Source organism: Tachypleus tridentatus, chromosome 8, assembly GCF_004210375.1.
Source record: "Tachypleus tridentatus isolate NWPU-2018 chromosome 8, ASM421037v1, whole genome shotgun sequence".
Taxonomy (NCBI): Eukaryota; Metazoa; Arthropoda; class Merostomata; order Xiphosura; family Limulidae; genus Tachypleus; species Tachypleus tridentatus.
This window is the reverse complement of record NC_134832.1, coordinates 118,282,228-118,346,300: the sequence shown is the minus strand read 5'-3', so window position 1 is coordinate 118,346,300 and position 64,073 is coordinate 118,282,228. Positions and strand designations below refer to the sequence as shown.

Below are 64,073 nucleotides of genomic sequence, written 5' to 3'. Positions count from 1 at the left end.
TGATACTTGACTAATAATACCAACAATATCACTAATTTATAGATTCGGTGAAGATGGCATGATAACCTGACTAATAATATAATACTAACAATAACACTAGTATACAGAACGGCGAATAAGTGTGATACTTGACTAATAATACCAACAATATCACTAATTTATAGATTCGGTGAAGATGGCATGATAACCTGACTAATAATATAATACTAACAATAACACTAGTATACAGAACGGCGAATAAGTGTGATACTTGACTAATAATACCAACAATATCACTAATTTATAGATTCGGTGAAGATGGCATGATAACCTGACTAATAATATAATACTAACAATAACACTAGTATACAGAACGGCGAATAAGTGTGATACTTGACTAATAATACCAACAATATCACTAATTTATAGATTCGGTGAAGATGGCATGATAACCTGACTAATAATATAATACTAACAATAACACTAGTATACAGAACGGCGAATAAGTGTGATACTTGACTAATAATACCAACAATATCACTAATTTATAGATTCGGTGAAGATGGCATGATAACCTGACTAATAATATAATACTAACAATAACACTAGTATACAGAACGGCGAATAAGTGTGATACTTGACTAATAATACCAACAATATCACTAATTTATAGATTCGGTGAAGATGGCATGATAACCTGACTAATAATATAATACTAACAATAACACTAGTATACAGAACGGCGAATAAGTGTGATACTTGACTAATAATACCAACAATATCACTAATTTATAGATTCGGTGAAGATGGCATGATAACCTGACTAATAATATAATACTAACAATAACACTAGTATACAGAACGGCGAATAAGTGTGATACTTGACTAATAATACCAACAATATCACTAATTTATAGATTCGGTGAAGATGGCATGATAACCTGACTAATAATATAATACTAACAATAACACTAGTATACAGAACGGCGAATAAGTGTGATACTTGACTAATAATACCAACAATATCACTAATTTATAGATTCGGTGAAGATGGCATGATAACCTGACTAATAATATAATACTAACAATAACACTAGTATACAGAACGGCGAATAAGTGTGATACTTGACTAATAATACCAACAATATCACTAATTTATAGATTCGGTGAAGATGGCATGATAACCTGACTAATAATATAATACTAACAATAACACTAGTATACAGAACGGCGAATAAGTGTGATACTTGACTAATAATACCAACAATATCACTAATTTATAGATTCGGTGAAGATGGCATGATAACCTGACTAATAATATAATACTAACAATAACACTAGTATACAGAACGGCGAATAAGTGTGATACTTGACTAATAATACCAACAATATCACTAATTTATAGATTCGGTGAAGATGGCATGATAACCTGACTAATAATATAATACTAACAATAACACTAGTATACAGAACGGCGAATAAGTGTGATACTTGACTAATAATACCAACAATATCACTAATTTATAGATTCGGTGAAGATGGCATGATAACCTGACTAATAATATAATACTAACAATAACACTAGTATACAGAACGGCGAATAAGTGTGATACTTGACTAATAATACCAACAATATCACTAATTTATAGATTCGGTGAAGATGGCATGATAACCTGACTAATAATATAATACTAACAATAACACTAGTATACAGAACGGCGAATAAGTGTGATACTTGACTAATAATACCAACAATATCACTAATTTATAGATTCGGTGAAGATGGCATGATAACCTGACTAATAATATAATACTAACAATAACACTAGTATACAGAACGGCGAATAAGTGTGATACTTGACTAATAATACCAACAATATCACTAATTTATAGATTCGGTGAAGATGGCATGATAACCTGACTAATAATATAATACTAACAATAACACTAGTATACAGAACGGCGAATAAGTGTGATACTTGACTAATAATACCAACAATATCACTAATTTATAGATTCGGTGAAGATGGCATGATAACCTGACTAATAATATAATACTAACAATAACACTAGTATACAGAACGGCGAATAAGTGTGATACTTGACTAATAATACCAACAATATCACTAATTTATAGATTCGGTGAAGATGGCATGATAACCTGACTAATAATATAATACTAACAATAACACTAGTATACAGAACGGCGAATAAGTGTGATACTTGACTAATAATACCAACAATATCACTAATTTATAGATTCGGTGAAGATGGCATGATAACCTGACTAATAATATAATACTAACAATAACACTAGTATACAGAACGGCGAATAAGTGTGATACTTGACTAATAATACCAACAATATCACTAATTTATAGATTCGGTGAAGATGGCATGATAACCTGACTAATAATATAATACTAACAATAACACTAGTATACAGAACGGCGAATAAGTGTGATACTTGACTAATAATACCAACAATATCACTAATTTATAGATTCGGTGAAGATGGCATGATAACCTGACTAATAATATAATACTAACAATAACACTAGTATACAGAACGGCGAATAAGTGTGATACTTGACTAATAATACCAACAATATCACTAATTTATAGATTCGGTGAAGATGGCATGATAACCTGACTAATAATATAATACTAACAATAACACTAGTATACAGAACGGCGAATAAGTGTGATACTTGACTAATAATACCAACAATATCACTAATTTATAGATTCGGTGAAGATGGCATGATAACCTGACTAATAATATAATACTAACAATAACACTAGTATACAGAACGGCGAATAAGTGTGATACTTGACTAATAATACCAACAATATCACTAATTTATAGATTCGGTGAAGATGGCATGATAACCTGACTAATAATATAATACTAACAATAACACTAGTATACAGAACGGCGAATAAGTGTGATACTTGACTAATAATACCAACAATATCACTAATTTATAGATTCGGTGAAGATGGCATGATAACCTGACTAATAATATAATACTAACAATAACACTAGTATACAGAACGGCGAATAAGTGTGATACTTGACTAATAATACCAACAATATCACTAATTTATAGATTCGGTGAAGATGGCATGATAACCTGACTAATAATATAATACTAACAATAACACTAGTATACAGAACGGCGAATAAGTGTGATACTTGACTAATAATACCAACAATATCACTAATTTATAGATTCGGTGAAGATGGCATGATAACCTGACTAATAATATAATACTAACAATAACACTAGTATACAGAACGGCGAATAAGTGTGATACTTGACTAATAATACCAACAATATCACTAATTTATAGATTCGGTGAAGATGGCATGATAACCTGACTAATAATATAATACTAACAATAACACTAGTATACAGAACGGCGAATAAGTGTGATACTTGACTAATAATACCAACAATATCACTAATTTATAGATTCGGTGAAGATGGCATGATAACCTGACTAATAATATAATACTAACAATAACACTAGTATACAGAACGGCGAATAAGTGTGATACTTGACTAATAATACCAACAATATCACTAATTTATAGATTCGGTGAAGATGGCATGATAACCTGACTAATAATATAATACTAACAATAACACTAGTATACAGAACGGCGAATAAGTGTGATACTTGACTAATAATACCAACAATATCACTAATTTATAGATTCGGTGAAGATGGCATGATAACCTGACTAATAATATAATACTAACAATAACACTAGTATACAGAACGGCGAATAAGTGTGATACTTGACTAATAATACCAACAATATCACTAATTTATAGATTCGGTGAAGATGGCATGATAACCTGACTAATAATATAATACTAACAATAACACTAGTATACAGAACGGCGAATAAGTGTGATACTTGACTAATAATACCAACAATATCACTAATTTATAGATTCGGTGAAGATGGCATGATAACCTGACTAATAATATAATACTAACAATAACACTAGTATACAGAACGGCGAATAAGTGTGATACTTGACTAATAATACCAACAATATCACTAATTTATAGATTCGGTGAAGATGGCATGATAACCTGACTAATAATATAATACTAACAATAACACTAGTATACAGAACGGCGAATAAGTGTGATACTTGACTAATAATACCAACAATATCACTAATTTATAGATTCGGTGAAGATGGCATGATAACCTGACTAATAATATAATACTAACAATAACACTAGTATACAGAACGGCGAATAAGTGTGATACTTGACTAATAATACCAACAATATCACTAATTTATAGATTCGGTGAAGATGGCATGATAACCTGACTAATAATATAATACTAACAATAACACTAGTATACAGAACGGCGAATAAGTGTGATACTTGACTAATAATACCAACAATATCACTAATTTATAGATTCGGTGAAGATGGCATGATAACCTGACTAATAATATAATACTAACAATAACACTAGTATACAGAACGGCGAATAAGTGTGATACTTGACTAATAATACCAACAATATCACTAATTTATAGATTCGGTGAAGATGGCATGATAACCTGACTAATAATATAATACTAACAATAACACTAGTATACAGAACGGCGAATAAGTGTGATACTTGACTAATAATACCAACAATATCACTAATTTATAGATTCGGTGAAGATGGCATGATAACCTGACTAATAATATAATACTAACAATAACACTAGTATACAGAACGGCGAATAAGTGTGATACTTGACTAATAATACCAACAATATCACTAATTTATAGATTCGGTGAAGATGGCATGATAACCTGACTAATAATATAATACTAACAATAACACTAGTATACAGAACGGCGAATAAGTGTGATACTTGACTAATAATACCAACAATATCACTAATTTATAGATTCGGTGAAGATGGCATGATAACCTGACTAATAATATAATACTAACAATAACACTAGTATACAGAACGGCGAATAAGTGTGATACTTGACTAATAATACCAACAATATCACTAATTTATAGATTCGGTGAAGATGGCATGATAACCTGACTAATAATATAATACTAACAATAACACTAGTATACAGAACGGCGAATAAGTGTGATACTTGACTAATAATACCAACAATATCACTAATTTATAGATTCGGTGAAGATGGCATGATAACCTGACTAATAATATAATACTAACAATAACACTAGTATACAGAACGGCGAATAAGTGTGATACTTGACTAATAATACCAACAATATCACTAATTTATAGATTCGGTGAAGATGGCATGATAACCTGACTAATAATATAATACTAACAATAACACTAGTATACAGAACGGCGAATAAGTGTGATACTTGACTAATAATACCAACAATATCACTAATTTATAGATTCGGTGAAGATGGCATGATAACCTGACTAATAATATAATACTAACAATAACACTAGTATACAGAACGGCGAATAAGTGTGATACTTGACTAATAATACCAACAATATCACTAATTTATAGATTCGGTGAAGATGGCATGATAACCTGACTAATAATATAATACTAACAATAACACTAGTATACAGAACGGCGAATAAGTGTGATACTTGACTAATAATACCAACAATATCACTAATTTATAGATTCGGTGAAGATGGCATGATAACCTGACTAATAATATAATACTAACAATAACACTAGTATACAGAACGGCGAATAAGTGTGATACTTGACTAATAATACCAACAATATCACTAATTTATAGATTCGGTGAAGATGGCATGATAACCTGACTAATAATATAATACTAACAATAACACTAGTATACAGAACGGCGAATAAGTGTGATACTTGACTAATAATACCAACAATATCACTAATTTATAGATTCGGTGAAGATGGCATGATAACCTGACTAATAATATAATACTAACAATAACACTAGTATACAGAACGGCGAATAAGTGTGATACTTGACTAATAATACCAACAATATCACTAATTTATAGATTCGGTGAAGATGGCATGATAACCTGACTAATAATATAATACTAACAATAACACTAGTATACAGAACGGCGAATAAGTGTGATACTTGACTAATAATACCAACAATATCACTAATTTATAGATTCGGTGAAGATGGCATGATAACCTGACTAATAATATAATACTAACAATAACACTAGTATACAGAACGGCGAATAAGTGTGATACTTGACTAATAATACCAACAATATCACTAATTTATAGATTCGGTGAAGATGGCATGATAACCTGACTAATAATATAATACTAACAATAACACTAGTATACAGAACGGCGAATAAGTGTGATACTTGACTAATAATACCAACAATATCACTAATTTATAGATTCGGTGAAGATGGCATGATAACCTGACTAATAATATAATACTAACAATAACACTAGTATACAGAACGGCGAATAAGTGTGATACTTGACTAATAATACCAACAATATCACTAATTTATAGATTCGGTGAAGATGGCATGATAACCTGACTAATAATATAATACTAACAATAACACTAGTATACAGAACGGCGAATAAGTGTGATACTTGACTAATAATACCAACAATATCACTAATTTATAGATTCGGTGAAGATGGCATGATAACCTGACTAATAATATAATACTAACAATAACACTAGTATACAGAACGGCGAATAAGTGTGATACTTGACTAATAATACCAACAATATCACTAATTTATAGATTCGGTGAAGATGGCATGATAACCTGACTAATAATATAATACTAACAATAACACTAGTATACAGAACGGCGAATAAGTGTGATACTTGACTAATAATACCAACAATATCACTAATTTATAGATTCGGTGAAGATGGCATGATAACCTGACTAATAATATAATACTAACAATAACACTAGTATACAGAACGGCGAATAAGTGTGATACTTGACTAATAATACCAACAATATCACTAATTTATAGATTCGGTGAAGATGGCATGATAACCTGACTAATAATATAATACTAACAATAACACTAGTATACAGAACGGCGAATAAGTATGATACTTGACTAATAATACCAACAATTTCACTAATTTATAGATTCGGTGATTATGGCATGATAACCTGACTAATAATATAATACTAACAATAACACTAGTATACAGAACGGCGAATAAGTGTGATACTTGACTAATAATACCAACAATATCACTAATTTATAGATTCGGTGAAGATGGCATGATAACCTGACTAATAATATAATACTAACAATAACACTAGTATACAGAACGGCGAATAAGTGTGATACTTGACTAATAATACCAACAATATCACTAATTTATAGATTCGGTGAAGATGGCATGATAACCTGACTAATAATATAATACTAACAATAACACTAGTATACAGAACGGCGAATAAGTGTGATACTTGACTAATAATACCAACAATATCACTAATTTATAGATTCGGTGAAGATGGCATGATAACCTGACTAATAATATAATACTAACAATAACACTAGTATACAGAACGGCGAATAAGTGTGATACTTGACTAATAATACCAACAATATCACTAATTTATAGATTCGGTGAAGATGGCATGATAACCTGACTAATAATATAATACTAACAATAACACTAGTATACAGAACGGCGAATAAGTGTGATACTTGACTAATAATACCAACAATATCACTAATTTATAGATTCGGTGAAGATGGCATGATAACCTGACTAATAATATAATACTAACAATAACACTAGTATACAGAACGGCGAATAAGTGTGATACTTGACTAATAATACCAACAATATCACTAATTTATAGATTCGGTGAAGATGGCATGATAACCTGACTAATAATATAATACTAACAATAACACTAGTATACAGAACGGCGAATAAGTGTGATACTTGACTAATAATACCAACAATATCACTAATTTATAGATTCGGTGAAGATGGCATGATAACCTGACTAATAATATAATACTAACAATAACACTAGTATACAGAACGGCGAATAAGTGTGATACTTGACTAATAATACCAACAATATCACTAATTTATAGATTCGGTGAAGATGGCATGATAACCTGACTAATAATATAATACTAACAATAACACTAGTATACAGAACGGCGAATAAGTGTGATACTTGACTAATAATACCAACAATATCACTAATTTATAGATTCGGTGAAGATGGCATGATAACCTGACTAATAATATAATACTAACAATAACACTAGTATACAGAACGGCGAATAAGTGTGATACTTGACTAATAATACCAACAATATCACTAATTTATAGATTCGGTGAAGATGGCATGATAACCTGACTAATAATATAATACTAACAATAACACTAGTATACAGAACGGCGAATAAGTGTGATACTTGACTAATAATACCAACAATATCACTAATTTATAGATTCGGTGAAGATGGCATGATAACCTGACTAATAATATAATACTAACAATAACACTAGTATACAGAACGGCGAATAAGTGTGATACTTGACTAATAATACCAACAATATCACTAATTTATAGATTCGGTGAAGATGGCATGATAACCTGACTAATAATATAATACTAACAATAACACTAGTATACAGAACGGCGAATAAGTGTGATACTTGACTAATAATACCAACAATATCACTAATTTATAGATTCGGTGAAGATGGCATGATAACCTGACTAATAATATAATACTAACAATAACACTAGTATACAGAACGGCGAATAAGTGTGATACTTGACTAATAATACCAACAATATCACTAATTTATAGATTCGGTGAAGATGGCATGATAACCTGACTAATAATATAATACTAACAATAACACTAGTATACAGAACGGCGAATAAGTGTGATACTTGACTAATAATACCAACAATATCACTAATTTATAGATTCGGTGAAGATGGCATGATAACCTGACTAATAATATAATACTAACAATAACACTAGTATACAGAACGGCGAATAAGTGTGATACTTGACTAATAATACCAACAATATCACTAATTTATAGATTCGGTGAAGATGGCATGATAACCTGACTAATAATATAATACTGACAATAACACTAGTATACAGAACGGCGAATAAGTATGATACTTGACTAATAATACCAACAATATCACTAATTTATAGATTCGGTGAAGATGGCATGATAACCTGACTAATAATATAATACTAACAATAACACTAGTATACAGAACGGCGAATAAGTGTGATACTTGACTAATAATACCAACAATATCACTAATTTATAGATTCGGTGAAGATGGCATGATAACCTGACTAATAATATAATACTAACAATAACACTAGTATACAGAACGGCGAATAAGTGTGATACTTGACTAATAATACCAACAATATCACTAATTTATAGATTCGATGATTATGGCATGATAACCTGACTAATAATATAATACTAACAATAACACTAGTATACAGAACGGCGAATAAGTGTGATACTTGACTAATAATACCAACAATATCACTAATTTATAGATTCGGTGAAGATGGCATGATAACCTGACTAATAATATAATACTAACAATAACACTAGTATACAGAACGGCGAATAAGTGTGATACTTGACTAATAATACCAACAATATCACTAATTTATAGATTCGGTGAAGATGGCATGATAACCTGACTAATAATATAATACTAACAATAACACTAGTATACAGAACGGCGAATAAGTGTGATACTTGACTAATAATACCAACAATATCACTAATTTATAGATTCGGTGAAGATGGCATGATAACCTGACTAATAATATAATACTAACAATAACACTAGTATACAGAACGGCGAATAAGTGTGATACTTGACTAATAATACCAACAATATCACTAATTTATAGATTCGGTGAAGATGGCATGATAACCTGACTAATAATATAATACTAACAATAACACTAGTATACAGAACGGCGAATAAGTGTGATACTTGACTAATAATACCAACAATATCACTAATTTATAGATTCGGTGAAGATGGCATGATAACCTGACTAATAATATAATACTAACAATAACACTAGTATACAGAACGGCGAATAAGTGTGATACTTGACTAATAATACCAACAATATCACTAATTTATAGATTCGGTGAAGATGGCATGATAACCTGACTAATAATATAATACTAACAATAACACTAGTATACAGAACGGCGAATAAGTGTGATACTTGACTAATAATACCAACAATATCACTAATTTATAGATTCGGTGAAGATGGCATGATAACCTGACTAATAATATAATACTAACAATAACACTAGTATACAGAACGGCGAATAAGTGTGATACTTGACTAATAATACCAACAATATCACTAATTTATAGATTCGGTGAAGATGGCATGATAACCTGACTAATAATATAATACTAACAATAACACTAGTATACAGAACGGCGAATAAGTATGATACTTGACTAATAATACCAACAATTTCACTAATTTATAGATTCGGTGAAGATGGCATGATAACCTGACTAATAATATAATACTAACAATAACACTAGTATACAGAACGGCGAATAAGTGTGATACTTGACTAATAATACCAACAATATCACTAATTTATAGATTCGGTGAAGATGGCATGATAACCTGACTAATAATATAATACTAACAATAACACTAGTATACAGAACGGCGAATAAGTGTGATACTTGACTAATAATACCAACAATATCACTAATTTATAGATTCGGTGAAGATGGCATGATAACCTGACTAATAATATAATACTAACAATAACACTAGTATACAGAACGGCGAATAAGTATGATACTTGACTAATAATACCAACAATTTCACTAATTTATAGATTCGATGATTATGGCATGATAACCTGACTAATAATATAATACTAACAATAACACTAGTATACAGAACGGCGAATAAGTGTGATACTTGACTAATAATACCAACAATATCACTAATTTATAGATTCGGTGAAGATGGCATGATAACCTGACTAATAATATAATACTAACAATAACACTAGTATACAGAACGGCGAATAAGTGTGATACTTGACTAATAATACCAACAATATCACTAATTTATAGATTCGGTGAAGATGGCATGATAACCTGACTAATAATATAATACTAACAATAACACTAGTATACAGAACGGTGAATAAGTGTGATACTTGACTAATAATACCAACAATATCACTAATTTATAGATTCGGTGAAGATGGCATGATAACCTGACTAATAATATAATACTAACAATAACACTAGTATACAGAACGGCGAATAAGTGTGATACTTGACTAATAATACCAACAATATCACTAATTTATAGATTCGGTGAAGATGGCATGATAACCTGACTAATAATATAATACTAACAATAACACTAGTATACAGAACGGCGAATAAGTGTGATACTTGACTAATAATACCAACAATATCACTAATTTATAGATTCGGTGAAGATGGCATGATAACCTGACTAATAATATAATACTAACAATAACACTACTATACAGAACGGCGAATAAGTGTGATACTTGACTAATAATACCAACAATATCACTAATTTATAGATTCGGTGAAGATGGCATGATAACCTGACTAATAATATAATACTAACAATAACACTAGTATACAGAACGGCGAATAAGTGTGATACTTGACTAATAATACCAACAATATCACTAATTTATAGATTCGGTGAAGATGGCATGATAACCTGACTAATAATATAATACTAACAATAACACTAGTATACAGAACGGCGAATAAGTGTGATACTTGACTAATAATACCAACAATATCACTAATTTATAGATTCGGTGAAGATGGCATGATAACCTGACTAATAATATAATACTAACAATAACACTAGTATACAGAACGGCGAATAAGTGTGATACTTGACTAATAATACCAACAATATCACTAATTTATAGATTCGGTGAAGATGGCATGATAACCTGACTAATAATATAATACTAACAATAACACTAGTATACAGAACGGCGAATAAGTGTGATACTTGACTAATAATACCAACAATATCACTAATTTATAGATTCGATGATTATGGCATGATAACCTGACTAATAATATAATACTAACAATAACACTAGTATACAGAACGGCGAATAAGTGTGATACTTGACTAATAATACCAACAATATCACTAATTTATAGATTCGGTGAAGATGGCATGATAACCTGACTAATAATATAATACTAACAATAACACTAGTATACAGAACGGCGAATAAGTGTGATACTTGACTAATAATACCAACAATATCACTAATTTATAGATTCGGTGAAGATGGCATGATAACCTGACTAATAATATAATACTAACAATAACACTAGTATACAGAACGGCGAATAAGTGTGATACTTGACTAATAATACCAACAATATCACTAATTTATAGATTCGGTGAAGATGGCATGATAACCTGACTAATAATATAATACTAACAATAACACTAGTATACAGAACGGCGAATAAGTATGATACTTGACTAATAATACCAACAATATCACTAATTTATAGATTCGGTGAAGATGGCATGATAACCTGACTAATAATATAATACTAACAATAACACTAGTATACAGAACGGCGAATAAGTGTGATACTTGACTAATAATACCAACAATATCACTAATTTATAGATTCGATGATTATGGCATGATAACCTGACTAATAATATAATACTAACAATAACACTAGTATACAGAACGGCGAATAAGTGTGATACTTGACTAATAATACCAACAATATCACTAATTTATAGATTCGGTGAAGATGGCATGATAACCTGACTAATAATATAATACTAACAATAACACTAGTATACAGAACGGCGAATAAGTGTGATACTTGACTAATAATACCAACAATTTCACTAATTTATAGATTCGGTGATTATGGCATGATAACCTGACTAATAATATAATACTAACAATAACACTAGTATACAGAACGGCGAATAAGTGTGATACTTGACTAATAATACCAACAATATCACTAATTTATAGATTCGGTGAAGATGGCATGATAACCTGACTAATAATATAATACTAACAATAACACTAGTATACAGAACGGCGAATAAGTATGATACTTGACTAATAATACCAACAATATCACTAATTTATAGATTCGGTGATTATGGCATGATAACCTGACTAATAATATAATACCGATAATAACACATAATATGTAAAAAGGTTTTTTTTGTTTGTTTTTGAATTGTGCGCAAAGCTACACGAGGGCTATCTAGGCTAGCCGTCCCTAATTTAGCAGCGTAAGACTAGAGGTAAGGCACCTAGTCGTCATTACCCATCGCCAACTCTTGGGCTGATCTTTTACCAACAAAAAGTGGGATTGACAATAAGTTTATAATGGCTTCACGGTTGAAAGGGTGGGCATGTTTGGTGTGACGGGGATTCGAACTCGCGACCCTCAGATTACGAGTCAAGTGCCTTAACCACCTGGCCATTTAGAAAGGCGTAGGCCTAGGATAGAGAACCTGCGGCCTTTTAGGGTACTAGTTACAGCCTTTTCCACGTTTGTCCGAAAATACTAAATCCGGCTGTTTTTATGACGTAATGCCAAGCGTCCATGTTATTGGCCATACCGTTTCAGTGGCAAGTCGGTAATTGGTGAAGTGGCCTTGTTTAGCAGCAATCGACTCACTTCGCTGTCAGTTCTCAGATAGTGTCATCGTTTTCCAGAGCTTGTTTCCGAAGAAAGAAAACAGAGTATTCAATGAAGAATGAGAATTGTAATATTACGTTGTTGGTGAGGAAGATAAAACGTTATGTTTACTCTGCGACTGTATAATTGTAACAGTGTAGAAATACAATGCATATCAGCATTATATAATTCATAAAGACCACAAATATACTAAACTGGAAGGAGAATCCCAAAAGTCCACACTTAACACCTAAGAAAATGAAAGATGCAAAACAGCAGCAGTAAGTATTCAAAATGATGTTAGGATCAGGAAGTGATGCAGCATATAAATTAGTATGTATGTTGGTAAGAAGAGGTAAGCAGTGTGGAAATTGTATAATAATGTATTGTTAAAGTTGTAGAATGTTTAGATTCAGATAAGGTGAATACATTGAAACAACCTCTTTCAAGAAGGATCATAACTGATCGGCAACACGAATTAGTCCTCAATGTAACAGAACAACTCCATACAATATGTCAAAGCAAAGATATTTATTATTCGACTGCCTTGGATGAATCAACTGACATTACTGGCTTAGGGCAAGTGTTATTTTTTATTTATGTTATAATTGCGGTTTTTCATTGCCACGAGAAGTTACTCGCTTTGGGTACTCTTAGGGCAAGGACACGTGGAACTGACATCTTCACCGTCTTTAAACGAAAATGTCATGAAGCGAAACTGAATTTATGTAATTTAGTAAGTGTATGCACAGACGTTGCATTTTCTATGAGAAGGATTTGTATCGTTACTAAAAAAAGTAATTGCCATATTCAAATACTTTGATTTCCTTTCATTGCCTTTTGCATCAACAGAATCTCTGTGCCAAATATATTGTTTTAAGTGATACATGAAATAAAGTTATTGGTATTGTAAACTACATTAGAGCAAATACATCATGTCATCGCCAATTTCGCAACATGCTTCATCTTGATGGTTAAACATTCAGCATGGATCTGACATATCATTCTAAAGTGCGCCGGTTATCACAAATACTTGTCAAACTTTTATCTTTGCGAAAACAAGTCACAAGATTTTTTGAGGATCTGAATCAAACATGTGAATTGTAAAAAGAGGATTTGTGCATAAATGCTGCGTCTCTGTGTAATATAATGTCAAAGCAAAGGCATCTGAATATTTTTTTCAAGGTAAAACTAAATCTATATATGACACGTGGCTAAAGATTCAGGCACTTCGGTAAAAGACTGGTCTTTTTCAAAACTCTCCTTACCCGATCGGAACTTTCAGCTGAACATTTTCTTGAACTAACAAAAGTAATTAATGAACAGGATACAATCAAATCATTTAGAAAATGTGACATTAAAGAATACACAGCTGTTTTAGATTTCCTGATTGAAGAATACAATGAGAGGTTTGCAGATTTTGAGAAACATGATCTCACACTGAAACTGGCCCCGCTAGTACAGCGGTATGTCTCCGGATTTACAACGCTAAAATCAGGTGTTCGATTCCCCTCGGTGGGCTGAGCAGGTAGCCCTTTGTGGCTTTGCTATACGAAAAACACACACACACTGAAACTAGCTTTCCAACCACGCGTGGTTGATGTCTCCAAAGTACCTGATGACTTACAGATGGAATTAATTGAGCTCTCAGACGATAATATTGTAAAATCTCAATTTGACGCTATTGAGGATCCCATTAAAATATGGACAAATGCTGTTGAATACCCACGTTTATGTCAACATGCTCGTCGAATACTGTCTTGTTTTGGCACAACTTACTGTTGTGAATCAACATTTTCATTTATGACACAAATTAAAACGCGTTTGAGGTATTAGATGACGGCTATTCACCTGTATGACTGAATAAAGCTAAGGTCGAAGATGTTGGAACCAAATATCCGATTCCTATCTCGCAATAAGCAATCACAAAATATTCATCAAATGGTTTGTTGTCTAATTTTCCACTTATTATTAGTTCTATTGTCAACTATTTCGAACAAATAAATGCCTTTTCAGAATTTTTATTTGTTCAAATAATATAATAGCAGGCTTTAATTAAAATTAGTCAACATGTGGACAAAACTAGAACATTTTGATGTACATGATAAATTATCAACATGAGGCCTAATAGAATCTGGGTTTAAATAAAGTGTGACCTTCAAATGTAAAAACGCTTCCAACCTCTGGTGTAGGTAGTATGATAACCTGACTAATAATATAATAACAATAATAACACTAGTTTATAGATCGGTGAAGATAATATGATAACCTAACTGATAATATAATACCAACAATAGCACTAGTATATCCAACAGCGAAGATAGTATGAAAACATGAATAATAATATAATAACATGAAAATGTATATGTATGTACACAGAAATGGGTCCTGACTAAAATAACATAATACTGTGGTATCGTTGTTCTTTAGTTGAACGTATTCCTTTAAATTATTTGGTCGAAATAGCTCAGCCGAATTCCAAGTGGCTGCAATAAACTAGTTTATTTCTTCCTTAACGTTCGTTACCTTCACTTGTACGCTGTTGTAGGTAATTTGTAAGTTGTAGAACTAAGCAACTATACAAGTAACGCGCATACGGAAATACCACGGCTAACGACTAAACTGACTTGTTCGGTTTAACGGCTAATCGATCAAGTAAACGAATAACTAACACCGATCTGAATATTCATTGAAACTAAATACCTTACTGGACTAAAACTGACTGAAGGAAACTCTACCGACTATTGACTTCGCTATTGACTGCTCACTGAAAGCTGTTTTTTTTTTTTTGTTTTTTAGAATTTCGCACAAAGCTACTCGAGGACTATCTGTGCTAGCCGTCCCTAATTTAGCAGTGTAAGACTAGAGGGAAGGCAGCTAGTCATCATCACCCACCGCCAACTCTTCGGCTACTCTTTTACCAACGAAAAGTGGGATTGACCGTCACTTATAACGACCCCACGGCTGGGAGGGCGAGCATGTTTAGCGCGACGCGGGCGCGAACCCGCGACCCTCGGATTACGAGTCGCGCGCCTTACGCGCTTGGCCATGCCACTGAAAGCTAAATACTAATTTTCGTATTTATAATTTAGCGTCTTCTCTCGATTCTCCGCGAATTTACTAGATTTATTGTGAAATAAGCTTTAAAATTTTCTAGGCCTACTTCTAAAAACGTGTTTTATCTGAACGTTATGCGCTTTCCAGTCGACATCCGAATTAAAATTCCATAGCCAAAATTAAGAGTAAATATGTGTCTCAATTTACTTTTATATACAGAAAATCTCTCAGTTAATTTGTTTTTTTTTATTTCGCGCAAAGCTACATAAGGTCTATCTGCGCTAGCCGTCCCTAATTTAGCAGTGTAAGACTAGAGGGAAAGCAGCTAGTCATCATCACTCACCGCCAACTCTTGGGCTACTCTTTTACCAACGAATAGTGGGATTGATCGTTACATTATAACGCCCCCATGGCTGAAAGGATGAGCATGTTTGGTGCGACAGGGATTAAAACCCGCGACCCTCAGATTAGGAGTCGAACGCCTTAACCCACCTGGCCATGCCGGACCTTTTAAGGTAATGTCTGAAACGTTGTAATAAATACTGAGATTAAGATACAGAGGTTACACACACACTTCTTTGTTGTCGATTTTTATTTTAATATTTGAAGTAAAACTTCTGTGTTTTTTTCCCCTATTTCTGAGCTATTAACAAGACAAAAGGCAGCCAGTCCACAGCAGCATCCTATCACACGCCAAAGAGGTAACCGTCACACCTATAATACACTCATAGTTTCAAGTAGGGAGAATATTTTGTTGCATCGCAAATACTTGAACCCTTGTTACCAACTCCATAATACGGAGCTCTTTGACACACCCATGACACCCGCTAGTACAACGGTATGTCTCCGGATTTACAACGCTAAAATCAGGAGTTCGATTCCTCTCGGTGGGCTGAGCAGATATCCCTTTGTGGCTTTGCTATAAGAAAACACAAACAAACACAGCAAATCGAATACGTAATATGATGTACTGTCATCGAAAATTCCGTGCGGACTATTAAATATCAATGTAAGGAAAACGTTTAATATACTTTTTAATGGAATAGTACTATAGAATTAAAGATAAAGTGAAAATTATTGTTAATATTTTGTTTAGTTATAATATATCTTTTTTGTCTTCGTTATTCAAATCGATGAGTTAAATTAGAAATGTTGGAAAACTGTGCCCACATTTACCAGATTTTTCTACTAGTTAACAATGTTACAGTAGGCCTGCATTAGTTAAACATTTCTAGCGCAATGGTTCCCAAACTTCAACATTCCACGAATCTCTTTCATGAAAATGCCTAATCACGCGAACTTCCTCCTGAGAAATAGTCTTTTCCAGGGATTAGCACTCTTACCCAAGTATGAATTATAAAAATAGTAATTTTAAAAGTTTAAAATTTGTTTTTTTTTATGTTACTCCTATTACGCATCACTCATTAATACATTATTTTTTATTATTACATGTATGTGTGTTTTTGTATAGCAAAGCCACATCAGGCTATCTGCTGAGCCCACCGAGGGGAATCGAACCCCTGATTTTAGCGTTGTAAATCCGTAGACATACCGCTGTACTAGTGGGAGGCTATTGTTACATATTAAGACCCGTAGTCACGAAAAACCAACCCCTCTAGGCATCGCGCCAAATTTTGAAATATTACGCCACAGAAGGTGCTGATTAGTAGAAATAAACTGCTTAGCTCTACTATTCAAAATCTTTACTCAGATTTGAAATCCATGAAGTATGAAAAAAGATACAGGTGTATATAACAGTAATGGTTTTAGAGGTTTAAGTGTTTCCATCTTCTCCAGAATCAATATCATACTTGCTTTCTTCTAATCTAATTCAGTTTTGACCTTTTGGGGCAATTGTCCTTCTCATTACTCTTCTTTCTCCACTTTCAACATCATTTCTCCGTTAACAGTTAGTGGAATTTGTTTTATTCGTGCATGAGTCCAAATGTAAACAACATCTACAAACGAAGCATTATTTTATCTTTCTATGTTTATGTTCCTGGCAAGGCATTTTACAGACTTCACTTATGAGTATATTTTCTCAATCTGAAGAAGGTTTTTTTTTTTTTTTAGATTGCATTATTGAATAACGATTACGTGGTCTGGCGCCTCCAAATCGTTTTTCGGCTCTGACGTTTTTCCCCCCAAATTTGGGTCAGTTTCCGTAGCAACACTTTCATAACTCGCATCATTTTGATTAAGCCTAAACTTAATCCGTTGTTCTATTAATCCCGTTGAGGAATTCGGTCTGAAACATTTCGCGAACCACAGTTTTGGAACCACTAGTCTAGCCCAGGGATGGCAAACCTTTTTGAGAGTGTGTGCCCAAATTGGGGATAATCTTCTAAAAAAAAAGTCTCTCGTGTGCCAATGATAATTTTGAGCAAGAAATTATCATATATTATTATTCTGAATTGTTTTAAAGGAAACAGCTTTAGGAGTTACATGTTATTAATAACTATAGTAATTGACAAGAAATAAAACTGATGAATTAGTAAAACTTATTATTGACATTTTTTAGAGGAAAAGAAGGAATCCTCTTGTTTATTTACGTTTATTCGTTGTTTTACTATTAACAGTTGTGAAATAGTAATCTTGGTTCATATTATGTAATATAAAAAGATAAAAAACCAAGAAAAGGAAAATAAGCATATTTTACTCTTAGTGAGACATTTGTTGTTGACCAACAACGACAGATATTCTATATCAGACTTGTATTTGGTTGTTTTGAGAGCTATACGTGCAGCACTAGTTTCATCAGCATCTCTATTCCTATAATTACACTTTACAAAGTTCATCACTGAAAATAATGACTGGCATAAATATGTTGATGAAAATACTGTTAATACTGACATTACAACATTGTTCAGACAGTTTCAGGAACAGAATTCCAGAGTTTCAGAACCTGATTTTCTGCGTTATTCCACTCACTAACCAATATGTTTCAATATTTTTTAGTTCAGCTCTTAAGTAAACAAATTTTTTGCCTCCAGATTGAGCTGCTTTGTAAATCAATCAGTTGCATCTTAAAATTATCCAAGTCAATCCACTGCAACATTTCCAAACTCGGTTTATCTAACGTTACATTGTGTGCACATTTTATGAATTTAGCAGTTTCTTCAAATAACCTGAACTTATTAAGTCTTAAAAAAATTGTTCAAAAGTTGAATTAATGATTTCTGAAAATTGCATTTGCAAGCTCCAGATGTGTATTGTCTCATGAATTTCAAGATCTGTCATGTGTGTTTTTTTAGGTTTGGGAAATATTTAAAAGTACCATTGTGATTATCACGTTCAAACATTTTCAGTTTGATTTCAAAAGCTTTTATGCTATCAAGCATAACATCAAGTGTTTTTCAGTTCCCTGCAATTTAATGTTCAAGTCATTTAAATGTTAGGAGGCATCTGTAAAAAAACACCAATCTACAATCCCACATAACATCAGATAATTCTTGACAAGAAAATTCTTCATTTTGAAAAACAGACGAATTTCATACAAACACTCAACAAATCGTTTAAGAAATGTGTTCTTTTTGTTCTTGCTCACTCTTATTACAAAGCCATTTATGAACAGTTTCATAATGCCGCTTTACAGAGGAAGTACTGTACACCACTGTTTCAGAACATAAGATACATAATGCTGTATCACCCTTTTTGATCATGACAAATCTTTTAGTCCACCATTCTTGAAAATCTCTGCTGCTGCTCCTTCCATTTGAACGTTTTCGTTTCTTTGCTGGTTGAGCTGACATTCTGACAAGCTGAAAAGGGTAAATACAATTTTAAAATATCTCACCAATTAACTTAAATACGATAATTAACTAACCATAACATAATAGCAGGTGAAAATTTATGTCATTGTTATAAAATAAATCTGTAATTAACTAATTAATCAAAAATATATGCATGCCACGCCAAATAACATAATTTTAACAATGTAATTCATATATTTACTGCGGAAAAATAAATGCATATTTACCGTTATTGGCACTAAATATCCAGTATTCGCTCAGAAACAACAGAAGAAAAATATAAGCAGAGCGAAGCCAATACCAACAATTTACTTCTATTTTTACTCAAATATTAATGTGTACACTGGGTCTGTGAAGAATTCAAGACATGTTATCCAATGTCACATGTTCCCGCAACAGCAAAGCTGGCGCCAAGAGGGCGTGAGACGTCTGTGAACACATCTCACTGCTCCCGGGTTGAAAAAAAAATCATTCACTGCTATATTTGTCAATAATAACAATCATTATATATATATTTGTGTATTATGGGTTAGCATTAGGGTTTAAAGATTTAAGAGGCGGCACTATATGCCGTGTGCCACCTTGGGCACGCGTGTCACACGTTCGCAGTTACTGGTTTAGTTCATGCAGAAACAATACGAATGCCTATATTAATTAATAATATCTAGCACATGTAAGAATAAGGCGAAAGTTTGTATCATTTAACGATTTCATTGTACATGCTGGAATAGGCTGTATTAGTTAGTGATGTCACAATACATACTGGAATAGGCTCTACTGGTTAACAATGTCATGGTACATGTTGTGTTGGTTAATGATGCCATAGTACATTCTGGAACAGGCTATATTAGTTAGTTATGTCATAGTACATGCTGGAATAGGCTCTATTGATTAACAATGTCATGGTACATATGTTAGTTAACGATGTCACGGTACATTCTGGAATATCCTGCATTAGTTAACGATGTCATGGTACATGCTGGAATAGGCTGTATTATTTAACGATGTCACAGCGCATGCTGGAATAGGATGTATTAGTTAACAATGTCACGGTACATGCTGGAATAGGATGTATTAGTTAACAATGTCACGGTACATGCTGGAATAGGTTGTATTTATTAACAAAGTCATGGCACATGTTGTATTAGCTAATGATGTCATGATACATTTTGGAATAGGCTGTATTAGTTAACGATGCCATGGTACATTCTGGAATAGACTGTATTATTTAACGATATCACAGTACATGGTGGAATAGATTGTATTATTTAACAATTCCACGGTACATGCTTGAATAGGCTGTATTATTTAACGATGTCACAGTTCATGCTGGAATAGACTGTATTAGTTAACAATATCATGGTACATGCTGGAATAGACTGTATTAGTTAGCTATATCACAGTACGTGCTGAAATAGGCTGTATTAGTTAGTGATGCCAAGGTACATGCTGGAATATACTGTATTAGTTAATGATGTTATGATGCATGCTGGAATATACGAAGAAGGGGAAAACGACTGTCTTACAAGTTATGATCATTACTAAAATTCAGTATTGAAAACTAGAACTCTTACAGGACCGTGCTTGTCTTTATGTCGAGTCTTGTGGAAAGTAACAATATTCTATAAAAATAAACAGATAGCGTCTGTGATTATGTAGTTGTATCACTATAATGACTTGCTTGAAATCTAGAGAACGATCACACGTGTAACTGATTTACAACGAAATTACAGAACATTTCTAACGCTAAATATATATACGTGCAGGCAGACATCCTCTAAGATATCGGTGTGGTAATCAAACCTTGATGATTCTACGAAACCTTGTGATTGGTTTTTAAGTGAAATTCTTTATTAGCGTCTCGTTACATAATAGATTCTAGTCACTTAACACCCGTGAGCCTGGTGTTAAGAAGTGCAGGAATGAAATCACGTTACACATTCACAGTTAAACTTTCGAACTTTAAAAAAAAAATCCAGATGTGATGACGCTTGTTAAATTTAAATGTTCGAGTGAATCTCGTGCTTACGGTAGTGATTGTTCAATAGATTTTTGCTACTATTTAACAATATATATAAAATCTTAGTTGTTTTAAAATAATTTCTTTTTTTAAAATAATAAGAAACCATATCAAATTTAAATATAAACACGCATACATTTCTTATGATCCAGTTACAGTCCAATTCATTCAGGTGTAATTTATTTTTAAGTTAGCTTACAATGACGTTCGTTGTATGTAATCTACAAGGACTAACCGACTGTTTTTTTTAGATTCGTCTTCTCTTCTATGGTGCATTTTAGCATTATTATACCATAAGGTGATATTTTTAGATAAGAATTTCATGTGGGTGTTTTTTTTTTTCATGATGTCTTCAGGATATTTATTTTACTTGAACTCTGCATACCCAACACCCACTACGGTCACAGCAGAAGTGACAGTTGAGATGTGTATTTTTATCGACCATTTTGGTCGCGAAAAAGAAAGCGAACTGTAGTAAAATTAGAAGTACTTTATATGCAGCATTAAAACATGAATTGTATGTGACATGTGCATATACAGCACAAATAATTATTGCCATTTATTTCAATTAAATCAATATATATTTCAAACAAAGATATCACGCAGAGAGAAAAAGTAACTCACTGATACTCAAATTATTACGTTTCAAACATAATAACCTACTATCAGCTCAACTTATAGTTACGAATTATTAAAATATAAACAATTTTAACAGATGTTTTACACTATGTTGAGCAAATAAAACTAAATAAATTGTTATCTGTTAAAATTCCATCAAAATGTTGTTACACACGGAAGCTTCACAAATTAAACAGTTGCTAATTTTTATTTTTATATTGTAATAATGAAAGTGATTACAATGGATAGATAGTGTTATATATATACACACATTTTCTATTAAGATAACCGTAAGTTACTTGGATGTCACATTATGTTAAAAGATTCTCGGAACAAAGAATGTAGGCCTACTGTATGCAATAGATATGACTAACTCCTGTTGCATGAAATAACAACGTTACAGTTTTGTTAATTAAAGCTGTCCTCACCATCTAAAAGAAGAGTGGGTGGAGGGGGTGGACATTGTATTGCACAAAATGATTCAGCATCTGTATGGGAAGAAGAATTTGAATTACGTTTACTTAGGAAGGTGTGGATTGTTTGAATTTCGCGCAATGCTACATGAGGTTTATCTTCACTATTCTTTCCTAATTTAGAAGTGTAAGACTAGAGGGAAGGTTGCTAGTCATCACTACCTACCGCCAACTCTTGGGCTACTCTTTTACCAACGAATAGTGAGATTGAACGTCACATTATCATGCCCCCACGGCTGAAAGGGCAAGCATGTTTGGTGCGATGGGGATTTTAACCCGCGACCCTCGGATTATGAATCCAGTGCTTTAACCGCCTGGCCATGCCGGGGCAATACTTATGAAGGAAGACGTATGTTCAATAATAACAGACAGCATTTATGTTGTGGTTTATCTCACCTTTTTCCCTAATTCTGACTGGACTGTTATGTAGATTAGTTCGGCTAATGGATCTATCATGTCTATCGCCAACGGTAACCCACACTAACATAAAAAGTTATTGGTTATCTGAATACCTGTACCGTTTCTAGTTATATGTACATTTTAGAAATACGGCTCCTATCAGTGCTGAGATTGATTCTCAGAAACTAAGAGTTTGAGTTCATAAAAATATTTCATTAAAATTCCACTGAGGGGTTTACAAAGATATGAAGAAAGATGCAGTCACTACTTCTAATCACGGGATTATTTGATACCGGCGGTGGGGCAGAGTACAGATAGCTCGTTGTGTAGGCTAACAACAACCATCTGATTTCTTTCGAAAAGCGTGATTTCAAGTAATGAAAGGATGTTTAACGATTTCATCAGTTTAGCAACAGAGAGAATAAAATCACAAAATAATTTCCACACACTACACACGAGTAAATCGATTATTCTCTACACATTAAATACCTTTGAAACAATAGTCCCCGTTGAATAAGTAGTAGCTTTATAGATTTAAAACGCCAAAATCTGGGTTTCGATTCCTGGTGGTGGACAGAGTGTTGAGAGCCTATTGTGAAACTCTGATCTAAACAAACGAGTGAACAAACTTGTTTGTTTGTTTGTTTTTTTGAATTTCGCGCAAAGCTACACGAGGGCTTTCTGTGCTAGCCGTCCCTAATTTAGCAGTGTAAGACTAGATGGAAGGCAACTAGTCAGCACCACCCACCACCAACATTTGGGCTACTCTTTTATCAACGAATAGTGGGATTAACTATCACGTTATTACGTACCTACGGCTGAAAGGGCGAGCATGTTTGGTGTAACCTGGATTCGAACCCGCGACCCTCAGATTACGAGTCAAACGCCTTAACCCACCTGGCCATGCCGGACCCAAACAAACCTAAACGATGAATTTCCCCACAGTAAACACCACTTATTGAATGACCCAACATGAAACAATACTGAAGTAAAGACTCCTCACACATTAAACAATATTGAAATAATGACTCTTCACACTTTTAACACATTACGTTAACGCTTATATATCATTGACTTGTCTTTTCATATGTTGATAACTCCTCACAACCTGAACATCTTTGATTAAATTACTGTTAATGCCAACCACCAGTGAATTAATAATTTTGAGTACAATAAACATCGTTGAGGTCACAGTCATTAGTGTTTAACGTTAATATTTATATTATATTTTTCACAGTTACATACAAACATCATTAGTAAATAAAATATCACGTAAAGTTGGTAATAAAACAGAAGTTAACTCATGTAAACGTTTCCATATACTTTAATATTAGAAATTAACGTAAAAAGCAATTTATGCATTTTTTTATATTTTAGCAAATAAATCTCAAGACAAACATTAAAAAAGTAAGAAGATCAAACCTTTTTACTGCTTTTACTTATTCTTATTAAGTTCAAATTAGACTTATTGGTTCTTTCCCTACTGGGAGGGAGTCTTTGTTTATCGATCAATATTAGCTGTCAAATAGTGAGAAAATTCGTTGAGAACCAATTCATTTATCACAAGATGAATTTCAGTGAGAGTGTATATGAAATAGATATTTGTTGATTAAGAAATATTCCATTAACAACAACAAAAAAAACAAACTTTTCGGCACTTTGACATTTATTGTGTTTTATAGAATCTTTCATATTTTTAATGCCCTTAAGTAAAAATATCTTGTATGTGAGAAGAAAGAAATGGAAGCTGTATTATACATATGTTTTTCATTAATTTTGTTTTTGTCAGTGCAATGTCTACCTAGGCTATCCAGCTCTGTGTTATGGTGCACTATTTATTTCAAAACTTACAAATAATGTTACTTCAACACCACACTATCAAGCCCAAATCTTGTCTGAACAAGAGATGTATTTAAATAACATCAAACGTCTTTCTCATTAACATTAAACACACTATGAAGTGTTAGACTCAATGCCAGAAGCTCGCCAACACTAATAAACAAAATAAAGACACCTCTCATCTCATACTACAAATCGCCATAGTGATAGTTACTATGGTTACATTTATCGTCATTTCATAATACATGTCGTAGGAGTAATAGTTACCATGGCTAGAAAACTAATTTTATGATACAACATTTTTATCTTCTAGTTAAGTCATGTCTAATTTAATTTACAGCTAAATAAAAAAAGTTGAAATTCTTTTTGCTTTTGTCACATGGTGGGATAGCAATAAGTTTATAGACTTAAAGTATTAAAATCCAAGGTTCGATTACTTGCGGTGGACGCTGCAGATAGCCTAATGTAGTAGCTTTGCTTTAAAACGAGGAACAACTTTTTGTTTCAGTCTCACTCGAAATGTTTTAGCTCATGTTTTCAAGTAATATGTGATAAATATGTTTTGCTGTAATTCGGTTTAATATCTCATCGATTTTAAACTTTCTCACTCGATCTTGTATTATATGTGTGTGTGTTACTCCACTTACGACTTAATGAAAATATTTAGAAACTTCTAAGGAACTGATATTTCTTCTACATAAACTTAACACTTTTTAATAAGCAAACGAATAGATAGAAGAATAAGGAACAACACGACTAGTAGAAACGCTTATATAGAGCTTCATTTGGTGCAACTCCATCTGGTGGCACCTTGAAACCCAACTTGCTTTTTTTTTTTAGAAGAGATTTCGGATTTAAACCTCGTGTTTACATGAACCGATGGGAGTTAGTTGTTTACCAATTCTAGCATCACCTATTGACAGCTACATTGTGATCGATGTAACACTTCGAAAAATTATTTAAATACACAGGCATTTTACATGGTTACTTGGTGACCTGGTAAAGCTAGAACACCCGAGGCTTTATTTTGATCTTTAGCAGCAACACCTACGAATTGAAATCAGCATCACGTGGGTTGATAGGCAGATAAAGATCAGAGAAGATACAGAAAGACAACGAGGGAATATAGGAGCGTGTATGCAAATAGATAGGTACACTCGTGACTCTCGAAAAGAACGTAGGGTTAAGAAAGCAGTTCAAACAAGAATGAAACCAATCCTATTGTACAATTATTGTGTAAATTGAATTAAATCTCCTTTCCGAAAGGTGTCGCATTATCGAGTTTCGTTAATATTGATATACGTAGAAACTGACAAACAGAACGCAGAAAAAAGGGTAGATAGGGAGAAGAATTATGGACAAACAGCTGAGAAGGTATACGGCAAAGAAACCGAAACTCAGGTAGATGGACAGATGAGAGAAAAATTAAAGGATTTAAAAGACGTAAAGTAGACAGCAGAAGAATTATAAATATAGAAACTGGGATGAACACAAACACGGATAGATAGATGTCTATCTAAAGCGACTTGCTGAAAATGATGGAGATTGAATGAATTCCGTGAAGTTTTGATGGATTACGTCATCACCTTCGGAGGCCTTGCCGCAGGCTACAAGCTAATTATGAAGTCTTGGTGACGTCACGAAATATGATTTGTGTACGTGCTCGCCTCTCACGCGGGATGAGTGTAGGGGAACTAGTGGAGACCGGTGACAAGTTTAGGGGAGTTAAGTCCTCGATTGAGCTCGGAATTCCCGCTGTTGCCTTTCTTGTAATAAACACAGTCGCACGCGCCTCTGCTCATGCAGTTGCCAATTGGCCCGAATCATTTCGGCCGTTGGCGGTTTGACACATGGCTTTGTTTCGTCAGTAATCATATAGACTTGGGATAGGAGTTGAAGTGAACGGTCACCGGTCAACAGAAGGCGCTAACACGTGCTAACTATAGGTTTTTGAGCGTTGGTTGAAAAATAAAACTGTTTCTTTTTTGTTTCCGTTGTTCATCCATCACATAGTTTTCTCTTTATTAGTGTCCAACACTAATTCTGAAATAGCCTCCATGTGGCGGAAGAAATGACCAAGATATGTCCATTTGTAAGCTGTACATTGACATTTCTGTGTTGGATCACTCTGGTTGTCTGCAGAGGTCAGTGTCTTCCTTTGGTGAGTTCTGAAAACATCGACCTGTGGTGGGAAAACTTGGATGACGTTGACGAGTCTGATTTCGAGGCAGAAGTCCAGTACATCAGAAATCGTATTTTGGACCACGTACGCAGTCTGACCAATATGACTCGGATCGAGTTGGAGAAACCCATCCAAGTGAAGTATAGACGTGTGGTCGAAGAACAAGACGAACACCAACATGTGCAGGTGTTTAGGTTCAAAGATATAGGTCAGTTCAGTTTCTGATTTTGTTCTTTCTTATGTCTTTAGACTAGGATACACTTACATATTAAATTACATATATTACAGTACCACTTCTTGTTTCTTTAAACGTATTGTGTGAAGATATTCGACAAGAAAGTAAAATTTGTTAGATGCAATATTTTCCGTCATTTAACATGTTTCTTGTTAGGAGAAGTAACAAGCTGTATTTTATTATTACATGTGTTAAAGTGGATTTAATTTGGCATTTCAGTTCAGTTTAATAATTGAGAAGAAACTGTTGGCCAAACATCCGTAGTCATTAAAATTTTGCTTGTACCAAAAGATTGGTAGATATCTAATAAATCTGTTTTGTGGCGAAGCATCAGTAGATCTCGTGTAAATTTATTTTATGGCAAAAATATTGGTAGATATCTAATAAATCTGTTTTGTGGCGAAGCATCAGTAGATCTCGTGTAAATTTATTTTATGGCAAAAATATTGGTAGACGTCTGATAAATCTTTTTTGTTTTAAATACTATTCAGTTAAGAAGTTGTTTTATGAAACGTTTGCAAGATATACATTGTAGTGAACATACGTTTGTTTGTCTCGCTTATACTAAAAACTTAAAGTGATGTGAGAAAAACTATGAAAATGATGCTTATATATCTTTAGCAGAAACAAACAACAACAAAAAACGTTTTTTTTTTATTTTTACAAAACTACCATCTAAAGTTTGTTTGTTTTTGAATTTCGCGCTAAGCTACTCGAGGGCTATCTGCGCTAGCCATCCCTGATTTAGCAGTGTAACACCAAAGAAAAGGCAGCTAGTCATCATAACTCACCGCTAACTCTTGGGCTACTCTTTTACCAACAAATAGTGGGATTGACCGCCACTTTATAACGCCCCCACGACTGAAAGGAGAAGCATGTTTGGTGTGACGGAGATTCGAATTCGCGACCCACAGGTTACGAGTCAAGTCCTCTAACCACCTGGCCATGCCGGACCACCATCTAAAGTAACATTACAACACACACACATGAAGTAGAAACATATAGCTGTATAAGATAAAATGTTACAACAGTATTGTACATTTGTTTTAATGCCACATAGTAATCCATAATTACAACACTGTAACAGTATCGTACGTCTTTTTAAAATAATATCTAACTGTATAGGTTAAATCTTCGAATAGTATTATATATACGTAATAAAATCATAATTTATTTATATTATAGCTTCGTAACAGTATTATACATGTATTATCTTAATAGAATGAAAAAACAACAACATAATTACAACAGCGTTATCCCTCGAATTTAAAGACCATTTTCTAAGTAATTCTTGATGTGAGAAACCTACTTGAAATAAAAATGTATCGCAGAATGACTTGCAAACTCTCTTTGTTAACCTTAAGATGACCTAGGAATGTCGAAACGTTGTTCTCTGCTTATTAATAAATGTGTTAATACCCATACCAGCCGTTCGGAAATACATTACCATTTTCTAAGCATGATCATTAAGTATGACAAAACACAGGTTAAGGCGAACGTGTTACATTACCTAAGCCGTATTTCCTGTGTTAAAACAAAATTGAACGTACTACAACACTACTAAAGCTGTGTTTCCTTTGCTAAAATCAAATTGTACATGTTAAAACTTTAAAAAAAGCTCTTATTTTCTCTGTTAAAACCACGATAATTGTACTACAAAATTATTAAAACTGTTTCCTACGTTAAAAGAAACTTGATATGTCGGAATATTAGGAGACCTGTAGTTCCTATGTTAAACACAAAGTGGACGTATTAAACTATTACCAAATAGTGTTTTCCATGTTAAAACCAAACTGGCCGTATTATAATACTACCAAACCAGTATTTCCTATATTAAAACAAAATTGGACATATTGAAGTGTAACGAAACTCGTCTTTCCGTACTACAAACTGACCGTACTACAAAATTACTAAAGCTGTGTTTCCTATATTAAAACCAATCTCGTCACGTTGGAATATTTGCAGACGAATGTTTCCTATGTTAAAATCAAACTGATGAGACCGTAGTATAACAGCAACAATGTCCGTTGTCTTAAAGTGATTATACCCAAATTATAACATTATAAAAGTTATTTGTGTTTTGTATAACCAATCTGCAATATTACAAAACCAGTGTTTAAAGTCCAGTTAATCACTTCTCAGTATTATAAAATCAATGCTCAGGTAACAGCATTACAAATCTAGTGCTTCCTGTGTTTAAAGACAAAATGAACAGATCAAAACATTAAGAACCTGGTGTTTTCTGTTTTGAAAGCAAAACAAAATATGTTGAAGATTAGGGGTTAATAAACATGTTTTGTTGTCCTTCCGTTTGAAAATATTTTAGGCTGTGACGACCCACATAAAGTTATAGCAGATATTTTAAAAATCCGTATCACAATATGCTTTATGACCCTCTACAGTAGCCTGTGTTAGAATATCACAGATACAATGTGTTGCACCAAAAATACAAAATTTAAACCCCAGCACCGAAACGTTTAAACATCTTGAAATCGAGTCATCTCATCTAAATACAACAATATTATATGGTCTAGTGTGTTAAAATCAAGTCCTATAACAACACAACACGAGAACAAAAGTCACACGTATACGTAATATATTTTGAATGCTTCCTACGTTTTGATTTTCAGATGTCTTGAAATATGTGTTTACGTATAGTATTCAGTATATATGGGTCAGCGAACGTAATGACTGTATAATAAAATATGTTTATAGAAATATCTAATTCTACAGAAACTCAGGGTGGCAGTAATTTATGGTTTCTGTATCTAAATATATATATTTTTTCTGAGAATCTACAGTCACGCCTCTTGGTCAGATTTCATATTCAAACCTCCTGCTGTTCGTGATAACATTTACAGAACAATATTAAAAACTCACAGCGTACACTATATCTACATCTGAGATTCGGGAGCTTATAGTTTATCCTCCTTAAGAGACACTAGAAAAGCAAAATGAAGGTTGCATTTGCCAAAAGATAAAATGCTGTCAGACCTTATCGTTTATTTTTTCTTCAAACTTTAGTACCTCATGTGTTTTTCTGAATACGGTTAAACGTAGCGATTCCGTTGAATGGTTTGTGTTATATTTAGAAACACATTACATTTGGAATAGAGATAACGAAACTTATAATAGCAGGGAATGACTCATCCACCCCACCAAGTATCTATGTATAGACAGCATGTGTTTCTACTAGATTCTTCCAAATATTTATGTCATCCAAACTTCTTGCAATCGCATAGTGTTTGTAACAGTGCTGTGCTTACACAACCATAACTGGGATTTTCAAAATTCTGCACATGCGTAACACGGATGAATAAAAGTGTTCCACGAGTTTAACCGAATTATTGCACTTAGAAGTTTTATATATAAATATATATGTTGTGTGTTTATATAAAAGCTTTAGATAGCCTTAAGCATCCGTTTTAACGAATGCTTAAGAAAGTCGTTAGAATATTTCTGAAAAAGTTATCTGCTCATAACAGTCCTTAACTTTAAGCTCATAGACTACATAGAAAAAAAAAAAACAAGTCGATAGTAACCTCTACTAACTTTTGGGTTACAATTGTGTAATTTGTTTGTTATTTTATAGTGCACCCACGGCACACAGCGGAAACGCGTTTTTCCGGCGTTAAGACACAAACCAAGCCATAAATTGTAGGATTTACAGTAGAGGCACCATAACCGTTAGACCACACCCAGTCCCTTTAAAAAGCAAACGCTGAGATAATGAGAGATTCGAAACCGTCATTTTACAAACTGGACGAATGCTTTAGCCCATAAAACTACCGTCCGTATTTGTTTGCTGTAATATTAATAGGTTCAAGACATAGACTTGTAACACCTTTTAATCTATACCATCCAATGGCTCAACTGTAAGCTCGAGGGCTTAAACTGCTAAAATTCGGAATTTAACCTTGCAGTGGACACATTAGATAGGTCATCGTGCAACTTCGCGCTTTAACAAAAAGTAATAAATACAACGATGGAAATCGGCTTAAAAAATCTCTTGTTGCCATCTTTGTTTTGTTTGTTATTTTATACATTCTACTGCTAGTATAATTAAGTCGGAATTATTCTAAAAAATTAACACCTCAAATAAATAAACGATGATAAGCCGATCTCGAACTTTAAAATTCGAATGATATAGTTTGGATGTTAAGTTACGAGTTTCAATCGGATGATTAAATTTCTAGATAAATATTGTAGTTTCAAAAAGAAGATCAAATATTTAGTAATAACTTGTAAATAGAACGTTTAGTAATGGTACAAGTGAGTAGCTTACATCAGGATTTGCCCGGCATGGCTAGGTGGTTAAGACACCCGACTCGTAATCTGAGGGTCACGGATTCGAATCCCCGTCACATCAAACACGCTCTCCCTTTCAGCTTTGGGGGCATTATAATGGTACGATCAATCCCACTATTCGTTGGTAAAAGAATAGCCCAAGGGTTGGCGGTGGGTGGTTATGACTAGCTGGCTTCCCTTTAGTCTTACACTACTAAATTAGGGACGGCTAACACAGATAGCCCTTGTGTAGCTTTGCTCGAAATTCAAAACAAACCACACATTAGGATTTTTACTGGACAAGTTCAGGTCACAGGAATATTTTATAATAGGAAGCTCAACTGGTAGGGTAAATGTTCAGGTAAATATTATATTGTAAAGTTGAGATTGAAAATCGTAACGCTTTACTAGAATGAGCAGATGTTAAGGTGAAGTCATAAAGCAGTGTTTTAACAGAACTAATTAATAAGCTGAGTAAATATTTAACAAATAAGAAGTAACATTTCAGGATGAAAAAAACGCGCACGTTAATCTTGGATTTAGAGAAAGAAAATTAAGAACAAAAACGTCTTAATTTGTGCGTTGTATATATCAGTGGGATTTTTTATTTAGGTTTAAAAGATATTGTTTTTATTTATTGAAACCAGTTGAGGATCGTGACAGTCAGTAATAATGGTTTTAATAAACATCATAGTAACTAAGTCTCGTTTTTTCTGCAATTTTTGTTTCACAAAATTCCTTAAATAAAATCGCAATTTCCAATGTCGACTTGAATTTTCGTTACCTCTCATCTCATGCACATTATTACAATAAATATCTTAAAAGAGAAAATTTTATTAGGAAGGACCGTATTTTTAATCCGGTTTTGTTTGTATGAATTTCGCGCAAAGCTACACGAGGATTTTCTTTACTAGCCGTCCATAATGTAAAAGTGTAAAACTAGAGGGAAGGCAGCTAGTCATCACCACCCACCGCCAATTCTTGGACTACTCTTTTACCAACGAATAGTGGGATTAACCGTCACATTACAACGCTCCCATGGCTGAAAGGGCGAGCATGTTTGGTGTGACGGGGATTCGAAACCTAGCCCCTCGAATACGAGTCGAGAGTCTTTACCACCTAACCATGCCGGGCCCTTTACATGAAGTAACTTAATTGCTTTAAAAGTTTAAAAAATGGTACCGAAACATTTCTTTCGTTATATTTGATTGTTATCGCAGATAAGTTCATAAGTCCACAAGTGTAGTCATTTCTGTATTTAAGTAATTTAAATATATATACAATATCAGATATCACAGGTAAATCAGTAAATAATTGATTAAATAAACGTTACAAAATATAAGCTATAATACATAGGATCAAGAAAAATGCAATATGGAAATAATATGAAGGATAAATGTACATTGTTTGGGCTGAATTTCAAAGACAGCTACGTTTAATGAGGTAATAACATTTGTAAAGATTTGAAGTATTTATTCTAGTACATTTTTTAAAACTTTGATTTCAGTTTTACTTCCGTGGATTTGGATTGATTGTCGTTTACTACATCATAACCAGAAATCACTAATAAAACTCAAGTACCCACATTCTATTAACGTTAACGACTGCCTTTCTCTGTGATCAGTGCACCGATAACTTCAGGGTCGAATTTTTGGAAATCCCGTCGGAAGTTGTGCTCAACAGGAATCGTGCACGCGATCACTTTAGTAGTTCGTTTACAATTAGACATCCCCCCCCTCTCCGACCACTGTTAACCTAGATTTTGGAATTACACGATCTATGTTCCCTATGTCTAAAAGGTCCTTATACAACTTATATCACCTTTCACATATGTTGGATATGAATATAATATTGGCCAACGAACAATCGCGTTCTTATGTCACTTCTGTCAGTCGTTAGGAGATGCGACATGGTATATGCACAAACTATATTTCTCAGGTATATTATCTGTGACTTAGAAGTTTAAATATATAGTTTATACCCACACCACGTACATTCATGTCCTAACATCCTGTGGCGTCCATCTGTGTTTGGTCTTGTAAAATACGACTACGTCAACCTCACTTTCGGACAACTGATGCTTATAAAGCAGTTAGATTCGTAACCTCATATTTAGATTTTCCGAACTGATATTTAACCTTACGAAAAAGGGCGGAAATGTATGATATTAAATAGGAAGGAAATTGGAAAGTGATATTTGATTGGTCACTTTCTCAACACTACTGGTATGCCTTTTGTTGGTTGTTATCTGATAAAGAAAGAGCCCACTGGAAGTAGAATTAATACATCTTGGAACCACAGCTACCAAAGTCAAGAAAATTGTCTATCCCTTGGTAAAACGTAACCTGCATGATTGTAAGACCGCTAATACTATGGATCATATCTTTCTGTATGGGTTTCATTTGGATTTTTAGTCATAAATGTGTAATATAGCATTTAAACTAATTTACCTAGAATATGTGTCAAAGTACAAACAAGTAAAAGAAGACAATGCACAAAATAGCATTGTGTTCTATCGTAAAGCAGGTTATTTTGGATTATTTAGTAAAAATAATGTCAAATTCATCCATGATATGATAATAAGTCAATTTATTTCTTCAATAACATTTGTTAATAGGCTACGTTAGCTTATAGGCCTATGTTTACAAACAACATTTTCGATGTAAACACTGAAATTAATATAACTAATATTGCTCAACAGAAATTTCCTTGATTGACAACAAATAACGACTAATTTACTTATCTCGCAATTTGTTTATTTGCAATTAAGCACCATACTACGCAGTGGGCTCTTTGTGTTCTGCCCACCACAGGTATCGAAACCCAGTTTTTGCAGTTGTAAGTCCGTAGACATGCCGCTGTGCCACTGAAGAGAGGGCTTATCTCACAGAATCACTAACTCTTATTAATAATTAAAGGAGGTTGGAATATAAAAAAAAAAGATTGGAGAATTGGCCAATCATAAATTGTCCGAAATTCGATTAAAAACGCTTTAAAATACTGTTTAACATTCGCACACAATAATAAGCACTGTATTGTACATACAAAGTACAGATTAGATTATTTACTGTGTACTATATATAATATTCTCAAACAAATCTCCATGACAATTTCCAGCTTTCGCTTAACATATTACATCTTGAGCTAATATGATCAAATAGTCAATAGTTACAGTGAATCATCATGAACAGTATCAGCTAGTTACTAGCTATATTTATTATCAATACAATGTATAAAATTAGCTAATATACCAAGTAATCCTTTAACTATAGTTGAGTATAAAGAAATCCAGTAAACATGATAAATAAAAAAAAAATCGGGAATTTAACAATCTGGAAATTGGGATAGTAAAAAAAGTAAGGAAACAAGGTTGAAGATACTGTGGATATTATTTATTCAAACTACAAATCCCTATTTCGACTCTACCAAATGTAATTCTAGGTAACACAATGGAGCTCAAATATGGGCTTGTAGTTTGAGTACGTAATGCCTGTAGTATTTTCAGTCTTGTTTACTTACTTTTTTAAGATTCCTATTTACAAGTTGTTAAATTCTCAAGTTTTTACATATATTGTGCACGTTATACAGATACACAAAAGTTACTAACAGCGTATTGTTTACGATTTGCCGAAAAACTGAAGTAGTCTCTTTTTAATTTGCCAAAGTAAGCTGACTATATGAATGAATTAAAAATTGTTGTCAGCAAAATTTTAGGATAACTCAATGATATTCAGGCCCTAAATTAATAATATACTACGGTAACTTGCCTCTTCGGTTCCGACATCTCAGTAACCTTACTCGATAAATCTGCAGTCGATCATTAATTATTTGTATTTGTAATGAATTTTCACTTCAATTAAGTAAAGGCCGCTGAACATGCTAGCTCTTTCAGACGTAAGGGCATTAATATGTAACGGATAATCAAGGTAAAAGAGAAGCCCAAAAACTGGAGATGGGTTGTATTGACAAGCTGATTTCCTTCTAGACTATCAATGCTAAATTAGGGACCGTTAGCGCACTCAACCCACTTACAACTTTGCTCAAAATGCAAAACAAATTTAAGAACTCTCTTATTACATCTGTTATAAGCTATATTTTAATTTATGTGTTAGCTAGGGGGCGCATCATTTTAAGATGAGAAATATTCACAAGTGTTCGTATGTGTTTTCCTTATAGCAAAGCTACATCGGGCTATCTGCTGAGCCCCGAGGGGAACAGCGGATAGCCTGATGTGGCTTTGTTATAAGAAAACACACACACACACACACACACACAAACACACATTTTTAAACACTACATTTCCGATCTAGTTGCCCTCGCAATGGCACAACGGTATGTCTGCGGACTTATAACTCTAAATTCCGCGTTTCGATATCCTTGGTCAGCAGAGTACAGATAACATATTGTGTAGCTTTGTGCTTAATTACAAACAAACAAAATCCTATCTAGTTCTTTACGAATGTTCAAGAATTAAAAGAGTATATAATGATAATATTCCAACCGCACTAGATTTGTCATATCCGTTGCCGACGAAACATTTCGCTCAATCCAGATTTCGTCAGGTCCGCGAGGCTATTTTCATAATGCATTTTTCTGATGGACCAGGTTAAACAACGTAGTGTTTAAACATATGATAGGCCTAATAATTATATTCGATAAAACTTCTGCAGTTAACTTGTTTTTGTAAAAAGGTCATTTTCAAAATTTCAAAAACAATTACGTGTTTTGGCCTCATTTACGATTGACAATAATATTTGTATTGAACCATTACTTTTATATAGAGATAATAGCCAACGGCATGTAATATTGTTGTCACTATTCGTCAACAGTTCTATTTATTTTTCAATGACGATATGTGAGGCCATCTGCTTTATACTGTAACACGCGATTTTCATAAGCATCGAGTTAGATTAGTAGTGGAATTTCGTAATTTCTAAGATGAATATCGCTGCTAGAATACATTATTGACCAATATTATTATATCAGCAGGTTATATTAAATATTATTGAATTGGTTTACCTAATATTACAATATGTGGAAAAAAGAATCACAAACGTTTTTGTGTTTGACTGTATAAATAAGCTCGTATAAGTAGAGGCAAAACTAAAAACAAAAGTAATTAAAAGAAAATGATCAGATAGAAAAATTAGTACATAGGTAAAAATTATTAAAATTCCTTGTTAAAGGCAGCAAATAAATAAATCAACTAAAATTGGGTTTGTATTCAGTAAATTCTTTACCTCTTGCTAAAACCGTCAGGAGACACCTTAAGGAAATAAATCTTTTACGCTGTTGTGTTAGACTTCGGACTCCGGTGTTAATACCCGAGTAAGTGTAGAAACTGTTATTAACCATATGCTTCAATAAACAATCTATTTTTCTTCCTGTATATACAAGTTCTTTGTGAAATCCAACAGACAACAGTTAAAGTCCACTAAAAATCAATGCCGCAGTTACAGTACATTCTCTAAGACTAACTATTATATCAACAGGTTGTATTGAATATTATTCAATTTTCTTAAACCTAACATTAAGCCTATTTTTGAATATGTGTTAAACCTTTCCTTACTACTTGTTACTACTTGCAGTTAAGTCATTTGACTATGAAATACTTTAAGTTTGTTTTGTTTGTTTTGGAATTTCGCACAAAGCTACTCGAGGGCTATCTGTGCTAGCCGTCCCTAATTTAGTAGTGTAAGACTACAGGGAAGGCAGCTAGTCATCACCACCCACCGCCAACTCTTGGGTTACTCTTTTACCAACGAAAAGTGGAATTGACCGTCACATTATAACGCCCCCACGGCTGGGAGGGCGAGCATGTTTAGAGCGACTTGGGCGCGGACCCGCGACCCTCAGATTACGAAGCGCACGCCTTAACGCGCTAGGCCATGCCAGGCCCAAAATAAATACTTTAAGATAAAAACCATGTAAACTGCGGACGATATTTTCAAACTCTGTAGCTTTTCTAATACACTTTGCATTATATTCCAACAATTAATCAATAGTTGGAATTTAAAATATTTCACCCATGAATATGACCGTGTTAACCTGCTAGACATTAACGACTTAAAACACTATGTTTTTATTTATTTTTAATTAGTATTGTGTAGTAAGATGAAAGTTGCACAATGGTATCGAAACCCAGTTTTTAGCATTGTGAGCTCGCATATATACCACTAAGTTGGTCCTTTAGGTATACACTGAACATTTCATTTTACAGTTTCTTCAAGAGTGTTTCACTAAAATACAAATCGTAACTGATAGTATAAAGCTTTGTGCTGCCTGTTACGCTTTGTGTTTTATTCTTAGTAAGGATTAAGAGATAAATAACAAACACTGATGTATTAAGGTCGTTTATTTTTAGTATTAAATTGTATTTTGCTCCAATGTGTAGTACAGAAATTGAATATTGTGAAATTACTGTCAAAAGATGTTGCAAATTCAAATTACACAAATCTAAATTTTAACAGTATTATTGTAAACTAAGTAAATTAACAATGTTGTTTATTCATTATTATTTTCTGTCGAAATCTTACAATTTGTTTGTTTGTATTTAAACAGAATTATAGAAAGGGATATGTGTTATCTGTCCATTACGAGTATCGAAACCCGTTTTATAGCGTTCTAAGTTCGCAGACATGCCGCTGTGCCACTGGGGGCGTTAAACCTTACGTTATTATTGTTATTTTATGTTTTAAACCTTACAACACTATTACAGTTGCCAGTTCTTAGGCGTGCGACTCGTAATCCGAGGGTCGCGGGTTCGCGCCCGCGTCGCGCTAAACATGCTCGCCCTCCCAGGTGGGGGTGTATAATGTGACGGTCAATCCCACTATTCGTTGGTAAAGAGTAGCCCAAGAGTTGGCGGTGGGTGGTGATGACTAGCTGCCTTCCCTCTAGTCTTACACTGCTAAATTAGGGACGGCTAGCACAAATAGCCCTCGAGTAGCTTTGTGCGAAATTTCCAAACAAACAAACAAACAAAACAAAAGCCAGTTCTTTAAGCTTAAAAATATCGTAATCAATATGAATTCTAGAAACCTAAAAACACTATTGCCATTGTGCGATTTTTGGATATAACAGAATTATTACTTGTGCATATTAATATACAATTTGATAAAAAAACACTTCTGTTATCTCCCTTACCAGTAGGTCTTGTTTTGAAACATTCAATATTTACTTCTACATTAGGCCTAAGATCGAAAAGTCAAGAATTGAAACTATCTATTGAGGAAGATAAGAACAGGGTATATTTTTATAGGTGTTTTAATTTAGTTTATTAAGATAGCTAGAAATAAATAATTTTTGGACAGACTGTATACAACAGTCTTTATAAGACAGTTTACAATATCCAAAACAAACAATAATTGGTATCTATCATTGTTTGTTTGTCTGTATTTTTAATTTCGCGCGAAGCTACACGAGGGCTATATGCGCTAGCCGTCCATAATTTAGCAGTGTAAGACTAGTGGGAAGGCAGCTAGTCATCACCACCAACTGCCAACTCTTGTGCTACTCTTTTACCAACGAGAAGTGGAATTGACCGTCACATTAGAAACGCCTCCACGCATGAAAGGGCGAGCATGTATGGTGTTATGGGGATTCGAACCCGCGAATTATGAGTCGAGTGCCTTAACCACCTTAGCTATGAGTATGACAATGTGAAATCATTTATCAAAGATTGCCAAGCGCCTCTTCATTTGTAACCTAGGCATCTTATGATCCGTTATATGACTTTAAATCCTAATGATTTATTATGCGGCTTATGTTTTTAACTAAACATTTGATAGAGATGTTTTTACAAAAAAAAAACTTCTTGATGGCCATCATGAACAGTAAGAGTAACAATGCTTTTTAAGAGACGCATATTTAAAACGGAAATATTGATAAAATAGTGAGATCTCGACCCTGAGGCATTTTGTGAAACACTATGTCTGAATTGATTACATTGAACATGATGCGTCTCTCAAAATCTGTCGATAGATGTTCAATGGGATTAAAATCTGGAAAGCGCGCGGCGCCCTTCATCCAGTCAAGTCTTATTTTCTTAAAAGAATATTATACCAGTTGAGTATGGTGGGAGAGGACACCACTATTCATTAACTCTGATGTTAGGGCCGTTTAACACATAGCATGTGAGAGTACAAAGAGTTGTAGGATGTGTTTATTACGAATGTGTGAAAATAATGACACTAATCCGTAGGATTTAGCAGTTTCTACGTCTACCAATGCACATTTCTGCTAACACTAAACTTCCATTAATGTAACGTGCATCACGTTTTGGTACGTAGATTGGGGCCTGACTCTTCAAATGTGTATAACACGTGTTATCTAGATGCAGGGTAAAACGCATCTTACATGTATTAAAGAAATACTGTGTTATGTATTGTTGTGTGCATTGTATGTTTTCCTAAAATAATTGTAAGCGAGGTGTTTTGTAGTTTTCTTTGAGCGTGATGCATATTTTTGAATGTTTGACATACCATCAGGCCTGCCTTTTTTAACTTTTCTCTAGCCATATATAAAATAAAAAGGACGTCCAGTCGCAGTTGGGAATATCTGATACAGTCTCGAAGCAAATACTCTATGACTCAGAATCAACATATTACCGTTGCCTGTGAACTGTGTATAACTGTGCTCCTTTTACAGGTATCCGAGTGATCATGCCATTGGTTTGGAAACCGTCCTACATTTAGTTGAGAAGATGGAAAACAAAACTCCGCATTTAAAAAAAGGGAATTAATTAAGCACTGGTTCAGTGGTGAATTATTTCTGAGTTTGAATTACCCGTTTTATTTCTTATTTTAACTAATTTACTAAACTACGTTCCAATTATTACGAACCTTGAGGACTAGTTAATTGAATCTTGTGTTTATTAGATTTCGCACAATGTTACTCAAGGGGTATATGTCCCCTAACTTTGAAGTAATAGACTGGAGGGAAGTTAGACAGTCAACACCACTCACCACCAACTTATAAATTACTCCAATCAAATAGTAAACTTAATAACACACCTTCGGCCCATAAGAGTGGAGCGCAATTTATTTTGTCGGTTGTAGGGAGCAAACCACGGAACCTTGGATCCACAGTTCGGCACGCTAATCACTGGTCGCGCTCGTTCTGTTTGAGAGGAAATATAAGTGACCAACTGTTGGGTTAATTAAGAAAACACTAATGTCTACAGAGGTTGATATAAACTGAATAATATTTTGTTATGTTGCACTAGTGATAAAAAATATTCTTTATTATTATAAGGAACACAGTGCTACCGTAGAACGTTATAAGCGATTATATAAGTCTCAAAAACAATTACCTGAGAACACTTATAGTCGGTGCCCAACAAGAGGCTGTGATTGTCTGGTTGCCATGCAGTTGATGGTTCTTCATGTGGATACATTATCCAGATAACTTGTTAAAGATTTTGTCATGGTTTATGAAGCATTTGAAACTCTGTGATCCATGCCAAAGTAACACATTTATCTGAGAACACTATACACGTGTATATATATATATATAATGTAGATTGAAAGACCAATGATTTGCATTTAACTTGACATGCTCCCTGGTGGTACAGCGGTATATTTGCGGACTTCCAACGCTAAAATCTGGGTTTCGATAACTGTTGTGGGCAGAGCACATATAGCCCATTGTGTAGCTTTATGCTTAATTACAAACTAACAAACAATAACTTGACTGATTTCATTTGCATAACAATGAATTAAAGGGGTGATCAACATATGTTTATAAAAACAGTTTTTATTTTCATTGTATAGATATTACAAATTTGGATTATTTTTAATTGTTTATGTAGTGTGTGTGTTAACTTTAATCAGACATGTCTAGTGATAACTAACTACCTACCTCGTATTTCATGCTATTCTTGTAAAACGTGACATAAGGTTAATAACACTGGCTGAAACTCGAAAATGGTGAATGGTAACTCTGAGTCTGACTGGCCAATAATAGAAATAATTATTAATTCCACACACACAAACCTGTCTAATATTCATTGTGGCCTTGTACTATATAAATCAACACCTCATCCATATTAATTAAAATGGTCATTTCTAATTTTATTAATATTTATTGCATGTAGAAACGTGACATCTAAAATAAAAATCCTGGTAATACTTAATGTTAACTCATGATTTTTCCTATTAGTTTGTATAAATCTTAAATCACAGAAGTAACCGAACTCGAACTTTTACATAAGATAGAACGTGAACAGGAGACATTACCCTAAACAACCATATACATACGTGTGTGTGTGATGTATGGTCATTTATCGTTAGACGAAAGACGGCCGCACTTAATTCCTTTCTTTATAATTAAAAGTAGCACGACAACAATAATTATAGCAATTGTCAGTTAGGCAATACTCACAATATTATATTAACACTTTTATAACCATGTTACAGTAGGTGACGCTGCAAGCGTCCAACACAAAAATTAGAAAAAAAACAAAACAAATTAATCCCGCACAAGATAACTATTGAATTCATTTTTTTTTTTTTAAGTACCAACCTTTTCATTACTTTAACAAAGCGATTAGATTAACATTCCCAACTGGTTGATATGTTTAAAAGTTTTCGTGTTCTTCGAGGACTGGCTCTTTTTCCTAAAGTTTAAAAGGAAAAGTAGTGATTAAATATTGGGCAAAGGAAAACTTACTTTTTTAGAAGTTTATATGAAATGAGATAGTTTTTACTATTTTTACGCTTGATGGAAATACTCATTATAACACAAAACAAAGCTGTAAGTATTAATATGTGTAAGAAATACAATTAACTAGGAACATTCCACTTATTTACTTGTTTTATTTCTCTCTCTGTGTGTATATATGATATATATATGTATGCATTTGTTTATATGTGTTATAGAAAATCAATCAGGTGCTGAAAATTATAATTAAAGATGTTATTTATAAACATCAAAATTTGAAATAAACAAAAACTGAACTGTGAGTAAAGAAACTGTATGTTTTGGGAAATATTTATTGCTTAAGTTAAATCAAATTTTAGCGAATACTCTAAAAATTATATCCCCCACCCTTTCCTCGCTCCAAACGTAACTGATATTTTAAAGCACCCGTGTTAAAAAAAACTCAACAATGGAAAAAAAACAACAGATGTTTTGTGATTTGTGAAAACCTTAGGCCATTTTCGGGGAAACACCCTGGCGGCTTACTACGTAATTACAGTATTACGTGACCACAGGTTCCTACGTGAAGTAGTTAGGCCCCATTCCTTGCACTTGCCCACCTATAAACGAGCTGCAAAGGTTTTTATAGCTCTTATTACGTCATGTAATCAAAGAGGTCTAGGAAACAATTATAGGTATTTAATTCAAATACAATTAAAGTGTTGCAATCGTGTATGAGATAAAAATCTAGCACTGAAGGCCCCAAATAAATACGCTTTATGAAAATCAAATTCTAAAATAAGTAAAAACTGAGATACGTCAAAGAAACAATGTAATTATTGCTTACGTTAAATCAATTCGTTCAAAATGTTATTTATTGTTTTTCAGTGGCAAAGTTTACGTGTTTTTTGTTTGTATAGAAATATCTTTATTATGCTATAGTTGTGAAGTTTAGTTTTAAGTGCTATTTATGCTACGACTCTCTAAGAATTTGAGATCATTTTTGTTCTTTTAAGGTCTATAACAAACAACGATGAAGTAGCTCTACCTTTTAAAGATATTTCTAAGACCATGTCCCCCGCTGGTACAGCGGTAAGTCTACGGAGTTACAACGCTAAAATCAGGGGTACGATTCCTCTCGGTGAACTCAGCAGATAGCTCGATGTGGCTTTGCTATAACAAAACATACACTCTGAAGAGCATATAGCATCTATATTTTCTTTTAAAAAAAGACGTGTACGGGGTTGCTTACAATTACCAACATTATCACAATCGTGTCATCCAGTGTGTTAAAGGTATATTTATGAACTTACAGGCCCGGCATGGCCAGGTAGTTAAGGCGCTCGAATTGTAATTTGAGGGTCGCGGGTTCGAATCCCCGTCGCACTAAACGTGCTCGCCCTTTCAGCCGTGGGTGCGTTATAATGTGACGGTTAATCCCACTATTCGTTGGTAAAAAGAGTAGCCCAAAAGTTGGTGGTGGGTGGTGATGACTAATTGCATTCCCTCTAGTTTTACACTGCTAAATTAGGGACGGCTAGCGCAGATAGCCCTGGTGTAGCTTTGCGAGAAATTCAAAAAACAAACAAACGAACGAACGAACTTACAACGTCAAAATACGACGTTCGCTTTCTCGCGATGAACAGCGTGTATATAGTTTTACAATAAAAATAAAGCATCAGCATCAGAACACAATTATACAAAACGATACGATGGGGAGAAAATTTTATAATTGAGCCTAGTACTATTATATTTGATCGTTGATACGTATAGGCACGTGTAATTTATCACAACCAACTATGTAAAATGCCTTTGGATGTTGTAGATGAGAATGGTTTTAAACTAATGAGCCATATTTAGTTTTATACTTTATGTGTGTGTTTTTCTTATAGCAAAGCCACATCGGACTATCTGCTCAGCCCACCGAGGGGAATCGAACCCCTGATTTTAGCGTTGTAAGTCCGGTGACATACCGCTGTACTAGCAGGGGGCTTTATACTTTATACAAAAACGTTGTCGCTGTTAAAGTGCTTAAAGTTAGACTTTTATGATGAATTTACTTGAAGGTAATGATGAAGGTACCTGTGTTAAGTAATTTTTAAAGTTTTTTTCATATTTAAATGCAAAGTTATTCAATAGTTTATCTTCATTTGTGACTACTGGTATCGAACCCCCGAATTTTAGTGTTATAAGTCTGCTAACTTGCCGCTGAGTAACCGGGGGATTTTCCGAAAGTTGAGGATAATTTCAACTTTGTTCGAATACTCTTTGTGCGCGTATGATACTAATAAACGACATCTAACATATCCAAATATTTCTTATAATGTCGCCAGTGGCACAGCGGCATGTCTACGGACTTAAATGCTAGAAACCGGATTTCGATACTCGTGGTGGACAGAGCACAGGAAACACTTTTTCTAGCTTTGTGCTTAACAGAAACCAGTCCAATTTTTTATAATATTCTGTAGGACCCATTAGTAAAATTAAAATAATTGTGTTATAAAGTTATGGTTTATATTTAATGAAGTAAGTGCTAAAACGTGATTGCATGTGTTCGACGAACCAAATATGTTCTGTGTAATCTAACAGTTTTAACCGTTCTTTTCTTTTATGACGACTCGGGTTTAAGTATAATACAATAATTCTCTAACCTTTGGAACTGAAGGATGTCTCTACTTCTTAACGTCGGTTATCAACATATTACGTCTTCAAATCCACTTTGTTTCCTCTTAAATTAACCGTTCACAAGGACAATGTACCACAGATTCCAAGTAATGTTAAAGAGCAGTGGAGTGACGATCAAATCCTACAAGGACTCTTGAGTAAAAAAGAAAATATGATATCCCACTTCCAGGAACCATGACAACATTCCGTAACCTGTATGCACCGCACATGATAGCTGGGTCGTTCATGAATAGGGGGTTCCCCTTATTCAAACAACATGCTCACCTATGCAGATAATGCGAGAGAGAGAAAGAGTGAGACGTAGGCCTTCAAACTCCAAAAAATTGTAGATTTTATTTTATCCATCTACTGTACACAGATTTATTCACTTAATTTGGACCGCGAGGAGTTATTTCGACAAACTCTAAATATCTAACCGAAACACTATTCAATAGTTCATCTTAGTTAGAAAGATAAGTTCACTTTTCGTCTTAGTGTGGTCTCTAATTTCATAAATAATTTATCGAAGAACGAATACACTTTTTTGTGGATTAACAAGATAGCATAAATTCCAAGAATCTGTCTTCTTTTTTACTGGCGGGAATTTATCTGGTTACATATTTCTAAATTACGAATTTATTTCGTAAACACTGCAGCCGATTTAAACTGGATATTGACTAGCGAAGAAACAAGAACAACAGTAAATGAATAAAGGTGACAGAAGCCTGATACTAGAAAAGTTCATTTCGGCACGTTTGTTCATCCTCTATAGTCTCACGTTGTCCTCTGGCTAGGATTTCAACATGGCCTACGGGCGCTATAACATTGTGTTTGAAATTCTTTCACACACTTATATTTAGATCACATGAAATGAGTGGACATTTTGGAAATAATATGAATTTTCATGTATTGTTTTTTGTGTTCTGAAAGAAAGCAAAAACAAAACTTTCTCGTCTTCATTCCACGGAACACTACATTTTAACTTTTTTTGTGACATGGATGTTTATAAAAGATGAAATTTAATTTAAGTTTAGAAAGTTGTAAAAAATTAATTGCACATTTTAATAATAATAATAATAATAATTTGTTGTTTTATAAATTATCGACACTAAGGAATCAAGTTCCAGTGGCAAAGCAGTATATCTGTGGAATTCCCCCGCTAAAATCGGGTTTTGATACCCGTGGTGGGCAGAGCATGGGTAGTCCATTGTATATTTTTGTACTTAATTCCAACCAATCAACGTCCGCGGACTTACAACGCTGAAAACTAGTTCATTTTGGAGCTTTATGCTTAAATCCAAACACACAAAAAACAGCAAACGTGTGAAAACAAAAAGTGATAATCTTCTTGGTAAATCGAAGTTCTTTTTATTTTACTTGTTGGTTTTTCGTTTTAGTACGAGTAATCGAATTATTTTAACATTGAGTTTGAAAAACTTACCGTCGACACACTGGGAAACTCCAGATATAAGATACGATTTATAAAGAATTTACTACCACTGAAAGTAGATAAAAGTAAAACATTCGAGCTTCATTACATATTTCATATGAAATAGCCCTGCAATTGATATAATCAAGAAAAATAACCAAATCAATGACCCCTTTGCTTAACAGTATTCTAAATATGTTATAATCATGATTTTCAATAGTTGGACTTTGAACTCGTGAAGTTAGGAAGCCTTTGGACATTTATCGTGTTAAACCAGTTGACTTTCCTACTGTATCTATGAGCAAGTTTGTTTTGGAATTTCGCACAAAGCTACTCGAGGGCAATCTGTGCTAGCCGTCCCTAATTTAGCAGTGTAAGATTAGAGGGAAGGCAGCTAGTCATCACCACCCACCGCCAACTCTTGGGCTACTCTTTTACCAACGAATAGTGGGATTGATCGTAACATTATAACGCCCCACGGCTGAAAGGGCGAGCATGTTTGGTGCGACGGGGATGCGAACCCGCGACCCTCAGATTACGAGTCGCACGCCTTAACACGCTTGGTCATGCCGGGCCATCTATGAACAATATAAAAATTTTAGCTTTCTGTTAAGAGAATCAAGAATCCGAATTATTCTCAAACTGATGAACTCTTATGATAATTAACAATTTCATCTAAGATTTTATTAATATTTCTGCTTACATTTAAGTTGAAATTATATGATACTTCTCTGTAATATTTGATTGGTTTGTATCACGAAACTTTCGTATTTTATTTTAGGTCACAAATTCATTTTTTAAATTACGCATGTTCTATTTGTATTATCAGTGTGACTTTATAGTTCTAAAAATAAAATTGAAAGTAAATCATATTGGACCTTTTCCACACTTTATCCACAAGTAAGGTTGCTTTTATTCTTTTTTCAGGTTCATTGTCACAGATGGACACGAGGAATTTTAAACTGTTGAACGTGTATTTTTTACCAAACGTGAAGGAGCTCTCCAGTAATTTTTCTGTCACGTCAGCATCTTTGCATATTTACAGATCTCGAGGATCTAGTTTTCACTTCCCACTTCGTTCTACCCTCAACAACAGTATACACTTTACAAAAGCCAATATCTTGACCTACCAATACCAGGAAAGAATGGATCCTATAAAAAATAACCATACTCAGCCATTGGTTTCTGTCTATAGATTGATAAACACATCCGTGGGACAAAACCACAAATTACAGATTCTAGTCACGTCCCGCAAGTTAGACCTACAAGGACCAGAAGGCTGGGAAACATTTGACGTGTCCAGTGCTGTGGAAAGTTGGTTAACCGAACCAGAGTCGAAATTCGAACTCCAGATTGTGTGTAGTAATTGTGACTTTGTATTTATGTCAATGAACAATTCCCTAGAAGCTAGATCTTTCTTCCAACAAAACTTTACACTTGACAAGTCTCTTAGTAAGGCCATCCTTGAAATTGGACTTTCAGAAAGATCGCGTCGCTTACCGAGAAATATTCGTCATTCTAAACGGTATCCCATGGATTGTACCCATGGCAAAAAGACGAAAAGGTGCTGTCGGTATAAAATGAAAGTATCCTTCCAAAGTATACCTCTCAAAGGGACCGGCTGGGAATCTATTATTGAACCCAAAGAGTTTGATGCATTTGTATGCAAAGGAAAATGCAATAAACGGTATAGGAATGTTCTCAACAGGCATGCCTTGCTTCAAAACAGGCTGCGGAGAATCATGAAAGACAAGATCCCCCGACTATGTTGTACTTCCAAAAAAAGGAAACCTCTTATGGTTAAGGTGATTGACAGCCACAGCCAACGACGAGAGGGAAAGCTTGACGATATGATCGTCACGGAATGTGGTTGTGGTTGAAAGTCTCTGGAGCTTCTCTGCTCCTACTCCTAGGCCTTTCCAAATCATCAGTCACTGTTCAGATGGACAAATGAGCCAAATATCCAGTTCATTATACGTCCTATACTCCACACGATGTTCCTATATAGTAAACAACATCCCTTCCTCTAATTAGTCTACATTAGCTTTTCATCGAGACCATTTAAAAGAACTTGATCAAAAGTCCCTCTGATATTCTGGAGGGCTTTAATCTGAAGAACAACAACCCACATGGAATTTCATGTGTGGTTCGTCTCCTGAATGGGATTCTTTTGATGTTAACTTAGAGTACTTAACTGTTCGTCGTGGTTATTGAAAAGTTGACCACGAGAGCGTCCGAGATGTTTTAAAGTCTTTCTTAAAACAACAATTTACTACTACAGTGATTCACGGGTTGTTTGCTGTGTGGTTCGGCTCAAATATTTTGAAACCATTACTGTCCGATACCCTGATATTAAAATGCCATGAAGTTTGTTAAAAATTATAATTTAAGATGATAATTCCTGAATATTTTAAAAATGATTGTTTCATTTGATAATACATAATTTAATAATCGACGTTTCGGTTCGTAAATCGTAAGTTTTCAATGTCGACTTTCACCTGATGACACCAGAGCATTTCAGTAATGAACAAACCTATTATTAATGAACGTATTATTGTAACACCTAAATATTTTTAAAAATAAGCAATACTTATTAATAAAGAACATGATAATTTTAATAATGAATAATTATGATAATTTTATTAACAGACAATATCTATTAATATTAAACATATTTTCAGTTTTTAATACTTGAGTGTTTTAATAATAGATGTTTTTCAGTTGATAATGCTTGAGTGTTTTAATAATGGATGTTTTTCAGTTGGTAATTCCTGAGCAATTTAATAATGAACGTTTCAGTTGATGACATTTGATCTTAAAAATATGAAAACTTTGCTCTTAGTTGCTTTAACTAAATCAAACATTGTGTCTTGCGAAATAACCATGGAAGGTAATACTTGTATTTAACTGTAATTGTATTTTAACAAGAACTTGAACTAGATGGTACTTTCTTATTTCAGTAATGATGTACAGAAATATTCCGTAGACAAGACTTTTAAATAAAATGTTATATGAATATTGCTTATTCCCTTCTTTAAGAAATCTATGGTAACAAGTATCAAACTATTTAAAAAATTATAATGCTGAAATTTAACTGTTATTTCTGTAAAAGCAAATGAAAGTACCAATAGACAAGAAAGAGAAAAAAATATGAAACAGATCTTGGAAAATAATCGTTGTTTTACTAAAAGTAAAATAAATCAGTAAAAAATATTTGCAAAACTGTCTTGTTTTCAAAATATTATGTGTTTTCTGTACAGTAAATGAAAACGACACAATGAAACATTATCAAACCACCACTGTGAAAATATCCTATAGTTGTTAATGTACGGATTAGCTTTTCATTTTCATATATCCACTGTTTGACTGTTTATTTTTGCTTTGTAATTTACACTATAATGATTATTTTAACAAATCCCAATCAATCTAAAATTGAGTCTGAAATCTCAGTTGATTGAGCCAATTAGAAGGAATGAGCATGATCACATGATCAAAGGTAATAACGGCAAACTTCCATAGTATATTTTGGTGTACTTGTTGACAGCTAGTACCTTGAAGTCGGCCCAGCTAAAGAAGTTATAAATACTATTGAATAACAACCTTTGTTTTAACGTTACGACGTTCATAAATGTTGCGTGTACAAGAAATCAGATAAAACCAAAGAGAAAATTTGCTGTTACTTAAAATACCAATATTCAGGTTTAGCTACTCTAAATATAGACGATGATTCACACAGATTTTATCTGTGATCAAGACTTGATGATTTTCCCACCTGGGGCTTATCCAGTAGTTTAGAACAGACGAAATAAAAAGTAACAAAATAAAGAACAACGTCGTTACTAGTCTTTCAATGAACTGAAGCTTTGTGTTAAATTCAGTTGTCATTTATAGCACCTTCATAGACACATAAGGTGGTGCTACATTGTGTTGTTTGTGAAATACATGCCTATTATTTAACAAACCAAGCACGAAAAAAATTACAATACTAGCTTAAACGCTTAAAATATTTTCTTCTATTTATATTTAGATAGATTATTTTATTTGTTTCTTAACTAGTAGCATAAAATATTAAGATGTTGTGTGTTAGCTCAGGCGATGTTTTTCGTGATGACGAGAAACTCATTTGAAGTAAAAATGAATTCTGAAGACAGCTGGTATGGGTATTAAAACTTCAATTAAAATAAAGTACAGGACAATGTTTCGACCTTCTTAGGTCATCTTCAGGTTAACAAAGGATTAACCTAAAAATGATCTAAGAAGGTCGAAACGTTGTTCTGTACTTTAATTAAATTTTAATACCCATACCAGCATTCTTGAGAATACAGGTGTTGTTGTATTCTTTAGCGTAGCGAACTGGGAGTAAATGTTTTTCAATAACATTTAAAGCTGTGGCATTATAAAAATGACTGTCATTTCCGCTATTCCTTTAAGATTAGAAGCTTCCGACTATAGGTATTTCTTACTGGTTGTTTTCCATTTGGTCTCTTGCCTAACCGCTTAGCATACTATGTCTATGACGTATCTTTCAGATGAACAGACAAATAATGTGCCTTCATAAATATGAATATTTAGTATTGCAATAATTTACGAAAATTATCGTTTTCTTAAAACAGTTACGAGCTTCTATGAACATAAGTTGAAATTTAGTTAGCCAGTTCAAGTATTAAAATATTAAGTAAGTCTTTTTTTGACAAGCACTTATCAAAACAAATATTACGTATCTCTGAGTAATTAAACAAATACATTACAATTTAATATTCTAAACATTTATCTGAGCACAAACTGTCACAGAAAAGGTAAACTATAAACTATGAAACATGTTTTCAGGCTAAAGATTATAACGTTCGACTTCTGTATAAATATATAGATTTTTTTTTCATTTTATTATTACTATTCATCTTTATTGCATTTTAGTTTTATAAAGTTCGAAAGTTTCTTTCGAAAATAGCAAGTTGTACCAATTTTTTTTAAAGAAAACAAAACAAAACGAAAATAACAACAGTTAAATATTAATAAAAGTATGACACAATGAAATCTATATAGATTATATCTTGGTGGTACCATACTGGACATTATAGTATTCTTTTTATATTTAATTTTTATTGCAGAAAGACATTTTAAATTTGAGATTTGCTGGAGATATCATTTTGTAGATGTATCTTGCATCTGTTTCAACTTCAATACTGCATCTTTGGGCTTTACTGTGTTAGTACTTTCACAAAAGATTGAATATTTTATATATATATATTAATATATGATTGTAATCTCTCTCTTTAAAGACAGCGATAATTTGTTCCCTTTGTTTCACTATGAATGCTGTAATTGATGAATCTTCTCTTCATCTGGTATATCAAATTGATTGGGATATATTCTAACAAGTTATTTCCTCATCCGACTTATATCCGTGGTTTAACTTCATCACTACACTTAAACCATCGTATTCGCAACCACATCTGGAACATTTCGAATATGTTTTATTACTACATCGTTTTACTTTACATTTAGAAGTTGACTTGTCCACGCTGACGCTCGTGGTCTCCGGTCAGGTCCAGCGACCTAGACCTCGAAAATAGTGTCAAACGTCTTCTTTTGGCCTAAACAAGACAACGAAAACCTTTCCGAAATGATTAATTTTTGATTGGTTTAGTTTGGTTTGATTTGAATTTCGCTTAAAGCTACACGAGGGCTATCTGCGCTAGCCACTCCTAATCTAGCAGTGTAAGACTAGAGGGAAGGCAGCTAGTCATCACCACCCACCGCCAATTCTCGGGCTACTCTTTTACTGATCAATAGTAGGATTGACCATCACATTATAACGCCCCCACGGCGGAAAGGACGAGCGTATTTGGTGTGACGACGATTCGAATTCGCGACCCTCAGATTACGGGCCAATTTTATTTTATTTTTTGATTCACGTAAAGATGTCGGTCTGGCTCGTGTGGCAGGTACTAACTTTCTCATTCTATGATACACTTTCGAACAACTCAGAGTAATCTATATATAATGTTGTTTAAAATCTATTTATATTAATAAGTATATTTGATTTATATTTTATATATATTATACTCTAAAACACTGAGATCGCTTAACAACTTTATCAGCGCGCCCTCAGTGAGAGCTAGATGAAATAAAGGTAGCATATCTTTAGGTTGTTACTAGTGAAAATATTTTTAAATACAGACATTTGAAGAGATAGATGTCTATCATATTTATTATTAAATATTTATAATGAACTTCTTTGAAAGTATATCTACTGTTGAGCATGTTATGTGAAAAATATGAGCATACCCATCCCCACCCCGACGCCTTTTGTGTAGTTAGTTTTGTGTCAACATTTTTTTTGGCTTTTGAAGAAATAGTAATAAAGATTACTTCATGGTTGTGTAGACAGAAATCAGCTCAGTCATTTCTCATACCATACTTTCTGCACACTTACAAATAATAATGTGATGAACGTTACAAGTGCTGAATAATAGGATGATGCAAGTATTAGGGTTAATTACACGATTGATAACAGCTATTGAAGAAAATGACACTTCATGACCGAAACTTATTTCGTCATATTTTGTGGAACGGAAGAGTTATTCAGCCCTGACAATCTTCAGATTTGGTACGTAGTTCAGCAGGTCATCTCATTAGTTGAAACTGATGGTTAAAATAATGCTTACATTTTTTCGTCTGGTTTCAAGTGAGGATTTGTAGGTTTTTTCCGATAAGGAAATAATGTTTGTTTTCAGATAAATGAACATGTAGAAACAATACATACAAAAAATAAACGAATATTTAATCGTAATTGTCGATACGAACTCAAAACTCTCCGAAGTTTCAGTACTAAACTCTTTATTTGACAAATGTTTGCGTTAGTGTTAACATAGGAGTCCCATATATCTTCCTCACCCATTGATTGGTACGTAAGCTAAATAATTTTAACTTTATGTATTTTGGGAATGATGTAATTGAAAGTATATTTTCTTTTGTTCCCTTTTTCATACATTTTAATGTTTTCTCAGTATTTACACAGATCGAAGTGTGGTGTTCAACGTTTTCCTCTTTAATACCCAAAATCATCAGGGTTGTTTGGTGTTCTGTTGTCATGGGGATAATACGTACCTTTAAATGTAATCATAAAATAAATGCCATCTCACAGTGTGCCTCATACCACACTCACCCACTGAGTACGCAACTTAAGTAGTTGCGAAAGCAAAACATAAGTTGTTGTAAATCCGAATCAATAGATTTATCTTGATATTTAAGGCCTCGATCCTGGAGAACAGTAAACAGGGTGAAGTGGTGGGGAGTGGGCGCCAAGTTTGCTTATGTACTTCACACACAAGAGATTCTTGAACTACAGTGAAAGTTCTCTGACCCTGAAATAGAAGAAACCTCAAATGTCATTTTAAATCTTGACGAATATTTGGATGATGATGTCCATCTTGACGAATATTTGGATGATGATGTCCATATCCAGACGGCTTTGAAACACATTTTTCTAAACAATTTATGCGCTAAATTGTTTACGGGTTTATTATGAAGTTGTTGGTTGTGGGGTCACTAATAATATAAAACTTACACAGAAATGTTTCAACAAAATATCATCAATCTTGTATTTAACCCCATTAGTGACCCTTATGTATGTTACAAGGAAAAATAAGTGATATCACTTCTTTAGAGCGATTTAGGCAACTGACAAGTTACCTTAAAAACCAAGAAATAGTTTATATTAATTTCAGTAGAATCGACTGTTTCGGGTTCGCTTTAAGTTCGTTGCTGTCTTTTAGTGATCTGGAAACTACACGAAAATGAACTTAAATATAAAAAATGTTTTTATTAATTAAAAAAAATATTTGTTTGTAGTTAAGCACAAAGCTACATAATAGGTTATCTGTGCTCTGCCCAACACGGGTATCAAAACCTTGTTTCTAACGTTGTAAATCCGTAGACATTTCGGTGTGCTACTGAAGGATTTTAAGAAAAGGATATAAAGACATACTACAAACTTTTACAATAACAACAAACGGGTGGGTGAGGAACAAGGAAAATCAAGTTGAAAGAAAGAGACAGATAGACCAGCCTACTGTATTAAAAGCTTACTGTATAAGTTTCGACATTTGGTTCATGTGACACTGTATATAATTGTGTGTGTGTGAGACAGATAGACCAGCCTACTGTATTAAAAGCTTACTGTATAAGTTTCGACATTTGGTTCATGTGACACTGTATATAATTGTGTGTGTGTGAGACAGATAGACCAGCCTACTGTATTAAAAGCTTACTGTATAAGTTTCGACATTTGGTTCATGTGACACTGTATATAATTGTGTGTGTGTGAGACAGATAGACCAGCCTACTGTATTAAAAGCTTACTGTATAAGTTTCGACATTTGGTTCATGTGACACTGTATATAATTGTGTGTGTGTGTGAGACAGATAGACCAGCCTACTGTATTAAAAGCTTACTGTATAAGTTTCGACATTTGGTTCATGTGACACTGTATATAATTGTATGTGTGTGAGACAGATAGACCAGCCTACTGTATTAAAAGCTTACTGTATAAGTTTCGACATTTGGTTCATGTGACACTGTATATAATTGTATGTGTGTGAGACAGATAGACCAGCCAACTGTATTAAAAGCTTACTGTATAAGTTTCGACATTTGGTTCATGTGACACTGTATATAATTGTATGTGTGTGAGACAGATAGACCAGCCTACTGCATTAAAAGCTTACTGTATAAGTTTCGACATTTGGTTCATGTGACACTGTATATAATTGTATGTGTGTGAGACAGATAGACCAGCCTACTGCATTAAAAGCTTACTGTATAAGTTTCGACATTTGGTTCATGTGACACTGTATATAATTGTGTGCGTGTTTATTGATGATAATGGTTCGGGGGCTCTGCCAAAGCATCATCTTAATATATTGTCTAAAACTACAAAACGCCGTATAACGGACTAAAACAAAGAAAAATAAATCTGTTAAAGTATGGTATATCAGCTACGAACACAAGATGGTAATTTGGTGGTTAAGATGTTACCTAATAACAACCTTGTAATTAAAATAAATAAAGACCATTTTACACAATAATATACTTTCAACAAACTGTACATTCACAAGTTTAAATATAGATTGACCAATGTATTTTGGTTTCAATCTTTTTTTGAATGTTTGTTTACCTAGAGGATTTGTAGTTACCTTTGATTTAGTTTGTTTTGAATTTCGCGCAAAGCTACTCGAGAGTTATCTGCGCTAGCCGTCCCTAGTATAGCAGTGTAAGACTAAAGAGAAGGCAACTAGTCATCACCATCCACCGCCAACTCTTGGACTACTCTTTTACCAACGAATAGTGGGATTGCCTGTAACTATATAACGCCCCCACGGCTGAAAGGGCGAGCATGTTTTATGTGAGGGGGATTCGAACCCGCGACCCTCAAATTACAAGTCGAGTGCCTTAACCACCTGGCCATGTCGGGCCAGTTGTTATGTATGGGTTATTAGTATTTTTACAATTTTTCACGTAAACGTGTGACTACATACTTCTGTGTATTTCTTATAGTTTGCAAAATTCTACTTCGTTATAAGTTTAATTGTTATATTTTGTACATAAATATTTAAAAGCTTGATTAGGACAATTTTTTTTCATAATTTGTTTCATGGTGAAAAAAGAACCGTCTTTGAAGAGCTAAATCTGTTTTAAAATTATGTTTTTATGCCTAAGAGTTTAACTTCAATGACGTAATATAAATTTTATGTCTATTATAAGTGGTTGCGTGTTCGTGTAACTCAGAGTTTAAAAAGTCTCAGCGGACGTTCCATGATATAAAAAAATGTATGTGAACTTATTTCTGTCGGCATCTAAAAGAATTCAGTATCAGGATGACAACACTAGCACTGTTTTACTGGTTGAAATAAAACGTTCTATTTAGTACACACAATTACTCAGTGGTTTTCAGTAGTATTTACCAACATCTTGACCAGACCTGAATGCGTCGGTACGTGGTACCGGATTTCGTAATCAACACACACTAATGAACGCCCACGTGCGAGTGATTGCAATCACGTGATAGCTAATAAGAATTGTATTGGCTATGGTCCATTTCAGACACACACGTTAACTCGTACTCATGCCAATTAAAGTTTGATTTACAGGAAAAAGTGGATACAGAAGGCTGTGCTAGGTGAACTGATCAGTATTAGGCCTGAAAATGTGTGTTAAAATAGGGTTTGCAATATGGTTGAATCACACGTTTTAAAGCAATTCCTATTAGTATAAGACAACAATAAAAAAATGAAATAATCTGTAAACACTGTATAATTACTTTTGGAATATTTTGATGTAATAAGACTGTAAGTTTAATTGTTATATTTTGTACATAAATATTTAAAAGCTTGATTAGGACAATTTTTTTTTCATAATTTGTTTCATGGTGAAAAAAAGAACCGTCTTTGAAGAGCTAAATCTGTTTTAAAATTATGTTTTCATGCCTAAGAGTTTAACTTCAATGACGTAATATAAATTTTATGTCTATTATAAGTGGTTGCGTGTTCGTGTAACTCAGAGTTTAAAAAGTCTCAGCGGACGTTCCATGATATAAAAAAATGTAGAAGTTGGAATTACGATGCGTTGAAAAATCAATATTTTATAACTAGTTTATTATATATATATATATATTCTGTTAAATTATTTCTCCTTCACCAGCTTAAAACATTGTGTTGATCTTTAGTTAAAAAAAATACACGCAGTTACATATTATCGGAAAAATATATTATCGTAAGTTAGGATAGATAGGTGTTATTAGTATTCTTTAAATATAATTTTAATAACTGTTGAAACTGCGTTGAGGCGATTACACATACCATAATTATGAAGTGTTTTGTTATCTTCACGCTTCATTCAATCTAAGACTTTTAAAAACCGAAAAAAATGAAACGTTACGAACTCCAGTGGATATAGACACGTGGAATTGAATGTTTTGCTCTTGTGAACCAGCTTGAAGAAAGTAGATGTATTTATTCAATCTTTGGTAGGTATCTTACACCAGAACAGTGCTAACCGTGCTCATTGCGGTTCTTGGAAGAGGTGTCGCTTTTACCTTTGTTAATATGTTTTCCAAACATGTTCAGTGCATGTGAACCAAGCTGCAGTTCCAGGTCTGTTTTGTTGGCCTCTTTTTACTTTAAGTGGTAGTAGTAGCATGTGCGAACTCAAAATGATAGTTTATTGACTGTTTGGAATTAAACATAATGCAACACAATGGGCTATGTGTGCTCTGTGCACCACGGGTTTCTATCGGACTGAGTTCACAGATATACCGCTTTGCCATTGGAGGGCCCAAACGATAGAATTGAATGTTATTTTTAAAAAAATCATTTGTTATGAATGTGACTTATGATAAATAGAAGATAAATCTGAAACGTTTTTTTAAATACATATTCATATAATTTTTAATCGGTAACTTGACAATTGCAATAGGACTTATGAACAGTGATAAACCAAAGATAAACAAAAAATACTAATTCTTTTATTTTTACACGTTATATGATTTGAAATCTATAACCTACCCACTCTGAAAATGCCTTCTGGGCAGTAGTTTGTGACAAACAAAAGATAAATCTGTAATGCTAATTGTTTACACTTTTGGCTTAAAATATATTATAATCAAATTAAGAGGAACCAGAAAAATCACGTGCAATTAAACATAATTTTTATCACAAATATTCGGTCTTTTGGTTTGCAATGATACCACAGTTTTCGGCTTTCATACCTGTAACATGAATATTTTTATGCTACCTATACAGCTTCCAAGTGACACAGCGGTATGTCTATGGACTTACAACGCTAGAAATCGGGTTTCGATACCTATGGTGGGCAGAGCACAGATAACTCATCATGTAGCTTTGTGCTTAATTCAAAACAACAACAACTACTTGTACAAATAACTTTTTAACCAGACGTTTGTTTGTCATGACCAGTCCAACTATCACGTTATTAACAGAACAAAAGATCTTTCAAGCAGAAATGTATGGAAGACATGAATTTGTATTTTTTACACACTTCTAGTTAGAAATTCGTAATATATAAAATAGGAGGAATGTGATAAAAATTCTCTATTTAGTTTTATATTATATCTTTTATAAACAGGGTTTCTATAGTTAATTCCTTGGAAATGGGACCTTAAATAGGTTGTTGATAAAGGCTGGTGATGGCGGATCTTATTAGTGACCTTGTTTGTTGAGTTAGACCACTTTTCGATATTATAACAGCCAGAACTCGACATAATATAGATAACTCAAAATGCCTACAAGTTTTTTTAATCGATTGAATATTATATTGTTTTTCCTACCTGGAAAGTCAACCTACAGGTGGTACTAACGTAAATTCAGTCTTTCAAATGTATGCAACAACGACAGCTGGTTTAATCGCACCAAAACCCGTTAAACCGGAAACAAAAATTATCTTTTGTCCCATTAGTGCAGATGCTGAGAAAGCAGCGACTGATATTCAATAAAGGTGAAATGATCAGACAAAATATCCTTATTTATTGTGGTGTTTCAAAATATAATTGAAGAAGAGACCATGACATTTCTAGTATTAATATAATTGAAGAAGAGACCATGATATTTCTAGTATTAATATAATGAAAGAAGAGGCCATGACATTTCTAGTATTAAGAGTATGGTGAGGATGTGACTGATTTCAATCACGAGAGATACACGAAGATGGGACTCAAATAAGTCAAGACTTGTCTGGAAAACATGTTTACTATGTTATCTGAGGCTTGAGCATTCGTTGGACGCATACAACGTGCTGATATCCAGAATTTTGCAAACATATTCCATTTACTTGTAACAAGAGGTGAGAAATACACAATCTACTGACTATTCTAGTATATATATACACTGTTTGGGATTTTACAGCTATCACTTGCAAACTAATTATATAGATGTTTTCACCCAGTACTTTCCAGTTACTTATAGGAAATGATATGAAGTAATTACCATGCGCAGAATATGACGGCATGTGACTTCATTTCGGTTTGTCTGTTCGTTTTGTAGTTAAGTTTGGTTCGTCTTCAATTTCGCGCAAAGCTACACGAGGGCTATCCCCATTAGCTGTCCCTCACCATGAGTATCGAAACCCGGTTTCTAGCGGAGTAAGTTCGCAGACATACCACTGTGCCATTGGGAGCTTCACGTTCAGAATTATATAGCTTTTAGTGTTTAAAAATGTGAAGTCGAACATTAACCACAGAATACTACACAATCATATTTTTGAAGTTATCACTCATTAAATGTTTTAACCAAATTGGAATCGCCTAGAATACTAAAACAAATAGTAAACAAATATTTCGAAATATTTTTAATTTTTTCTAATAAAATTTTCTATGCCACCATAATCAACACTGCATGCTTAATATATATTTAGAAGCTACATATTCGTTAACAACAGTTTAGCAACTTTATAAACACCAATAATAATGAATAAAGTAATTTCTAATCTTTTTTGTTTTACGTTAAACTACTACTTGAAGTTATGCATCTGTGTCTATGATTATGCAAACGACATTCGGCGAGTTTAGCTACCTAAAACACTCATTAGTGTACAGATATATCGTTTAGGTTGTTTCTTAAGAAGCTTGGTCGAACTGAGATCTGCTAATTTGTTGTTTGGATTGATCTGTTTTGGATTTTCACAAAGCTATACTTGGGCTGTTTGCACTAGTCGTACTTAATTTAGCAGTGATAGGCTAGAAGGAAAGCAGCTAGTCATCACCACCTATCGCTATCTCTTGGGCTACTCTTTTGCCAACGAATAGTGGGATTGACCGTTACAATATATCGTCGAACACCATCTTCTATTATCATTGAATAGTGCGATTGACCTTCACATTGTAACTTTTTCATGTCTGAAAGGACGAGTGTGTTCGGTAACGGAAATTTGAGCCCGCGACCTGCAGATTACAAGTCGAGAGCCCTAACCATTAGGCAATGCTAGGCATTCTAGTGATTATGCTAGCTAAAGAAGACGACCGAACTCATTCATATGTCCTTTAGACCAAATTGGACTTCTTAAGCGTGTTGGATTGTTGTATTATTAGAGAGGAAATAGAATATCGTATGTAGCAACAACGTGATTTGTAACTCTAAAGAAATTATAAAGCAAGTACTAAGCATCACAAGCACATTTCAAATACTTTAGCGCTTCGCGTATTTTTTCATATTTTTAAAGAAAAGATCGAAACGAGTGTCATCAGGCCAATTCACATCTACTTTCATTCATTCGTTGTTCTTAGTTTATCCTTTAAGCATTATTGAAGCCGTAGCCTTTTGTCTCAACCTGTCATTAGCGGTTTCAATCTCTTTGTTAGCTGCCATATGACAAGAAAGTTGTAACGTTCCTCGCATGATAAAGTTGAAGATAATCTTAACCTGACCAATGTTGAGGAAATCTGTCAACTGAGACATAGTTTGTACACTTTACAAATCTGATCAACCGTCTTTTTTATTGACATGTCACCAAGCAAGTGTTGGTCTAGTTATTTCTAGTTGCAGATAAATTCACTTTATTTTGCCATTGTAGATAAACTCTTGTGACAGATATCTCTGAACAACTGATTCAAGAAATGGTGTTCGATAACGACTTTTTCAGCTGTCTGAGGACTGCTATCATGCCCCTTTGAAAGTCGAATTGATCTTTAATCCTGCTGATTGCCTTTTCAAAACAACAAGGGTTTGTTAGAGCTCAATTACTTAACTAATACATCATATGATTAAGATGCTGAAAACGTTTAAATAAATAGCGCTTTCTAGAAATCAATGTATTTATGATAAATTAGCCAGTCAATACATTTCCAGAAAGTGTGTATGAAAACAAAAACGTAGGTGAGCATACAATAGTTTCAAATGAGACCACCTAGTATACAAGTCTTGCAACTGTTATTCTAGTTTCAGATAGTTTTCATACAACTCATGCAGCTTATGTGAATTGAGTGTAGTTCGTTAGAGGGCTCTATAAAGTAAAAACAACAACAACAATAAAAACACTCTCTAGAAAAGATTTAATGACAAGAGGTTTTAACTCTTACACATAGAAAAAAATATGTATCTCGAAAAAAATGCTTTCATCTTCGCTATGGCCCGTATGGTTTAGGCGCTCGACTCATAATCTGAGGGCCGCGGGTTCGAATCCCCATCAAACCAAACATGCTCGCCCTTTCAGCCGTGGGGGGCGTTATAATGTGACGGCCAATCCCACTATTCGTTGGTTAAAGAGTAGCCCAAGATTTGGCGATGATGACTAGCTGCCTTTCCTCTAGTCTTACACTGCTAAATTAGGGATGGCTAGCGCAGATAGCTCTCATGTAGCTTTGAGCGAAATTAAAACCAAACCTTCCTAAGTAAACGTTATTCAAATTCTTCTTTCTGTACAGGTGCTTTGCACGTAATTCGAAAACAAACAATCAATTTCACTAGAACTTTTTTTCTTCTTACTTTCAACAGAGCTTCAAGGAATGATTAAGGAATAGAATAAAAGCAACAGAAAACATGATAAATTTCATGTTTGTCGTCTTGCTACCAGCTAAAAATTCGGTGAAATGTTTTAAAATTTACATTTTCATTTTCGAAATATTAACGTTATTGACATTTATCCAACTGACGTATCAGTTCAACTCACGTGGAAAACATATGGGTTCCCGCGATGACTTGGAGAAACACAAAGTTTAAAACAGAATGTTAGCCACCTTTGTAACGTCGACCAGAGCTTGAAGATGCTTGCCAGGATTGATGATAATTGGTCCAACGGTTTGCCAATTACAAATGGCATAGAAGGTAGTGTTTTTTCGGATACAAGCTTACTAAAAAATGGAAATTATATTAATACAAACGTAATATAAGTAATACGGTGAATCTTTTTTTTTCCTTACAATATTTTTAGCTACTTGCAAAATTAAAATAAACAATATAATAAAATATTTATTCATATTTTTATCGCTATTGTTGGATATACAGAGGATATAAAACAGTCTTTTAATCGCTCATAAGAGCTGAACAAGATAATCTATTTAAAACTATTCTTTGATGGCTTCGTAACTTCAAAAGGCCGCAAAACATGTAAACTTAATTGAGCAACATGATTTTTATTATTGTTATTGATAACTACAAAGCTACAAATGTGCTGCCTTCAGTCTGCCCACCGCTTAAATCTAACCCAAGATTTCAGAAATGCCTGTTTGAAAACTTCGTTGACTCACTGGGTGACAAGGTTTTTCTCCTCTCCTCAGATACTGGGAAAATATTTTGCTCTTTGTGCACTTCTTACAGAAGTTTTGCCAGTAAACATCCATTTTTTTCCCTTTTCTCTGTGTGTGAAGATTATTTAGAATCTGGATGTTAAAGGGTAATTATAACATACTGATAACAACAAGTAAAGTTGTTGCTTTTTTATCATGAAGCGACACAATGGACTATCTACACTGTTGGCTTCGGAGAACTGCGCCCTAGATTTTAACGCTGTAAGTTCGTAAAAGTAAACCTTTTTAAACTGCAAACCGCCAGGTTAAAGATCTCATAAGTCAGTTTTCAACCGTATGCTCCAACTAAATGTTATATAATTAACTTTGGTAATAGGAAGAATGTTGATTGAACTTAAAAACAAGAACACACCTTAAGGCTTAGATTGTTTAGATTAGGACATAAAAGTTATGAAATATGTATA

General features: G+C 33.6%; 1 protein-coding gene and 1 long non-coding RNA gene across 2 annotated transcripts; one reads left to right on the top strand and one right to left on the bottom strand.

The window, feature by feature from the left end:
• Positions 1-20,105: 20,105 nt before the first annotated feature.
• Positions 20,106-46,099, bottom strand: LOC143223312 (uncharacterized). Its single transcript, XR_013012817.1, has 3 exons — positions 45,912-46,099; positions 43,144-43,237; positions 20,106-20,575 (listed from the first exon to the last, which is right to left on the bottom strand). It is a non-coding gene; the product is annotated as an uncharacterized LOC143223312 (long non-coding RNA).
• Positions 27,538-50,369, top strand: LOC143223311 (uncharacterized). Its single transcript, XM_076451143.1, has 2 exons — positions 27,538-28,305; positions 48,281-50,369. The coding sequence occupies exons 1-2, from the start codon at positions 27,987-27,989 to the stop codon at positions 49,231-49,233; spliced, it is 1,272 nt and encodes a 423-aa protein (XP_076307258.1). The 5' UTR covers positions 27,538-27,986; the 3' UTR covers positions 49,234-50,369.
• Positions 50,370-64,073: the final 13,704 nt, after the last annotated feature.

Bases quoted from the DNA above. Each gene is read 5' to 3' on its own strand.
- LOC143223311 (XM_076451143.1), top strand. From the start codon at position 27,987: ATGACCAAGATATGTCCATTTGTAAGCTGTACATTGACATTTCTGTGT. The intron at 28,306-48,280 runs GTCAGTTCAGTT...TTCTTTTTTCAG, and splicing joins GTTTAGGTTCAAAGATATAG to GTTCATTGTCACAGATGGAC.